At 42.6% G+C, this 72,089-nt stretch overlaps 4 protein-coding genes across 4 annotated transcripts; 2 read left to right on the forward strand and 2 right to left on the reverse strand.

Moving 5' to 3' along the window:
* Positions 1 to 10,902: 10,902 nt before the first annotated feature.
* On the forward strand, positions 10,903 to 23,494 carry LOC131239345 (uncharacterized). The gene is made up of 2 exons (XM_058237013.1): positions 10,903 to 11,583; positions 22,292 to 23,494. Exons 1-2 carry the CDS (start codon positions 11,080 to 11,082, stop codon positions 22,973 to 22,975), a joined length of 1,188 nt encoding a protein of 395 aa, XP_058092996.1. The 5' UTR covers positions 10,903 to 11,079; the 3' UTR covers positions 22,976 to 23,494.
* A 1,088-nt stretch (positions 23,495 to 24,582) lies between these two features.
* Positions 24,583 to 27,364, forward strand: LOC131239346 (pentatricopeptide repeat-containing protein At3g26782, mitochondrial). Its single transcript, XM_058237014.1, has 2 exons — positions 24,583 to 25,683; positions 26,142 to 27,364. Exons 1-2 carry the CDS (start codon positions 24,748 to 24,750, stop codon positions 27,183 to 27,185), a joined length of 1,980 nt encoding a protein of 659 aa, XP_058092997.1. The 5' UTR covers positions 24,583 to 24,747; the 3' UTR covers positions 27,186 to 27,364.
* A 613-nt stretch (positions 27,365 to 27,977) lies between these two features.
* LOC131239347 (protein NETWORKED 3C-like) lies at positions 27,978 to 30,870 on the reverse strand. Its single transcript, XM_058237015.1, has one exon. It carries the CDS (start codon positions 29,034 to 29,036, stop codon positions 28,224 to 28,226), a length of 813 nt encoding a protein of 270 aa, XP_058092998.1. The 5' UTR covers positions 29,037 to 30,870; the 3' UTR covers positions 27,978 to 28,223.
* A 6,895-nt stretch (positions 30,871 to 37,765) lies between these two features.
* Positions 37,766 to 45,803, reverse strand: LOC131239348 (RNA polymerase II C-terminal domain phosphatase-like 3). Its single transcript, XM_058237016.1, has 12 exons — positions 44,650 to 45,803; positions 44,345 to 44,477; positions 44,192 to 44,247; positions 44,026 to 44,086; positions 42,365 to 43,936; positions 41,003 to 41,605; positions 40,762 to 40,908; positions 40,396 to 40,664; positions 39,825 to 39,936; positions 39,101 to 39,358; positions 38,673 to 38,719; positions 37,766 to 38,590 (listed from the first exon to the last, which is right to left on the reverse strand). The coding sequence occupies exons 1-12, from the start codon at positions 45,309 to 45,311 to the stop codon at positions 38,527 to 38,529; spliced, it is 3,984 nt and encodes a 1,327-aa protein (XP_058092999.1). The 5' UTR covers positions 45,312 to 45,803; the 3' UTR covers positions 37,766 to 38,526.
* Positions 45,804 to 72,089: the final 26,286 nt, after the last annotated feature.

Below are 72,089 nucleotides of genomic sequence, written 5' to 3' on the forward strand. Positions count from 1 at the left end.
CTAAAGTTTTTAGATGTGTAGCCTTTGTGCACCTTCACAAACCCTTGAGAAACAAGTTGGAACCCTGTGCCCTTTGGTGTGTATTTGTTGGCTATGCCTTGCATAAAAAAGGCTATCGGTGTTATCAACCCCCTTCTCGAAAGCTTTATGTTACACTTGATTTAGTCTTTCACGAAGAAAATATGTATTATTCTTCCTCTGAGCCTCCACTTCAGGGGGAGAATAGATATGAAGTACAGACTTTGCATCATCTTTTGGACAACTTGGATCTTATAAGTGGTGACAATTTGGAAGCTAGTGGTGAATGTCCAAGTGATGGTGACACCGTGGATAACAGGAATTTGGAAACTAGTGGTGAATGTCCAAGTGATGGTCACACTGTAGATAACAGGGGTGAGAATCAGGATCAAATGGAAGTGCCGTCATTGTCTCAGCCATCTTCCTCCTCTCATAATGTATCCGCTAACCAATTGTCTTCTTCAATCGATTCCATGCCTGAGTCTGAGGTAAATTCTGAATCTAAACATCACCTAAAAACGTTACCTGATCGAGCCACAAGAGGGAAACCCAAAGTTAGCTATGAACCTGTTCTCAACTCCAAATCTAAGTATCCCTTAAGCAACTATGTATCCTACCATAAATTGTCAGAGGAAAATAAGGCATTTTTGAATCAATTATCTACTGTAGCTATTCCTAATAGTGTGCAGGAAGTTTTAAAAGATTCTAGATGGAGGGAGGCAATGAATGAATAAATGAAGTCCCTTCAAAAGAACTCAACGTGGGAAGTTGTTGACTTGCCTGAAGGGAAGATACCTGTTGGATGTAGGTGGGTCTTCACCATTAAATACAAGGCTGATGGAACTATCGAACGGTTCAAAGCAAGACTTGTCGCCAAGGGATATACTCAAACATACGGAATTGATTATATGGAGACATTCGCACCAGTGGCCAAAATTAATACTGTTCGTATTCTACTATCTCTAGCGGTGAATCTTGATTGGCCTTTGCACCTTGATGTAAAGAATGCATTTTTGCATGGAGATCTCCAAGAAGAAGTATATATGGAATTGCCTCCTGGAAGATACCTGTTGGATGTAGGTGGGTCTTCACCATTAAATACAAGGCTGATGGATCTATCGAACGATTCAAAGCAAGACTTGTCGCCAAGGGATATACTCAAACATACGGAATTGATTATATGGAGACATTCGCACCAGTGGCCAAAATTAATACTGTTCGTATTCTACTATCTCTAGCGGTGAATCTTGACTAGCCTTTGCACCGGTTTAATGTAAAGAATGCAATTTTGCATGTAGATCTCCAAGAAGAAGTATATATGGAATTGCCTCCTGGATGTAATATGTAGACTAAAGGTAATAAACAGGTTTGTTGGTTGAGAAAATCTCTATATGGTTTGAATCAGTCTCCTAAAGCGTGGTTTGGAAGGTTCACAAGCTTTATGAGGTCTATTGGTTACAAGCAAAGTAACTCGGATCACACTCTCTTCTTGAAGTATAATGAAGAAAGAATCACGGCCCTTGTTGTGTACGTTCATGATATGATGATAACTAGAAATGATCTTGAATAAAGAAAAGCACTGCAGGAGTATCTTGCCCGTGAGTTTGAAATGAAGGATCTTGGTGAATTGAAGTATTTTTTTAGAATTGAAGTTTCAAGATCAAATAAAGGTATTTTTCTGTCACAACGGAAATATGCCCTAGACTTATTGAAAGAAACTGGTATGACAGCATGTAGTCCAGCTAGCACTCCTATGGAAGAAAATCTAAAACTAAGTGTGCATCCGAATCAAGTTCCTGCTAACAATGAACACTATCAGAGACTGGTTGGAAGATTAATGTATCTTGCACATACTCGGCTTGATCTAGCTTATGCGCTAAGTGTTGTTAGTCAATTTACGTACTTCCCAAGCGAAGAACATATGAATGCTATCAACCGTATCTCATTCTACCTAAAGGCATCTCCAGGAAAGGGAATTTTATTTACGAAAGGAGATAGTTTGGATGTTAAAGGCTATACAGATGCTGATTGGGCTAGGTCTATTGAGGATAGACGTTCTACATCTGGTTATTTCACATTTATAGGAGGAAAATCTGGTTATTTGGCGAAGTAAAAACCAAGAGTAGTTGCTAGATCCAGTGCTGAGGCCAAATACAGAGGAATGGCTAAGGCAATATGTGAATTGTTGTGGATCAAAAATCTGATGCAAGAGTTACACATTAAGCAAGTCAGCCCTATGAAGTTATACTGTGACAACAAGGCAGCATGAGACATTGCTCATAACTCAGTTCAACACGATAGAAATAAGCATGTTGAGGTTGATAGGCATTTTATCAAGGAAAAATTGGAAGCAAAGTTGATTGAAGTTCCTCATATTCAATCTCAAGACTAGCTTGCTGATGTGCTGACCAAAGCAGTGTCGAACCAGGCGTTTAATGGTTGTCTTGACAAATTAGGCATGAGCAACATATATGCACCAACTTAAGGAGGAGTGTTGACAATTAAGAGTAATTATCTACAAGTTAGTTCTCCATGATTCACGCTTCTGATTTGTCTCTACTGCTAGCTGTACAGATAAACTAGAATTTTTATAAATATTTGATCATATCTCAGTAGTTACAGCTTTCCTTATATTTATCAATTATGGTCCTAAACTATAGGATCTAAAAAAGTACATGAGATCTAAAACTGTACAGAGGCTATTTATGCATAAGAAAAATGTATTGAAGTTTTTGACTAAAAGCACCCCAGTTTACTCTCATGTGGACCCCGCCCTAGAAAATGCGTCCAGCTATTGATAAATGAGACAATATAAGTATGGTACACTTGATGATTGGATGGACGCTGATTGCGTACTTACACTGTCATAACAAGATTGCTACTGGATGGGTATCTGTGGGCCCTACGATGATGTATGTGTTTTATCCACACCGTCTATCCATTTTCGATTACTATTTTACAGCATGATCCCAAAACTGATGCAGATCCAGATCTTAGGTGGACCATGATATAGGAAAATGGTGCTAATTAATCGCTCACCATTGAAAACTTCCTGGGGCCCACTGTTAGGTTTGTTTTCCATCCAACCCGTTGATTAGGTCACAAGGACCTGGATGAGGGGAAAACAAAAATATCAGCTTGATCCAAAATTTTGTGCCCTTAGAGAAGTTTTTAACGGTGGGTATTTCCTATGGTGTGGTCCATCTGAGATTTTAATCAACCTCAATTTTAGTCTCATGCCATAAAAAAACTGAAAAAATTGTATGGACGGTGCGGATAAAACAGATAGATCATGGTGGTTCCACTGAGCACGGTCCAGTAGCTAGTTGCTACTGACAGTGTCAGTTGGCAAACCGCGTCCTGATTAGATATTCTGATTTGGCAGAAGTGACCCTCACGACTGATTGGATGCGGAAAAAGTTCGAAGTCGTATACCAGGTGGACCATACCTTATAGCCCAAACGGTTGAACTTGAGAGTGATGAGTCTGAGGTGGTGGATCCGCCCACGATGAAGTATGGATCTTATATCTATGCGGTCCATTCTTTTTAAAGCTCGTTTTAGGGCATGATTGAGAAATTGAAGCAGATCCAAATCTTAGGTAGACCACACCAGAGGAAACAGTGGTTATTGAATATTCATCACTAATAACATCTCGAGAGCCAACAGAATGTTTATTTGCCGTCCAACCTGTTGATAAGGTCACAAATACCTGGATGAATGGACCGCACAAATATCATATTGATCCAAAACTTGTATGGCCCACAAGAAGTTTTAATGTTCAATCACCATTGTTTTCTGTGGTGTAGTCCACCTGAGATTTGTATCTGCTTGATTTTTGGGATAATAACCCACAATGAGCTTTCAAAACTGATGGACGGCAGGGATGTAAGGTTATATATCACGGTGGGCCTAGCAGTCAGGGATCCACCTAATCCGTACCGGTTTGGCAGTTGCATAAGGTGTGGCCTACTTAAAGTAGCCTCCATCCAGCGACCTACTTAAATGTGATGGGACCCACTAAATGGTTGGATTAGGCCTGATTATTTAGGCGACACATCATTATTATTGTTGGGCTTTCAATGTTTCCTGGTTGCAACCATCAGATGGCCACAGAGATCAAATGTACAGAAGGTATCAAGTCCAACCCGCTGGACCATACCCAAAGGATAACTTCCAACCTTTCATGTGTGTTGTACATCCAATCCATCCAATAGGTAGGTCCATCACGAAGATCGCCTTTTGCAGAAAATCAGATACATCCACCGATCAAGTGGACAAATTTACATTTTGCTATTTATCAATGGTTGTAATTTTTTCTATGGTGTGGCCCACCTGATTACTAGATCTAATTGATTTTTGCATTAATTTACCCTTATTTCGTGGACAATCCATTGGAAAGGTTGGATTTCACATGCACTTACCACTTACCACTTACCAGTGAAAAGTTATTAATGGTTGGACAGTAACTTTCGGTCCAACCGATTGGACTTTCAGACCTTCTTCTCAAAAAACGGCGACTGTTGTTATGCAAGAATGGTCAAACTAGCCGGACCTTATACAAAATGAGGGCCTGACGATATCACATGGCACACGTGGATGAGATCTGAACCGTTAATTTTCTGGGCCCACTGTCCCAAAATTAGAATGTTTGGACGGTTCTAGCCCTTTATGTTGGAACACAAACATTAAAAGGCACAAATTAGTAACGGTTCCCATTAGGTGAGGAAAGATCCATCTATCAGATGGATAAGATGGTCCAATCAATATAAAATATAATCAGAAGCCAATCAACGGCTGAGCCCACATGATGCCCGGTTCGGATCATCATAAACACGTGTCATACGTGTGACATGCTTACGGTGGCAGGTGGTCGGCTTCAAGCTTGTCATTCCCTGGTCAAAGCGAGATTCTCGGAAGGGAAGGATTTAATAGTTTGCAGACTATACTAAATTGTAGTCACACCTTAATAGTCTTCCACCGTAAATCGACCACTTTCGACAATCAAAACCGTAAATCCACCATGGTGGGCCACGCCCAATCATCCAACCACTCGGATGGTCACGACTCCCAAGGGTTTATCCATACACTGCAGCAGTCCTTTGAACAGTAATTTCATGGAGGATGCGTTGCATCTGGGATTCACGTGACACGTGTCCTTAAAGCGGGCCCCACTGTTCACGTGCTCTAGCCAACAAGTCAGGCCGTTGAACGTGGACAATGGACATGTCTTTGAAAGAATTCGCACGATCCTCCACCAAAGGAGTAGTACACTTGCTACTGTACTCGAGTGTTCAGTTAGCACGAGCGCAGGATAGGGGTAAGTAATCCAGACCGTTGGTCTATTAGGTCCACTGTGATGGACCATGTATCAGGTTTTCGTGGTTTGTACGTTGACTGTTTTGAAGAGAAATGCAGCAGCATTCGATATTCATGGAGATAGAAACTATATTGGTAGCTAGAGTATTTCAACCGAGTAGTCTTTGGTGAACCGTCTTCCAGCTGGACCTCTTATACCAACGGTCTGGATCTTCGAATCATCAACCCCATCTCTACAATTTGAAACCCGATTAATGTTAGTTTTCTTCGTACACGTGCATCTCATCTGATCCTGGATCGCTTGATTCCCGAGCGGAGCTCACTTTGGGGTACTCCTGCGAGTCACGTTCCCAACTGCGCTTTTACTCCAAAAGACCCCTTTCACACGAGGTATCGCACACTACTCGAGCGGAGTGTCTAGTACAATACTGTTCGGGCCCAAGGTGGTTTCACTCCAACCGTTGATATTATGGGCTCAAGTATGTGTTTCATCCACCCCGTAGATCTATTTTTCTATATCATTTTATGATAACAGCCTAAAAATGAGGTAGATTCGAATCTCAAGTGAGCCACGTTACAAGAAATAGTGTTGATTGAACGACCACCATTAAAAACTTATGGGGGCCACAAAAGCTTCGCAGGAAGCTGATTTTGTTTCTTTACTTTATCTATGAATCAATAGGTTGGATGTCAAATAAACATTACAGTGGGCTCCAGGAGGTTTTTAATGACGGACATACAATCACTACTATTTTCGTATAGTGTGGTCCACCTGAAATTTATATCTGCCTCTTTTTTGGAATCAAGCCCTAAAATAAGCCGGAAAAAATGAATGGATGGCACGGATAAAACACATACATCTGAAATTTATATTTGCCTGTTTTTTTGGAATCAAGCCCTAAGATAAGCTAGAAAAAATGAATGGATGGCATGAATAAAACACATACATCTTTGTGGGGCCCACAGTACACGAATCAACTAGCCTCCTGGCTAGTGGCACTCACTAGCCAAACTGCGTCCCACTTAAAGTGGTCTGCTTTGATGTGCATGAGTGCCGATTATAAGTACGGGGAGGATGTATCACCAGTGGGGCCAGCATATCAAGGATTCGGGTTGGAAGTTTGGCCCCATGGATTTAGGAGGATTTGAGGGGATTCAAGGTACCCCCGTTTGTTTGGTACCATAAAGTAATTGGGGTTTGAAATCCTATCAAACGCAGGTTTGAAATCTTTCCATACTTGCATGTGTAACATGTGTGTCGCTAGACTATTATTGTCGTTGGCCGGTGACTCACTAATGATATTTCAAAATAATCACATTATCAATTGCATCACTATAATTATTTTAAAATGATGATCAACAATGTCCAAACATTGTCCATGTAAATCAATGGTTAAGAATCATTGGTTAGTCACTCAGGCATGATCTTGTGTTTGTGGCCCATCCAGGACTTGGATTTTCATCATTTTCAGGTAAAACATATATTTCAGGCCTATTACAGCCATTGTGTTAAACATGCCATCTGACACTAACTAGAAATGTTAAAGTTGATTTGATAATTAAACGCAAACTTCTGTAAATATACCATGGATGGCTACTTTTGGATTAAAGTTGATTCCCAGTCCAAAGTGCTGCACAGCGGGAAGATTTCAGATCCTGGGCGTTCAATCAGGGATTCTGAATCCGGGAGTACCAAATCCAAGCTCCCAAACAGCCCTATCTAAACACTGAGATTTTCCGCAATGGGTTACCCCACCAGCACGTAGCTAGAGGCGGACGGTCTTGAGTCCTTTGGGGCTTACCTTGATGTATATGTTTTATCCATGCCGCCCATCCATTTTGACAGATCATTTTAGTGATGAACCCAAGAAAGAAGGTCCGTTCTAAGGCTTAAATGGACCACACCATAGGAAACAGTGGAGATGGAATGCCTGCCGTTGAAAACATCTTAAGGGCACGTGAGTTTTGGATCAAACTGATATTTATGTTTTCCCTTCATCCATAGGACTATATCCATGTGATTTTATGAACAGGTTGGATGGAAAATAAACATCACGGTGGCCCTGAGAAGGCCTCAACATTGGTTGTCATTATCCCAGCTGTTCCACGTAGTGTGTTTCACTTGAGTTTTGGATCTTCTTTATTTTTTCTCTCATGCCTTAAAATGATCGATTAAAATAGATGAAGGGTGCAGATAAAACACATACGTCATGATGAGCCCACAAAGCCCCTGCTAGGACGGTCCGTCCCTCCGCCGGGTAGCACCCAATCCGCAGCCGATCGGACGATGGGGAATTATCTGATACTCTGGTGGAGTAAGACACATGATATGTATGTACTAATGAATTGAGAAGTAGGCATGCGTTAATTCAAAATGGACACACTAGCTTGTGGAATCGCCAAAGTCACATCCCAAAGTTTGATTGGGATTAGGTATTGTCTGCTGCCTGCGTAGACCTGGACAAAGGTGAAAAATACTGTAATTTGATTAGACAGCGTGTTGCTGTAATAGATTAGGACATGCAATGCATGTTTGAAAGTTCTTACTAATTTATCAGCCCAGCTCTGTAGTTCATTTGTCTCATATCTCATTTTGGCGGCCACCCTGGAGCTAGTAATGTTGGTGAGACTTTCACCACAGGGCCCACATGCGATTCATAGCATTTCCATGTTGGCCATCTATTTTTTAAAATTATTATAGGATATGATCCCAAAAAGTGAAGCAAATATAACTTTTAAGAAGACCACACTTATAGGAAACTGTGTTCATTGAATGCTCACCATTAAAAACATCTTAGTATTCATTTTAATGTTCATCTACTATCTAGCATGTTGATAAAGCCAATAAAGACTTCATGAAAAGGAAAATACAAATATGATCCATAACTTTTACGGCCCACCAAAAAAAATAAAAAATCTTTAATGGTTAGTAACCACTGTTTCTTATTATGTGGTCCACCTAAAATTTGTATCTACTTCAATTTTGGGACCATGACTTAAAATAAGGTAAAAAAGCATGTGAACAACATGGATATATAATCCATACATTAAGGTAGGCCACTACGGCAAGAGTCTCACCTGTATTGTTAGTTCTAAAGACAATGTCAAGTCAAATCCCACCACATCTTAACATAGGTAGAGGTAGTACCTAATTCATGTACTTTAGATTCATTAAATACTCCCAAACTCTCATCCATGGAAATTTTTGTTGAAATAAGACAATTGAATATTTTTCTTTTTAATTTTTAATAGAAGTATCCGTCTTTTTAATTACATACGTAAATAGAGGTAAATGATTAATAATTATTTTTGAAGAGTATTTGGTTAGGAGGAAAATACCTTAATGATTATGCTTGAAAAACAATGTCATAAAGCATGAAATCCAACAAGGCTATGGTATAGTCAAAATTCGTTGGTCCCATCGTAATACATGTATGTGATCTACACCATTCACCCATTTTATCCTATCATTATAGGACATGAGCTCAAAAATTAGATAATTCTTCCATTTTACTATCTCATTATACCACATGAGTTAAAAAATAAGATAAGTTAGAAGTTGAAGTGAACATGCCATATGAAACAATGGGGTTAATGACGTCCATCATTTAAAATTGAAACCTTTGTAGGACTCATATGAATGTGTATCTATCATCCAACCTGTCCATAAGATCACATTAACATGTATGAAGGGTATACATGCATATCAACTTAGTCCAAAGCTTCCATTGGCCCTAGGAAGTTTTCAACTTGCGATCAATTCCCAACATTTCCTGTAGTGTGGTCCACTCGAATTTCTTATCTACCTCATTTTTTGAATCATGTCTTAAAATGAGTTTGCAGACAGATGGACAACATGCATAAGATACAATCAACATAGTAGGCTCCATCATTTTTATATGTGAAAATTATATAACTGATTTGACTAAAGTCGAGAACTCTACAAACAACAATCTGCAAACATTAAACTGGGTTTAATGCTGCAATTATATGGATAAATAATCATTACTTGTTATCATGACTTACCCTGCTAAATAAAAAAAACGAACACCCCCAAATGTCTTTTAGTTCATGAACTAGGGTACATAATTCTGACAGTTGAATTTTGATTACTGTTAGGATATGTATGCAGTTTACGAATTCAAGTGCATGTGTATCATCCATTACACCTTGCTAGAGTATCAAAGTTTCCCTCTTGGATTAAAATATCCGACCTGGGATTGCACCGGATTCCTGCTGGCCTGGGCTCTGTGGGCCCACCATGATATTTGTGTTATATACTCCCCGTCCATCCGTTTCACTAGCTCATTATATAATACAAGCCCAAACATCTGACCACATCCATTCATTAAGTCAATAAAACCAACTAAAGTGAGGAATCAACGGTCTCTAAGTCACAGTCCTGAAATCAGATTGGCTGCACAATACTAACCCCTGACTCGTGGACACTTGCTGGCTGAAACAAGACCACCAGATACTATTCATTTTCAACCGTCCAATAATTGTCCGCCAGAGTATATGATGATACGATTCTAAACTGGACCCATAGTTTTAACAGTTTAATATGACTTGGTTTTATATCACGTATGCAATTTACAAGTGCGTTCGTATCATCCTCACACTCCGCCACAGTATTAAAAGTTGTCTATCTATAATACTGGTTCCCCATGAGTCGCTCTTGCCTCCGTCGCGACTCAGGATGCTGATTCTGTCGCAGCCGACTGGGGCCCGCATGCTGAATTTTTTAAGATCAGAACCGTCCATGTCATAGACTCTATAAACTTCTACTGAATTTATGCTTGTGATCATCAATATCTTAGATAAATTTTGAACGGTAAAAAGAAAATCTTAAATGGATCTAATTTAATTATAAAATTCAGAACTTAGGATTATCGATAATGGGAAATTATAAGTTAGTAGAGAATATATAGTGTTAAATAGAACATGAACGGTTCAGATCATAGGACATCTCAGGTCATGTGCCTCAGTCAGTGGCGACTCACTGGATTCTGAGTCGTGGTAGACGCATGGGGAACTCTTTCACACTCCGCCCATACACGGACCGGAATCCTCTGCGTAAAACACGCCAGCTTTTTGGGGCCACCATATTGTGCATGGCAAATCCACTCCGTCAATCAGGTTTCTCCTCGATTCTAGGATGTTGAAAAAATCAGCCAAATCCACACATCAAGTGGGCCACACCACAGGGAACGGTGAGGATGGGACGCCAACTATAGGTTGGTGTGTGCAGTCATCTAGCTGTTTATCTCTCATCAAACCCGTTAATCGTGTATGAATCGGCAGATAAAAGGAAAATAAAAAAAATTATCCTGATCCAAAACTCAGGTGGGCCACAACGTTTGAATTTAGTGGTTTTGGCCGCAATTTTACAGTGTTTCATTTCGTGTGACCCACATGAGTTTTTTTATGAGGATGATTTTCCTGTGTGTACTGTTAAACATTAGGGTGAACACCTGATGGACGGATTGGATTTCACATATACAACATGGTGGGCCCAAAGAGCGCGTAAAAGTGGTGATGTAGACGATTCTGGTCCTTCCAACACTGCGACCATTCACACTCGACGGGAGAGAGTTAGATCTCATTTCCAGAAAACGAAATGAAATTTCCAATCCAAGACATCTCAGATTCCTCGTCTCCCCTCCCAATCGATGAAGGTTAATCCGTAAATTCGCTCAACTCTCCAGGGCTTTTTCGTAATTTCACAACACCCCAGCGGGAAATGGGCTCTGCTCAATCCTCCCAAGAGCTCGAAGAAGACGAAGAAGAAGAAGAAGAAGAAGAAGGGACTTCTAACAGAGATTCAAACGCATCTTCCAAGAAAGTTCTAGAACAAGCCCCAGAGATCCTCCCGTGCCACGCGTCAGCATCTCCTCTCTCCCCTCAGCTCTCCTCCCTCGGCACTCCTCGCCTCGGTCCGTCCATCAAGGTCTGGGACCCATACAACCTCCTTTCCCCTCAGCAGCAGCACCTTTCCGATTCCGTCGACTGCGACCGGGCGGCCACAACAACGGTAGAGGTCTTCTTGATCAGTCACGGGGAGTGCGGGATCGCCCTGCGGCCTGATTTGGTTCCCGGGCGCTGGCCCACTGCGGGGCTCACAGCAGACGGGAAGCGGCAGGCGCGGGCGCTCGCAGTTTTCCTCAACTCGCAGGGGGTGAGGTTCAGCGTCGTGTATTCGTCACCATTGGATCGGGCGCGGGCCACCGCTTCTTTCGTCTGTCAGGTGATTTCGATTCTTCCAGGATGTTGAAGCGTCTGCATTTTTATCTTGTTCCATTTATCTCAGTGGATTTGATTGTTGGCAGTGGTTTCAATTGATTTTGTTTGAGATCTTAACAGGGAATTGGGATTGTTTTGGATTAGGCTTTCATCAAAGAATTTAGAGTTATTGGAAAAAAAAAATGTAATTGGCGTATGTAATGTAACTTAGGTTGAATTTTCAAATCCCATTCTGAACAGTGTCGGGATTCCCGCATCATGGAGATGGGTGTGCACCAACACTCAGTGCACACCTTGTCCACATTCCCAAATCTTACATGCACAAAGAATTTTCAGAAGCAATGTAGATGCAGTGGAATACTTATTTCTGCTTCGCCCTGAATAATCTAAGGGAAACTATTTAGTACTAATATTTAAGTTAGGTATTAAGCTCTCAATCTTGGTGCACATCGGAATGTGCTTGAGACAGGGACCATTCATCTATTAGGTGCTACTGTGGATGGCCCATAGACAAAATGCCAGATCTGATGATTGTAGACACCGATAGGAAGACATTTTGCCCTTTGAATGGTGACTAGTTGGTTGGAATTTTTATTTTTTAAAAAAGATTTTACAGCCCAATTATAACCCTAAAAAATCATCGAAGCAATGGCTTACCTGACCCCTGCAAGTTTCGGGGTATGTCCTGTCCGTGTAGAGCTCAATGTATGAAAGTCAAGATCTCACATTGTGTACTGGGATTTCATTCTTGATAACAACTAGATATTAGCATTTAGCACCAGATATGTTGAATGAAATTTCTTTTCTTCTTTATTTATTTATTTTTTATGTGGGTGCCACTCTGACCAAACTGGATAGGAATACTCAAATTTGGTTTACTTGCTTTTCCTGTGATTTATTTTTGTTCAGTCAAGCTAGCTGTAGTAGTTTTGTTAAACTATCAAGTCCTCAAGTTAGGGGTAATTAGCTGCATTAAACTCTACGTGTAAGACGCTAAGGCCTTGTTTGGTGGACACCTAAAAACGAGTTCATCTCATTTTAGTGAACAGTAATTTTTATTAGAGATCAATATCTCTAGTACATAATTACTGTTAACTAAAATGAGATGAACTCATTTTTAGGTGTATACCAAACAAGGCCTAAGACTATTTATTGAGATGTTTTATTTGATGTCCCTGTCTGATTTATTGTGATGCTCTCCACCAAACTAATAGGAAAGATCCCATCTAAATTCTCTGGACTAAAACTGCATGACTGGTATCCATTAATGTATAGGGAAAGGTTTTCAAACATGCATTGTGTTTTCAGACATGGTATGGCAGTACTTATGATCCAGTCATTGAGTTCTATTGTTGATGTTTTTTCTTAATTTTAAGGTTGATTTTTTTTTTTTCTAGGCCTCATTATGTTTCTTTGAATTTGAGAAGTGGAAGTACATCAGTTTCAGTGTGGACTTTGCTATTATGTTACTTCTGCTATCTCAGGCCATTTATGTTGGGACCATCTGACTTCATTATCGAAGATAATCGTAGATTGTCTGTTGCTTGAGGATCTTGTTGTGGATGTATATTTATTATAGTTTGGTTAGAAATCTCATGTACAACCCTCACCACTAGCACCACCAAAAGGGGAGAGAAAAAAGTGGGCCACCACCGCAGATGTTGTGTTCTGTGACTTCAGTAACTTATATGGCTACCTCATTAACCATAAATAGACATTCCACATAGTTGCTTAAGATTCATTAAAGCTCATATGGTTGTGATTTTATGCAGTTCCTGGTGTGTTCAATCCAGGTTGCCAGGTAAAAGGGTGTGGATTTTGAAGGCTCCCCTCTAATAAGAGATGAGGGAGGGAGGGATTCTACTCTTGGTTGTATGTCACATTCCTTGACTGATCCAATCCTTAGTTGTTCGAAAACAAAGAGTTGACAGCCAATATTGGAAAGATATGAAAATAATACCAGTATCCTAGAAGAGTAAATGATCCACGATTGGTTGTGTTACTCTTGTTAAATCAATTCTATGAATGCTTACTTACATGATTGGTGGACGAAGACAAGTTAGGGGGACTTTCTTTGGAACGGGGGAGAGCATACTCTAAAAGCAAAGGAGGGGTGAGTAGGGTTGTACACGAACCGGGCTAGCCCGGTTAACTTGCTCGACGGCCCGACCCGAAACTGAGTTCGGGTCGGGACGGGCCATTTTCTTCAGCCCAAAACTGAGTTCGGGCCGAGTTCGGATAGGTCCCAGTTCGGCCCAACTCAGCTCGACCCGACCCGACTTGGTCGAGTGGTGTGTGTGTGTGTGTGTGTGTATCCAAAACCCTACCCGTCCCTTTCCCCTTTACCCTTCTGGGATAGTTCACTGCCCATCTTTGAAGTGACAGTGATTCATCCACCTCACAAACGTATAACTTGAACGACATAGATTCATCCAAATACAAAAAAAGAATTATAATGTCCTGACTAGTTAGATTTTTTGTGGAGTCTATAATTCAACTATCTAAACCGTTGATCGAGGGCCTTGTAATGGGACGCGGATTACCTGCCAAAGCCATTCTCATGAACTTGCTGTAAGGTCCGAAACTGGCCCGAACTCGCCCGATTGCTGACCGGGCCAAGTTCGGCCAAACATGTTGGCCCAGTGACCGGGCCAGGCCGGGTTGAGCCCAATTCGACTCGGATCGACCCGTGTACACCCCTAGGGGTGAGGATCAAAAGGCTTGGGAGAAGCTAACTTGGGCTTATTGGGGAAGTGGCTTCAGAGATTTGGTGGGGAGCAAGGTGGTTTTTGGAGGGTTGTGGATGGAATGAAACTCAAGAGGGAAGGTGGGAGGTTAGTCAAGTTAGTTGGGGCGGTTCAGGGGTTTGGCGAGCTTTAAGTTGGCTATGTTCTGGTTTTTGAGAGAGGGCTTGGGTTTAGGATTAAATTATAGAAAGATATTTGGCTCAAGGTTGCCCAGATCGCAGGCAATTCTGCTATGTGGTACGAGAGCCCGAATACTTCCTCCAATACATGTATGCTAGGGATAGGATCATATGGTTGCTCGAGTACACACACAAAGTATATGCAACATCGTTCTTTTTGTGCATTGATACTATAATTTATATATGAAATAATGATCACCATTATATACCCCACAATATCATATTATATGCATTCGATTGCATAAATCAAAGTATCTACATTCCAAATATAAATGTACATTACAATTTAATCAATGCTAAGAGTGTAGTGATCCAGATCACAAGTGACCCATAATTTGGATCACGTAATTGGAAACGGATAACATAGGCGATTGACAATTTAACTACTTTGGGACACTTGGAGGTTGACCTTGCTAGCTATTCTTTAGTCTATTTGGAGGGGAAGGAAGGTGTTTCTAGGATGAAGCTGCCAAAGAGGGGGATGTTGTTTTCAAAGTCAAGAATCTTGTTGTGAAATGGGCTTCTCGTATAAATTCATTATAAGACTGTAAGTTTTCCTTTTTGCTTAGGATGTAATTCTTTGTGCCTTTTTGGCACCCTTTTAATAAAGTGATTAGTTAATCTTCGAAAAAAAAAATTTTGGTTTGGTGGATCGGTCTTAGAATATTCAAAGTATGGCTTCTATACCTTGATCGCGGCCAAAGAGGGGGAAGTTGTTTTCAAAGTCAAGATTCTTGTTGTGGAATGCGCTTCTGGTATAAATTCATTATAAGACTATAATTTTTCCTTCAGGATGTAATCCTTTGCGCCTTTTTGGCGCCCTTTTAATAAAGCGATTAGTCAATCTCCAAAAATAAAATAAAATTTGGCTCAGTTGATCAATCTTAGAATTTTTAGAGGATGGCTTCTATACCTTCTTAGTGGATTGATGGTTGTATACTTTGAGAGAGTGATGTTGGGGATCGCGAGGTGGTGTGGTACCCTTCTTTTGGGTGGATTCTAGTTTATTGTTGACTTAATAACAAGGTTAGAGAAAATCTTTTATTTTGTGGATGGCAGGCACTGTGGGGTTTAGACGTGGGAAGGCATGGAACGACCCCATCCTGGTTGAATTTCAAACTTTCACATAGGTGGCCATAACAAACAAGATTCTTATTCTTGATAACCTAACTTTCACATAGGTGGCCATAACAAACAAGATTTTTATTCTTGATAACCTAAGAAAGTGGATGAGGCTTTCCCAAACATGTGCTTGTTTTTTTTTTCACACGCACACGCACCCCACACACTCACGCTAGTGGAATTTCACCACCTATGGATACTCGAACCCTTGACCGGGTGTTGAAACTCCAAAGAGTCTACCACCCGAGCAAGAGTAAGGATCCCAAACATGTGCTTGTTGTCTCATAGATGAAACTATGGACCACTTGTTTCTCCATTGTTTGGTGGCAAGATTGATTTGGAACCATTTCTCTTTCTAACTTTTTGGGATGACCTGGACGATTAATGGGACCCTCACGGAGTTGATCCAAGGACAGTCAGCTGGTCGGTTTCAATCAAGTGCAAAGTGCTTTGGAGTATGTTGCCATATGTTATCTTGTGGGGCCTCTAGAAAGAAAGAAATGGTAGAATCTTTGAATAAGTTTGCCCAGGTAGATCTGATTAAAAGGAAGATTACCTCCTTGTCTATCTGCTGGACTATTATTAGGCTGAGTTTCAGGGACCTCATTTTTTAATTTTCTTCGAGATTGGAAAGCGGGATCAAAGGGGAGAGCAGGAGAAAGCCAAAGCCTAATGGGAATCACCTCCTCGACACTTCCTTGAGTTCAATTCCAATGGATGCTTCATGGGGTTCCTAGGGATAAGTTGTGGTTGACATTGTATTGGGGAATGATTTTGGGGAGGTCGTGATGGCTTTATGCAGGCCTTGTGGCGAGTTAGGGCGAAGAAGGCTACATTGATTTCTCTGAGAGAAGGGCTGCGAATTGTATCATTGTCTGGCTCCAAAAAGCTGATCGTTGAAGGGGTTGCTCAGACTGTCTTTTGTGGGTCTCCTCTATTATTTCTAGCTGTCGGGCTCACTTCTTGTGTTTTGGAGATTAAATCCATTTTGGCCCCTATAGGAGTTTCATGCTCTTGTATTTCGAAGGATGTCGTGATCCAAAGGGCTTCTTTGGGGGGGGGGGGGGGGCGCAGATGAGAGGGTTGCTCAAGATAGGTCGATCCTGTGTGTCCACTGGCAACAAATAAATGGCATCTGGTCATTGCCCTTTTATTCTCAGTTAAATCGCTGTATAACCTGCTCCATAGTAATCCAGCTGCCAAGGATGTTCAAGTGACTAGTAACTTACGGAAATATTCGGTTCCTCCTAAGATGGTATGTTTTGGTTGGTTGGTTGGAAAGAAGAAGATCCTTACGGTTGATCATTTGAGAAAAAAGGGGGATGCCGTTAGTCAATATCTGTTTATGTTGTATGAAGAATGAAGAATCGGTCGATCACCTTCTCGTTCATTGCCCTTTTATTGCTAGAATTTGGTCAGACTTTTGCTCGTGCTTCAGAATCAGTTGGTGCCTCACTGGTTCGGCGGATAAACTTCTATCAGCTTGGCATGGGGTCAGTATAGGAAAGAAAAGGACGCGACTTTGGAGGATGGCTATTCTTGCAGTCTGGTGGTCTGTTTGGGAAGAAAGAAATGGGAGATGCTTTAGGGATACTTCAAATTCTGTAGAGGTCGTTGTTTCCAAGGCTAAGTGTCTTCTGATAGAATGGGCTGTTAATGTAGTCTTGTGGAGTTTAGTAGAGTCTGCTTTCTCAGCAGACTCTCTCTCCTTCTATGTATTTTGTTTTTGTTCTCTGAATTCAAAAATCGTTATCTTTCAAAAAACAAAAAACAAATAAATGGTATCAACCCTAAAGCTTGTATTGGCAAATGTGTCACAATCAATCTGGACTGACCAACTAATAAGCCATATCAAGGATGTCAGCCAATGTTCAGCTAGTGGATGTTTCTGATGTACCATTCATGGACCCTTTTAAGCACATTTACAAACTCCTCTTGACTAGCCAAAAATGGTTGATGGATTGGAGAACTGGGAGTTCTTATTAGTTGGGGCCTTACTCCTAGTGTCAGTTTGGGGGATAGCTGAAAGAATTCCAACTTGTCTTTTTCGTAAAATTATAAAGGTGATTTTGATGGAATGATTTTTGGACAACATTGTTTTTATTTCCTGAAAAACAGACCAATGGTCTAGATTCAATGTACAGTTGTGCCTACCTGAAGAGTGGAGTGGCCTGATTCTTGGGTTGAGGGATCGCTCATGGTAGGAGCCACCTGACAAATCATTCATATTGTTTCTAGGTGTACCACATTGGCATATGTGCAGTGGTGCCTGTTTGGCAGCCAACAATGTTTTTATTTTTATTTTTTAAATGAAAAGGAAGTTTTGGGTCAGTCCAGGAAATAATTCTTGGGTCAATCATCCACTTCTCCCAGAAATAATTTTGCTAGCGAGTTATTCAAATACAGAAACTGAAAACTAAATTTTGCTGTACTTTATGGAAATAATAATTTTTTGGCTGTCCTCTCTACGTGGGCCCTAAAGAGTTCAAAGGTCTCTCAGTAACTGATTTTGAGAGGAACTAGATCCCATTTATACTGATAAGAAAAGTACATTTACATTCCACTGGAAATCAGACGCCTTGGAACCTCTATTCCATAGGTATAAAATTAGCCATATGGGTTACTAACATGGGATTTCCATCATAGGTGGTGTTGTGAGATACCATAAAGGAATGATTGGACTCATCTTCTTTGGCACAACAGGTGTTGGTGACTCATTTGATCCACATTGGGACCTTAGTTGCCGGATCCTTCTAACCAGGTGTTACTCCCGCTTAGAATCACACTCCGGGCTCATGTTGTAGCTCTGGCTTCATAGCTATTTATGCTTGATAACATTTTGAATCAGACGCTTCCTCACATATGCACCCAAATATGTTGCTGCTTCATGCTTCGTGCAAGAATTTCTTCAAGGGGCCTTTAATTGTTGACTGTTGAGGGTGACTATTGAAACATGACTGGATTGGCTGTTGACAAGTGCAAAACCCTGTGGAGATTGTATTCTATTTTCAACTATGTCAAAGGCTAAGCCTATTGTGCTTAGCAGGCTCATCCAGTTTTGGATACTCTAGACCGTAACTGTTTGCAAATTCCCTCCACGGGTAGCACGGTAGCTGGTATAAGGTGCAGGGTGGGGTGTGACTGTGTTGGCATGTGAGTGGGGTTTATTAAAGGCATATCAGTTGGCTTCCTACTATTTTGAGCAGTTGACTACTCAAGTGTGACCATCCATGTTCGCTGTGTTTCATACTAAGTGGGATGCCTCACAATGCCCCTCCATGGGCCTCTTTTCCTGGCTTGTCCTTTTAGGGGTTTGTGTAATAGTTGGCTTGGAGTCAATACTGGTGGGCAGTGTTGTTAATGTGAGTCTTTGCCATGGCTGGTTCCAGAGGCCAGTTGGGAAAGATTGTTGTTTCTTGAGCATCCAATTGTAAAACTGTTTGGCCATTTTACTAGTTAAAAGCTGACCTCAAATCACTGGGAGAAGCCTAAGATCATGATAATGATCAAAGACAAATCCTCTGCCCTTCATATTCGTTTCTATTGGATATATTAGCATAGAAAGGTGTGCATGGATCATTATGTGTGGGAAACATTTATCCATTGTCTTAATGGATATTTTCTACTTCTCTTTCCTCCTTATAAATTGATGATTTGTTGCTGATAAAAGAAGTTATGAACTTCCAAATTCCAATTGGCAGCTGTGGCAAATCCAAGAGGAAGTCCGCTGATTGGACACTCCAGATCCATCTTGAAAGTGAACCAATCAAGTGTTTGTAGGGTTAATACCAGCTACTAAAGGGTAATTGTCACAAAAATGTCTCAAACCTTCACTGTTTCAAGCAAGCATTCCAAGAAAAGGATTGCAGCTGAGTCTAGAAGTACAGGCTCTGCTACGCTGAGACAATTAAATGAACACACTTTTAGAGGCGTGACCATCCAGGCTCCAAGGTCTCTTACAGTCAGAGTGTTATTTACATTTTCTCTAGCCCAGTTCTCTGTGAAAGAACCAAACATGTGGTGGTTGACTCCCACAATGCCTTTGCATGATAGAAATAACGACACAAGGAATTATGATGATGATGATTATAAAAGCAATTTCGATGATCCTAACTCTTTAGTTTGTAGCAGATGATGATGACAATGAAATCGAATTTGATTCCTAACCCTTTGGTTGGTAGCGGATGTAGTTCCAAAAGCAAATGGGCCTCCAAAAATGACATTGTTTCGATGTCTTAATCCTTTAATTGCTAGTGGACAAATATACACTAAAAGACAAAACAGTAGGTGCTCACAGTCACTGAGAACAGCTAACCCTTCAGTTGGTAGGAGATGATGAAAGTGAATTCAAATTGTAACCCTTAAGTTGGTAGTGGATGTAGTTGCAAAAGCAAATGGGCCACCAAAAATCACACCGTTTTGATATCCTAACCCTTTACTTGGTAGTGGATAAATATACTCTAAAAGACAAAAATTAGTAGCTGCTTGCGTTCATTGAGAAGAGCTTCATAATTAGATGGATAGATAGTCCAATTAAATCATTTTTTTATTAGAATCAATAAATTGTGGAAGCCATGGTATGCCTGGTTCAAATCAATATATATATGTGCCACATGTAGTACACTTCCAGAGGCATTGGATGAGCTCCCTTATCAACCGCCTTCTAGTGAATCAAACATCAAAAATCTGGTGGCTGATGGATTCAGCCAACACCAAAGCACAGAGAACTATTCCAGACTGGATTTTTCCTTATTGCTAATAGTTACTACTGAATGTTCAAGTTATTTAAGTGGTGGTGGCTTTTGGGTGCACTAAAAGAGGCTTCCTGGTGGAGGGTAGCAGTACAGAAATATGGGGCAGCTAAACCCAGACATTTATCATTGGGGCGGGGGCGATGATTTCTGTTAGATGGCTTCAAGCTCTAAGTCAAAAATGGCAAATCCATTCTCTTCTTGGAGGATGAGTGGCTTGGCAGCTGTCTTATGGCTGTTGAGTTTCCAAGATTATATAGATTGATGTGCAAAAGGCATACCTCTGTGGAAAGCTTCAATCCCCTCCAAGGGTGTCAGCATTTATGTGGCTTGCAATAGGTAGAAAATCTTAACAGTGGACAAGCTTCTGCGCTGTGGAATGGCCCTCCCAAATAGGTGCTTTATGTGCAAAGAAAGCAGAAAGAACAGTCCCCAGTTGCTCCTGCATCGTCCGATAGCATCTGAAATTTGGAATTTCTTCCTTACTGACTTTAAAATCTCTTAGCCTAGCAGTTTTATGATGGAGGGACATTTCATCAGTTGGGGCAGCAGCCCATTCAGAGGGAAGAGGAAGATCATATGGAACATTGTGTGTTTCGGCATTATCTGGGATGTCTGGAAAGACGGGAATAACATAATCTTCAAGGACATCTACATTCCCATCAAAGCACTTATAGACTAAATTAAAGAATCAATCACTGAATGGGCCTCATGATCACCAAGTTAGGCAGGATGACAACTTCAGACATCGGCAATGAATAGTCCAGTCTAATCACTTCCCAAATAAATAAATAAAAATAGTCCAGTCTTTTTGCGTATTTTGTGGGAACATTATCCAGTTTTAAACAATGTTTAAACTGACAATCCCTGAATTGGCCATGTTGTACTTTTTGCTTACCTGATGATATTATGGATTCTTTTTGCCCACTTTGTTGGTAGCAGGTTGACAAGGCAGGAATTCATACGCGGCATATGAGAAATGCTATTATGTAGCTCATGCTGTGTAAGTTACTAAGTTCTATGCAGCTCCAGCTTCAAGCTACAATATGGAAACATATATGGTTATCGAGGCTGTTGATCCAGTGGGCTGCTGTGTAGATAGGCTATAGACCAAATGCCATAGCGCGACTATGAACATCCACTTTCGTGAGTAGTTGCTGGTTGAATGTGGACTGTTGCTCTGTTTTGAGCTAACCATTCCTTTTATGGCAACTGTTTGGATGGCGACCAGTCGACCACAGTCCATGTGGTGACTCACTTTGGCACATCTGTGATGGGGGAGCTGCATAAAACTTCTGTAACAGGAGTTATGTAATAGCATTTCTCACAGAATATAGAGCTTTGTGACTTTGCACACACCTCTACACACAATCACATGTGGCAACCTGGCTCTGGCAGGTGTTTGTGTTTGACATCGGAGCCATGCATTAGGTCACTCCCACCATGTAAATGATCTGGCCCATGGATCAGGTCTGCCCATTCATCATGTGTGTGATAAATGTACTTTGGATGTGGGCAGTGGACTATTCTTTTTAAACTCACATTGATTTTTTACACGTGTAATCCAAAAATGAGATGCTTGGCAAGATATATGGGCCATATCATCAGTGGGCCCCACCCAATGAATGCTCCAGTTCCCACCACAAATGCTTGGTTTGCATGTGTGGCCACGTACCAGTGCATGTCGTCTTATGAGAACTCGTGAAATATAATATACTGGGTAGATTCTTTAAGCGTTTCTGTATCAGTACATCAGAAATTTCTTTTCTATCCAACTGATAAATAATGTTTAGTTCTGAAACTCAGAGACACATGACAACTAATGCTCTGAATCTTCTCTATTGAAGTTCACGATCCTTTTTTATTTACTGGATTTGAGTTGAACCAACCGATATACACGTCAAATTTTACAGGAACTGAATTTTTCCGAGGATCAAATACAATCCTCAGACACACTTCTGGAGATGAGCCAGGGTCAGTGGGAGGGTTGCCTCAGATCAGAAATATACACCCCTGAAATGGTCAGCTTCATCGATCGAACCCAGCCTGATTTCTCTGCACCATCAGGAGAATCACTCAGGCAGGTGGAGTTCCGAATGATGGAATTCCTCAACAACACAGTCTTGAGGCTGCCCGAAAAGCTGCATCAGAACGAAGCCAAGGGACTTTCACGCCACAACTCCCAGAATCTAGCCAACTCAGTTCAAGACCGAGACGGCCCCACTCACCTGCAATGGGATTTACTTCACAGGCAAAGGCAGGGGCTTCAAAGGAAGAAGTCCGGTAAGAGCAGGCTGCAGTTTGTGACGAGAGGGGATAACGAGATGGAAGACGAATTCTCCCCTCGAGAAGAAACCAACCATAGGCACCTTCATGAAGTAAACGCCCGGGCCTCGTCATCCTCTACCATCTCTATAGGGATTTTCACTCATGCGACGCCGATCAAGTGTCTCCTCACGGGTGTGCTCGGGTGCAGTCCGTTGATGTCGCACCGGATCTGTATAGACGATTCTTCTACAACAGTTTTGCAGCATTCATTGAGAACAGGGTGGCAGATAAAGAGGTTGAATGATACTGCCCATCTCAGGCTTCTCTAGGCAAAGACGGGAGAACTAGAGAAGCCTGAAGAGGATGCTATTTTTGGATACCATGGCTCGATTTACAATTCATCTGAATTATTGGGATCATTGATTGGTTTCACCTGGCAGATCTCCATAGTCCGCATCGTCCTTCCAGCCAATATTCCAGTGCTTAAAGAGGCCAGCAACTGATCCATAGAGGCCATATCGGCCGGTAAAATGTGTCATTTAACCAGAAATGGGCTGATTCCTGACTTGGGTCACCCTTTTTCTTTCAGAAAGAGACGATTTTATTGGAGCGCTCGTGATGCAAGTTTCAAACAGTCATCAATAAGGTCTTTCAGGATCAAAGGGATAGAGAAAGCTATGGAATTCGAGACAGGTCTTGTTTGGTGTATGTATTTTCAAGCTCCAACTCCTGAAAAAAAGAAAAAAAAGAAAAAAAAAAAGATGCAGGAATTGGGAGCTGTTGTTTTCATGTGATTCTTTCTTTTGTTGTGGCATTTCTATAGAACTGATCAACTGAAGATGTTTTTTTATTTCTTCTTTCTTCTTTTTCTTTTTTAACTTATTTTTGCACCTTTGGTAAATAACTTCAAATGCCATTTCTCCCTGTTGGAGGAATGTGGGTGGTTTGAATTGATATTTGAGAACAGTTGCAGGTTGCTTTAGAGGTAATAAGAAGAATTAAGGAGGGAAATCCTGTCGTTTTTTCCTTTTTAAATCTAATTATTTCCTGTTTTTGGGCCTTTAGTGATACAACAGATTCAAGCGGGAGAAGTGGATTTGGACCAACGGACCACATGTGCCGATGCGGCATTCATGTCCATGATCCATGCTGTTCATCAGACGGTGGTGCCTGACAGTGACATGCATGCTTCTAAAACATGCCGAGTCAACTCAAAAAGCTCAGCTGAATCAACTTGAATGGGTGAGATTTTGAGAAACTCGGTCCTGGGTCTGACTCAGTCCCGTCTTGGGAAGAGTTGTCCCAGCATGTGGATGTGTGTCCATGATCTGAGCTGTTCATCAGACAGGGCCGAACGAGATGCAGGGTACCTATTTTCACTGAAGGTGGGACTGTTGTTACATTTGTGGCCCACCGGATGAGGAGACCACCATCTCCAATGAATGATGAGCGGCTCAGATCTCACAGGCGTGCCTCTCAATAGCACTTGTGAACCGTCGGTCCTGTAGGTGGGGCTCCTTGCATGAGGTACATGACATGAGCATGCCATGTAAGGTCATGGGCCTCATGACATTGGAATGGCATGTCACGGTGGTTGTGCTGCACTCTCACGCACGTGAGCCATCAGCCGCGTGTTTGCACTCTGCACCGTTCAATTTGCTGATGCATATGATTTAGTACCCGTGAAGGCGATTTAATGGGCCACACCATGGATAGGGATTACCTAGGAAAGTGCCTAGGTGGAAAGATCTCAACCCTTCAACAGAGTGGCCCACGCAATCAACCATCAAGTAGGGCTGTGAATCGGCCAGGCTTGTTATTGGGCTTTAGGGCTGGCCCACTGGGCTTATGAGGACGTATTGGGTTGGGCCTTGAGGATCAGGCCCATTGAAAGCCCCTCCCTCGGTAAACATTGGGATATTCCCAATGTGATGGATTTTCTAACCATTCCCTAATCCGTAGCAGGTCCTATCAGATCAACGGTCCAGATCAGTCGGCCACGTCCCCCACACGTGCGGATCCCTCTTTACTGATGAGAGAGAAGGTGGGATATAATTCAGATAAAAAAACAGAAAAAACGGCAAAATCACAAATCAAATGAATGAAGATCTTTCTTCCCTCCAATTTCTATTCTCCTTCTCCAAACTTCTTCTTCAAAACAGTATTCTCTACAAAATCAAATCCAAACCTTTCTGCCTTTTTCTCCAAATGCGTCGACAAAACCAGCATTTCCTCCTGGAATTCCGCCATTGCGGACCTCGCCCGCAGTGGTTCCCCTGTCGAATCCCTCCTCGCCTTCTCCTCCCTCCGCTCCCTCCCTCTCTCTCCGAACCACTCCACCTTTCCTCCTGCCATCAAATCCGCCACTGCTCTCTCCGACCTCCGCTCCGGTGGCCAGCTCCACCACCTCGCGCTTGTCTCCGGGGTCCAATCGGATGTCTTTGTGTCATCAGCGCTCGTGGATATGTATGCCAAATGCGGTGAATTGGGGGATGCACGGAAGGTGTTCGATGAGATGCCGCACAGGAATGTCGTGTCCTGGACGTCGATGATTGTCGGTTATGTTCAGAATGGTGCTGCCCGTGAGGCGGTTTTGCTGTTTAAGGATTTTTTGGTGGATGAGGGGGAGAGAGATAGGGCAGTTGAGATGGATGGGGTTGCAGTGGTGGCGGTTCTCTCGGCTTGTTCGAGGGTTTTGGAGAGGCAGGCGACAAGAGGGGTTCATGGATTTTTGGTGAAGAGGGGGTTTGAGGGGGAGTTGGGGGTGGGGAATACGTTGATGGATGCTTATGCAAAGTGTGGGGAGTTGGGCATTGCAAGGAAGGTGTTTGATGGGATGGGTGAGAAGGATGTGGTGTCTTGGAATTCATTGATTGCACTGTATGCGCAGAATGGGCTGTCAGCGGAGGCGATAGATCTGTTTGCGCAAATGTTAAAGGATGGAGATGTCAGCTACAATGCAGTGACGCTGTCAGCTGTGTTGTTGGCATGTGCGCATTCAGGGGCATTGCAGCTTGGGAAGTGCATACACAATCAGGTGAGATTTCTAGAAGTTTGGAAGGATATTTGGTTGTCAAGGGTGTTTTTATCTTTTTACCATTTCTAATCTTTTATTTTTAATTTATCAAATAAAGCTTATGTTAATGATCACAAAAAGAAAAATCTGAATTGAGATGTTAGTTTTGGTGTTTCATATAGAAATGCTATTTACAAACACTGTTTCTGATGCACCCCTGTTCTCAAATTTATTTATTTATTTTGTCAAGAATTGATTGGTTCTTCTGCAATATCTAGGCCACCAAACATGCCTCAAAACCAGAAACATGATAACAGGGATCCTGTTAGTGATTTAAATGAAATGAGTGTTGCATCCAAACCTGTGTAACTAATCTAGATTTTAAAAAAATTAAAGTCTTTCCACAGTTATCTTTCCTGAAAAATATTTTAATTTTGTTTTATTGTTCTAATCATAACAACAATACAAAATTTCTGAAGGTAATCAGGATGGGTCTGGAGGAGAATGTTTTTGTGGCTACATCAATTATCGACATGTACTGCAAGTGCGGTAGAGTAAAGATGGCAAAGGGAGCATTCAATCGCATGAAGGAGAAGAACGTGAAGACATGGACTGCCATGGTTGCCGGATATGGTATGCATGGTCGAGGCAAAGAAGCTCTGCAAGTGTTCTGTGAGATGCAAAGGGCAGGTATACCACCTAACTACATAACCTTTGTATCCGTCCTTGCTGCTTGTAGCCATGCAGGACTGGTCAAAGAAGGCTGGTATTGGTTAAATGCCATGAGCAAAGATTTTGGGATTGATCCAGGGGTTGAGCATTATGGTTGCATGGTTGATCTCCTTGGGCGGGCTGGTTGTCTCAATGAGGCCTACAATCTGATCAAGGGAATGAAAGTAACACCTGATTTTGTGGTTTGGGGAGCTCTTCTTGGTGCTTGTAGAATTCATAAAAATGTGGAGCTTGGGGAGATTTCTGCGAAGAAATTGTTCGAGTTGGATCCAAAAAATTGTGGGTACTATGTTTTGCTTTCAAATATCTATGCGGATGCTGGAAGGTGGAATGATGTGGAGAGAATGAGAGTTTTAATGAAAAACAGAGGTCTGGTTAAGCCTCCTGGATACAGTTTGGTAGAGCTGAAGGGTAAGATTCATGTGTTTCTAGTTGGAGATAGGGTGCATCCTCAGCATGAAAAGATTTACGATTATTTGGAAATTTTAGCTGTTAAGATGCAGGAAGCTGGCTACGTGCCCGATACAACATCGGTTCTTCATGATATTGACCAAGAAGAGAAGGAAACGATTCTCCGTGTTCACAGTGAGAAGCTTGCAGTCGCCTTTGGGATCATAAACACGGTCACAGGGACGACAATCCAGGTCATCAAGAATCTTAGAGTTTGCGGCGATTGTCATAATGCGATCAAGTTGATTGCCAAGATTGTTGATCGAGAGATTGTAGTCAGGGATTCAAACCGGTTTCATCATTTCAAAGATGGGTCCTGTTCATGTGGGGATTACTGGTGAGATGATGTGAAGAATCGCCCGGATTGATTCTAACTGTTATTTATTGGAAACCATTAGTTTGGGCTGGTGAAGGAATACAACCATATAATGCCAGCTCTACAGATGGCATCAGAGTGCTAATGCCGAGAGCACTTAGATTTCAATTTTTTCATTTCCAAGATGGGTTATCTGTGATGATTTTTTATTTTTTATTTTTAAGTAACATCTGAATCAATTTTAACTTCAATTTGCACAAGCCCATCAGTTTCCAATGTTGTACTCATTGGGGTAGAAGATCCAAGTGTAAAATGGTAACCCAAAAGATATGAATAGAGAACAGTGCAGAGGTGCTTGATTGAAGTTTCTTCATTTCTTATACAACAGATAGCATCAGTGCACAACACATTTGTTGATTGTTCTTCATTTCCTATGTCAGTGAAGATACAAATAGTTGGTTCTATGAATCTATAGAGCCTTGTCTTATTTTTGTCTTGATAGTGGCCTTTGGTGCCAATCCAAGCTGATTATAGAAGCTCAGCACTGAAGGTTCTAAGAGTCTATGCTTATTTGGTGCTGACAGTGACTCACTCATTGCGATTCAGACCACTGCAACAAATTCAAATATATCACTTGATAAAGCGTAGAAGAGATTGGAGAAGTGAGATAATTCTCCATGAAAGAGATACGTGCTTCTGATCAGACCACACATCAAGACATGGGTGCTTCTCCATCAATCAGATATTTGCTGATCAGACGACCCACATCAAGACATGAACTTTCTCCATTAATTGGGTGTTTGTACTCGAGACAGCATACATAAAGACATACAGGTACTTTAGTTTATGTTGGAATAAGCTACATTGGTGCAATTCTTTATAATACATTTTGCAATATTTCACCCATCTCAAGATCAAAATGCATAACATGTCGATACTGAAGAAGAAAAAGAGAAAGAAGACCATGAAATCAGTGATGTTTATTTGCTCTTGCAAGGCAACATTCAGTGTGCTGAATATATATGCATATGCCCATAAAAAAGTTGAAGCTTGTTGTATATAATCACGGCCCACCTCTACGAAACTTCCCCAAAATAAGCCCCTTCAATCTCAACATCTGAGATGGGCTTTGCTTGGCAGGAACCTTGGAGTAATTCAGATTCTTCTGCAGAGCCTTATTCTCATCCATCAGCTTGTCGATCTGCAAACGGAGATCTTTAACGACTTCTCTCTTCTCTTCATTCCCCCGAACCAGCTCTTGGAAGAGCATCGATATGTTAAAACTCATCTCAGACAACCTGCTCCCTTCCTCTAACAAGCCATGCAATTCAAATTCTGTTTCAATGTTCAATGGTCTTGAATTTTGAACTTTCAGTTTATCAGTATTAGAGTCTGGTCCATCTTTATTATTTAAGATCAAGCCAATGGATGATTTATTCAAGAAGTCCAAATTCAGGATGCATGCATCGCCTCCAGGACTAGGATCTTCGACTATGGATTCAGGATTTGAGTGGGGAAGCTCTAGGCTATAATCATTGTCATTCCTGTTCAGTTTTTCACCAGTGCTTTGGAGATCTTGGGCTTGTTTTAGGGAGTCTGATGAAGTTGACGAACTCGATTGAGCTGCTTGCATGAATTCTGATTTCAGCCGGTGGTAGCGCTCTGCCAAAGATCTGTATGATCTGTAGAAATCTTCAACCAGTTTTACAAGCTCTGGTCTTTTCTTGTAATACGTTTCAGCTCGTTGAGCAAAAGAATCGCCATCATCTTGTATCAGTGTTAGCATGGCCTTTGTTTTCTGATCTATATCTGCAGATAACAACAGATTACATGAAGTGGCATGCTTCAACATCAACAGGAAAAAAAACATATTCATGTATATTTCTTTTTATGATGATATTGATGACAACCTTTATCTATAGCTGCTCATTATCATCTGAATTTGGGCCCCACTGGCACATGGAGAGAGTTTAGGACATGTTTGGATACGAGGGATCAAGAAAAAACAGAAATTATATGCCATTGATGAGACAGCAGTGGCTGTTTGGATATATGAAAAAACATAAATTCCACAAAATAATCATTAGCCTTATCTACAGTATCAGTTGGGATAAAATAAAATAAAATCCAGAGATGGTTAGGATCTTAAATAATCATTAAAATGTTACATATTAGAAAATCCTAACCACCAATCTTGGGCATTTCTAGCATTCAATCGGACCGTCTTTTAACCATACATCTGGAAACTACAAGTTGGAAGGCTAGGAATGAACCCTATGGTGGTGGAAAATTTTGGACCATGTGGTGAAGGTGTGGAGCCTAACAGACCAATGATCAGGATTACTTAACTACAGGACCCACCCTTCATTCATGGACACCATGCATATAATACCTCATCAAAGGAATATAACCGGATTTCTACCTCAAGAATTCCTCTGGAATTCTGATTTTACCAAGCCATGTCCATTTTAGGGTGAATTCTGACATCCAAACAGTATTGTAACCCACCATGATGATATAGATGAACTAAAAATCAAGGCGATACAATCATCAGGTGGGCCACACCATAAAAAAAAAATATAGGCCAGCTAAAAATATCAAAACTTCATGCGAAGCCCATCTGATGATTGGATACGCCTGATTTTTGGCCCACATGCATTCCACAATTCTCAAATTCACCACTTTTTAAGGGGAAAAAAAAGGGTTATTTTGGTCATTCTCACGTAAAATCAGAATTTCTGATGGTAGTTCACCACCGCTCTAGAAATGATGAATGGTGGGTGGTGACACTCCAACCATGAACATTGTATAGTTGTGGGGCAATCCATACCGTCCAAATCACTGACCCAATTGTGGATGAAGCGTAACAAAACAGCTGCACTGCCAAGATGTTAATAACCATCTGATTTTGCACTTGGAATTTGTACCACTCACTATTTTGCTTTTAACCAACCATTTGATCACACCATCAATTGGATGCATGGTTGTCAGAATTCTGGAGATATGAATTATCCACAATGTGGCCCACAAGTTGGACGGTTTGGATTAAGCACCTGATTTAAGGAGAAAGAAAGAAACCTGATAAAGTAGACTCGAGCCATTGAGAGTGGGTGGGACTATTATGGCTATCCCACCACCATGAATAAGAAGCAACCTTGCTATTCTCCATCTCTCCCATTTCAGAAGAGAAACGCCTTCAAAAACAAATCATACAAACCCCTCTACACAGAATCTTACTTCTTCATGGATTCCTCCTCCCTCTCTTCTTCTTTAAATAGCCCTTTTTTGAATTCAAATGTCATTCTAGCTCTGTAACTGATTATTCCCGTTGATTGGAGCTTGATTTTCTCTGTCTTTATGGTCTGCTACAATACGTCCCTATGTAGTGGATAGGATACATCAGACTATGGCCGTTTTATCTGGGCCATCTCTTAACAATCCAAACCGTTTATGGGGTGGACCTCATCGTGGATGGATTATCCAGGAAAAAAGAATCTTTAATGGAAATATCTAAACCCTTTGATCGTTTCATTCTTTCAATTTGAATATTGACCGTAGCTGTAAATGTTGTTTTGTGAGCCAAGTTTTTGAATCTTATAAATCAATGTTTTTGAGTCGACCAACATAAGCTGTAAATATCGTCAGATTAACGGTTTGGATCATTCAAAATGACCCCAGATCCACGGCTATAATCCCGATGTATCTTTTGATAGTACTTAGAGACATGGTCACAATTCACAAGCCTCTCTATCTCTTTTCTCTCACCGGGTTTGCTACGTACACAAACGCTACTTATGCATCGCACGTGGCAACCTGGCTAGCATGTGGGACATCTGATCTGTGGAAAGGTGACCCCAACCTTGAAGATGAATATGCAGTAACATCAGGGTGACTTATTCATCAGGTGGGCCACACGCGTACACTGAAACATAGTGGATAGTTTGCCAGTTCTATTTGAACCGTCCATTTTTTTTCTTATAGGGATGGCCCATATGATAGGTGGGTCATCCTATTTTTGCATATATTCATCTTCTCCGTGAGGGAACCCTATGTAACGGTCAGATTTCCCATAGCCAGTTTGGCACGTGCTGAGTACAAAGATGCGTGTGGGGCCAGCAAACATCTACTTTGTCAAGATCCTTCTACAAGGCACCGTTACTCCCATCTTTTTGGAGATCATCCATTTGCCATAAAGAGATATGGTGGCTTTATCTTCTAAATCTGGGTTCCTATTTCAATGATCCAGACCGTTAACATGATGGGCCATGACTTCCATGGCGATTGATGAAAACAACAACTCCTACATTGAAATATTTAACTCTAAACTTATAGCGGAACACCATAAATGGTCAAACAAATTTGGTGATCATGCCTGCCCATCTAGACCGTTCAGAAGGTGGGACACTTCTTGGATTGCCTATGGCCCGAAAATGGTAATGCGTTTGATGATCCTAACCACTCGATCTTCTGTTGCCTAATCTTCTATGGCTATAAATAATCCCTACTGTGTTTCTGTAAATTTGGAAATTAGAATATTTTATTGATGACAGTTTTGGAAGGTGGCCCATCTGAGACGTGGGAAATCAATTGAGTGGTCCAGATCAATGATCACATGCATAGATTGTGCGATGGATGGGACTGATGCTCTCGAATCTACACTATCCAACTGTTATAGGCCACTACTCGGATGTAACTATCAATCAGTAGCCTAAATGTGTCCCTCTCAAGAAGGATCTTCAAGAGGGCCGTTGATTGGAGGTTTGAGGCTATTTGATTGATATGAATTTGATGCTGGCCATGTCTTGGACGGTCCGGATGGATGAAAATGTCATGGTGGTGAACTTGAACAAAGTTCAACATCGTGGTGAACGTTATAAAAACCTTGCGTATAGGGGTGTCAATGGGCCGGGCTCGGGCCTCAAAAGTCTGAATGTTGAATAGGGCCGGCCCGAAATAGTTCAAAATCCGGGCCGATACCTACCCCAGGCCTGGCCCTTTGATAGCCCTACCTGCGTAATTTGCTCATTTTGAAATTCAATTTGCAACTATTAGGGCGGGGCCATGTGTTGCATTCACAACATCCAACCCATCCATCGTGATTTTTATCCTGACCCTTCATATGGGCTGGATAAAGGGTCTGAACGGTTTGGATTCTACATATCCAACACGGTATTTCCCCACTCTTGATAAACGGTTGTGCTCCCTCTCAACACGTTCCATTTTTATGGCCTACATGAGTTTTGAATCCGACTGATTTATTAGGGCTGGAGGTTTGCTGAGGTAACGCATGAGCCTTACATGCTGACCACTACCGAAGGTGATTGGCCCTTGAATGGTTTTTAAAAAATAGATAGTTTTAGACGTTATATCTGAAATTTATTATTATTATTATTAGTATTATTATTATTATAAAGCGTAAGAGGAACTGGTAATGAAAATACCCCATGATGATCATTTTCAGTATCTTACGCATGTAATTTACGAAAGTAGAGAGATTGAGAAAGATGGTGCTCATATAATTAAAGCTGAGCCTGGAGTTTTTCGTCTTGGATCCATGCCAATCAAACTAAATGAGAGATTTTTTAGGATAGATCTGACAACAGTCATGCTTTTGAATAAGATGTCTGTAGGATGAATATAGAAATGAGAATGCTGAGATGGACGATTAGAATTAGAGCTGAATGCATGCAAGGGAATTTAGGAGTAAGACTATTAGATCCTAAGATTAGGAGAAATACACTTAAATGGTTTGGACATGTGTAGCGAAGACCAAGAACTGTGCTGATTAGGTGTTCATTAGTTTAAGTTGTCCAAACAAGCATAGAGAAGAAGCAAAAGGAAGTGAGTGGAGAAAAGATCTTGTAACATATGGTTTATGTTAATATATGGTCTTGATAGAGGGGATGAATAGCAGAATATGTTTCATTTAGCTAAAACCCCAATTAGTTGAAATAATCCTGAAGATTAGTAGTGCTGGCAGGCACATAGAGAGAGGAAATGGCATGCAGATGGTGGGAGAGAGGAAAGGTGAAGGCAGTTGTTCAAACTAGATATTCTTTTGACGAGCCATCCTGTGCTAGTTCATTGTCACTTTTAAAGATGGTCATAACACTACAAACTCACAAATGGCATATTTTACAGCAATCCATTTTCATCATCATCTAAGACTATTGGTTGGGGTACACTGCATGAATCTTATTCCACCATTTCACTCTATCAATGTCAGATTTTCAGCTAAACCATAGGTATAAAGTCTTTCTTAGCACCTCCATCTGTCTTTTTTGTCTTTTCTATCCAAACCATCAAAATTGAGGGCCCCAAGTTTGGAGAATAACCTAACAATTGCCACAAAAAGAAAAAAAAAACATTCAACGTCCACTTGTTTCCTTGGGACATGGACCACTCACTATTTTACTTTTAACCATCCATTTAATAGCCATCAATTGGAGTACCATTAAAAATGGCTCAATTACTATTATTTAAGAGCGATGCTTCATCCACATGTGACTCAAGATTTGGATGGTGTTGATAGCTGTACATTGCCCCATCATAAGGATTTGCATTCTAGATATTTAGAGATTCCAACGTATTCAAGTCTGGTAAGAGGGCTACCCCGACCCATTGTCCACTCAAACGGCAGCTACTTGACCCGTTGCACTTGTACAGTATTCAAATCAAATCGGATTTAATCAAAATAGTCTTGTGGTATTGTTAAATGCCTCAAAAATCAAAAGGTTTAAATAAATGCCTTAACTAACCTCCTAACACCTTTTTTATGAAAAAATTGGGATGAAATTATCCAAACTTGGATGTTAGTGCGTGTATGGACCTTCTTTTTCTTCCTTTGTTGTTTCCGAGGACCTTTTCTTCTTTCTTTTCAAGCATGTCTTTTAGGGATCCATCATCACCCTCTCTAATTATATTTTCTGGCGTACAGTCACCACCATTAATTTCTTCAATGAATAGGCACCACCAACAACTTATACGGCTTAAAAATTAGTATTGTTTTTGCTCCGACAACCATATTTCTTAGAGATAATAAGTTTTTGATAGGTGGAAGGCATCTTAAATGAATTTTTAATTTTTAAATTTTTTTTTTTTTGCATTGTAGTACTTTTTTAGAGACAAAAGCCATTTTTTATTGTAAATAGATAGAGAATGATGGCCATGGTTGTTGTCATGAGGAGAATTGATCGTCAAAGGGAATTTGAGGTAGAGATAGATGGTTGTGGTTGTCATGTGGAAGATAATGAAGGTGATGGAACTTGATTTTTATAATGTACTAACTTGGAAGACAATGAACATATATTATTTGTTAAGAGTCGAGGTTGTGTTTTAAAAGTCTGAGTCATGATTGTCATGTATTAAGGGTCGACGTTGTCATGTATTAAACGTCGATGTTGTGATGTGTTAAGGGTCTGTGTCATGGTTATCATGTGCTAAAGATCGAGGTTGTCAAGTTATACGTCGTGATTATCATGTGTTAAGAGTTGAGGTTGTTGTGTGCTACGTATCAAGGTTGTCATGTATTAAGGGTCTGGGTTGTGGTTGTCATGTATTAAGAGTTTAGGTTTTCATGTGTTATGGGTTAAGGGGCTAACTAGGGTAGGATATGTGTTAAATTCATTCCGTCTATTGGATTCATAATTTAATTTAACATCATGGACCAAAGAATGAGTTTTTTTTTTTTTTTTTTAAGTCCCAAAGAAGTTTTCGATAATAGGTTTTCAATCTCACTACTTTCTATGGTGTGGTCCACTTGAGCCTTTGATATGGTTCATTTTTGGGCTCTTGACCTAAATTGATCTTTCAAAATGGATGGATAGCATGGGTAAAATGCATACATCATAGTGGGCCCCATAAGACCATCCATACCTAGCTAGGTCCTGCTAGCTAACAGCGTCACATCACATCACATTGAGGTACCGAGCAAAAGCCTTTTATAGGAAGTTCTTACCACATAAGCTATATTTGGACCACCGTGATGTTTGTGGGAAATTCATCACATCCATCCATTTTCAAAGATCATGTTAAGACATGAGACAAAAAATTTAACAGACTACTCAAGCTGGCTACACGACTAAAAACGGTAGAAAGGAATTTCCTACTATTCAAACCTTTATATGCACCATTGAGATGTTTATATGTAATCCAAATCATTCGTAAAGTGGCCCAAATGCTTAAAAAGTCCTTACCACGAGGGTGAATGAAATAATAATAATAATAATAATAATTTTAAAAAAAATAACTTGATCCAAAGCTTCTATGGCCCCATGAATGTTTCAACCATGGCCCACGACCGGTTCATAAGGCTGCATAGACATGGATGAAGGGAAAACAAAAATATGAGCTTCAGTTAATTTTTTTTTAAAATTATTTTAGTTTTTCTACTTTTTATAAGTTGTTTGTGGAATCTTAATAAGTAGAAACTAATGTAAATTACACGTGGAATAAGCAGCTTAAGATCCAAATTTCCCCCGAGAAATAAATGCAATTTAAAATATCAAAACGTCGTGTCAGACATGACCAAACCTTGCGTAGGATTCATGCAAACTAAATTTGTAGGGCCCACCGTTTTACGGAGCCCAAAACAACCTGACCTCAGCAGCACAGCTCCAGCCAGAGTTGGTAAAGGAACTGAACCGGAAGAAAGAATCCCTCGGTCAGAAGTAGTAATCCGGAAGACCCTAGGCAGAGACTTTCGGCTGGTGGAAGAGGTCATATGGACTTGAATTGAATATTGATATGAAAAGACCAAAATAACCATTCCCAGTAGCCGCTTTCGTTGCGGAAGGCGTGATCTAAACTGGACTTTTTGAATGTGTACCCAGTCTTGCCAACGACACTGACGGCAACCCACCAACGGCTCTACTTTTGGCCGCTAGAGAGGGGAACGGAATGGCTACTCCCCCTGCCACCAGCCCTGTGGCTAGTGGTCGGTGCTCTGTGGGGCCCACCATGATGTATTTGCTTCATCCATTCCGTTCATATATTTTTACAGATCATTTTTGGGCTTGATCCCAAAAATTATAGGAATATAAATCTCAGGTGGACCACACCACAGGAAAACAATAGTGATGGGATATCCACCATTAAAATCCTCCTAAGGCCCACTGTACTGTCTATTTGACATCCAACATGTTGATTAGGTCATACAAACCCAGATGAAGAGAAAAAACAAAGACCAGCTTGATCCAAAACTTTTATGGCCCCAAAAAGTTTTTAATGGTCGAAGTCCATTCACCACTGTTTCCTGTAATATGGTACACTTGATATTGGTATATCCCTCAGTTTTGGTCTCATACCATAAAATGATCCATAAAATTAGATGGACGGCATCGACGAAACATATACATCATGGTGGGGCCCACAGATCACCGACCACCAGCCGTTGGCTGGTGGCAGGGGTTGTAGCCAATCCGTTTCCGCGAGAGAGCAGAACATTCGGATCGGCCCTACATTTGGCCACGAGAGACCGGATCATCCGGACGTGGATTTGATACTACCCCTGCCTGTCCCAAGCTCGACACAGACAGGAGCTCTGAGGGGCCACCGTGATGTATGGGTTTCATTCACACCGTCCATCCATTTTCCCAGGTAATTTTAGGATATTAGCTCAAAATGAGGCAGATCCAAGCCTCAAGTGGACCAGACAGTGATGACAATGACACCCACCGTTGAAACCTTCTTGTGTCCACTTGATCTGCCTCATTTTTGAGCTTATATCCTAAAATTACCTGGTAAAATGGATGGACGGTGTGGATGAAACCCATCCATCATAGTGATCCCACTGATCCCCTGCCTCTCGGGTCAGGTAGTGGTAGTAACCAATCCGCGTCCAGGACATCCAATTTCTGGTTTTCAGTGAAAGCATGGATTCAATGCATAAGCAAGATCCAGACCATACAACAGGGAGACCTGCCGTGACCATGCACTAATGGAAAATTTTAGTCTATTTGGTTCCTCTTGCACGCCATAGATGCGAAGGAAGAACCGGTTCCACAAGCATATTGTCAACGTTCCACGCGTAACGGACAGTTTAGCAGTTGACATGTACAAAACTATCTTTTTGTGCCTCGAGTCGTAGATACGCACCGTACGGCCCAGAAAGATCCATACCATTGATCTGACGGGCCTCAACGTCGACATTAAATCCACACCCCTAAACAAAACCAATCCTAACCTATCGATTGGCGGAGCCCACATCAAGCCGTGGATTGCAATCTTACAATCAGAAACATCCTTTAAGAATCAGACAAGGGACCCATCAGACCATGGCATGAACAACAAAATACATAGGCCGACTTTCCCAGCAGTAGAGCGAGCGGTGCATATCACATACTTGAGTGGACGAACCAGTTACTTGGGCCACGGCATCTACACGTGTCCTGTTGCCAAGCTTTAATAATTGCCCAATCCCGTATGATTAAATTAATTAATGCAACCTCAAAATACAATTTCATTTAATACCCCGTTCGAGATTTATGCTTTTGGATTGGAGAATTCCATCCCATCTCTCATCTGCCCTTTTACTCTTCCTTGCAAGCCCATTTCAGCTTTTACACTATTTTAGGGGTGTTTGATATTTTACCCATTCTATGCAAATGCTGTATAAACACTTTCGTTTTAACTTTTAATATTTTTTAAGGCCTTCTTTCGTAGTAGAGAGAGACTTCAACACAAGATTCCCCCCCTCCGCTCAGGACCATCTCCTTCCCAAATTACAACTCCCTCAAAACCCTCTGGCTTGCAAATTTGGTTGAGATGCACAAAGAGGATATGGACCAGAGATCCAAGAGGTAGTCCATTGCAAATGCCAGCTTAGCATTTGTGTGGGAGATCCGGGCCATTTATCAGGTCACGCCTGCTGGGAAAACTTCGGCCGTAGGCCACACCTGTAGAAGAAAACCCAACAAAGCAGCGGAGGGCGAGAGTCCATGCCTCACATATACCTGCACGTTCCCTGGTCCAAGGCGGGGACATGGTGCGACTGGCCCCAAATCTCACACACATGGGACAGATTGTCACAAGCTTGATAACCACCTCTTAAATCCCTCTTCCTCCAAAATCACCCTTCAGCATTTCTCAATTTCGTTTTAGATTCACTCCGAGTAGTTTTGGGGGTAAGTGTCAAACCGAGGCAGGATTTCAACTCGTCGAAATTCAGAAAATTGCTGGGATAGGTTGGGAATGACTGGCAATGGAAAAACAGCAGTCAAACCAATGGAGCAGGGTATGATCAAAACTACATCGGGCAGACACGGTTGCTCACTCTTCTGACCCGACACCCACCCAGGCTGTTTTGGATGATTGGGGCTAGTTACCGTGGGACCAAGTGGTTTCCTGGTGGCCCCTGAGGTTCGGATTTATATTTTAACAGCAAAGTCCCGCTCGTTGGCCCGCCGATACAAAAGAGCCGATGCTTCCACCCTAATAAAAAAGAGAGACTGATTCATATGCATGAATAGCAAACTATGCAAAGCCAAACATGGAAGAAGAAAACATTTCTCACCAGCCAGGATGAACAACGAATCTTCCTGTGGACAAAGCCCAATTCACCTGTACAAGATACAAAACAAGGGTTAGAATCAAAGCATGGGTAGTCTGCCCGGAAGAGACGGAGGGAGTCCTTTGCATATGAATGGACGAGCCTTGTGCCATTCATCATGCAGGGACCACATCATGAACGTGGCCCAAACAGCAGGCTGGCCTGCTCGTCGAGTGGGCCATGTATTCAACGTACAAATGTGGGCACCCAGTCATGTTCAGTCTGGCCTACCTGATGAATGGCCCACAAGCACTAGTTTGTCGCATTGGCAGGTATTGTGCCATAGAACTGCCATATCATGTATGGGTGACCTATTTGCTTGGTGGCTCCGAAGACAGACATCTTTAGATTACATAATGGATTTCTCTCCTGCAAAGGGGAGGTGCAAATACCTTATCGGTTCCGAGAGAATTAGCAACTACATGAGTGACCTGATCGTCGATCTGGGTAGTGCAGACAGCACCGAATTGCTCGGCCGTCTGCCACAGTGGGTGTAGATGAGGGTTAGCTTCTCCCACTGGGAAAACCCGACTGAAGACTATTCTGCAACCGGCTAGAATCTTCCGCTGTTCGGAAGCAAGGATATTTCTGACATCCACCTCATTTAAGGACCGGTGGGAGAAGAAGTTTGAGTGGATTCTCTCAATGACCTGTGTATCAAGGGAAAAGAAACCAATATCACAAGCACGAGGAGCATACGATATTTAGCACCATTCAGGAATTCATCAGGCAGGAGCTGCAGTGAATATCTCATGGCCAGGAAAAAAAAATCAGACCAGTATGCCCAATTTGGTGGACCACTCGTGCACATTTAATGCAGAAAGGTTGTTTGATGTATTTTGATTGTACATGTTTATCATGTGACACACCTGACAACTGGCCAGCCTCATTTTTGCACCAGGACAAGTGCATGGTGGGGACCTCCTGATGAGTGGCTGGGATTTTGGACATGTTTCCCACACTTCATATGTGCAGTAAAAAGGATTCTCAATCCACTTCAAGCAAATGTTCTTCAAGCATTGCTTGCTTGCATGTGCGTGCATGCACATGTGTGTGTCTGTTTGTGTGTTGAACGATAAATCTTAGAGCATCCTACATCAAGCAAGAGAAACACACCGCCAAGGAGGACGCAAGTGTCCCATCTTCCGGCCTCTCATCGTGATCAATTTCGAGCAGCGAAGGGCCCAGAAGTCCGAATTGGCGTCTACTACAGGGAAAGTAAGTATATCTGTAATAGATTTTTCAAGGAAAAAGATATTAGATAGAAAAGAGATGTCTAACAGGGAAGAAGACACTGCCAAGGAAATATAAGATGATTGATTGAGCCTTCGTCCAGCCAAGCAAACTGTACATGCAGGCACCATCTTCTGGAAATATGATTCAAATGATAAAATGGCGGGCCACACGGTGGATGGAAGATACCCCAAAAACTTCCCTCATCAAGAAGACCCTGTCCAATGTTACCCCATCTAATTGTGGAGTCATGGCTGCAGCTGGCCATTTCAATTGGATGGCTGGGATCAGCTGACAGCAGACATAAGACATGGCCACCCCATGCGGGCCCACACAATAAATGGCAAAGGTTGCCGGAAGGTGGGTCCCACCTGTACCATTGCTGGGTCAAGAAAAAAGTATCATCTCTCTATCATGCATCACATTAATCCTCAAAGATGTTAGATTAAGGTACCTCTCCACGACGATCAAGTTTAGTTTGTTATGCGGCCAGACTCTTACAGAATCATCTATGATCACCACAGCTGATTCCATACCCAAAACCCCATCTAAATCCTTGCTCTTGGGCACCCTCTCATCCCCATCAAATGGATCACCATCATCTCCCCTTGAGAGAACCCGTCCTGCAAACAGAGCCCCTGTGGGGTCCAGCACCTTCGCCATCTCCGTGGCATAGAACTTGTTCCCCATTGTGTAAAGATGCAGCTCATAAAGCTTACTAGCCTAGAACAGCCATGGAAAGCACCAAGGCCTTCAAAAATACTGAGAGAATACCAGCACTTAATATAACCAACAACACAAGCACTGCCTGAAAACATACCTTCTCAAGAAAGTTCCAAATTCCTGGCCTCAATTTGGTCCACATTCCCATATGGGGAAATCGGAACAGATGCCTCTGTTGCTTTTCACGATCTTGCTCTTCCTTCTTTCTCAGTATCTCTTCATGCACCGCATCAACTTCAACAAACTAAAGAGGTAGTAGAAAGACAAATTAAAGACATGACTGTAGTATTTTGTAGGCATGCCCTCTTTCATACAACAGATCTCAAAAGACGATATACCTTGGCGGAATTAAGGAGTGTGTGGTCCAGATCCAAGACAAGGCAGAGCTTCCCCGCAGCAAACATTGTGTTCTGTTCGGCTATCCTTCTCGCCCTCTCTTTTTGGAGAGCAGCTCTCTGATGGTCGTCATACCCTTCGAATAGATGTTCAACATCACCCCATGGGTTCGATGGTTGGGACGAGGCCATCGAGCTCTCTTCGATCAAACCAGTGGCACTTTGCTGATGATTCGGATCCATGGGAACCCTGACATCCACCTTGTCTATCTTGCTCGGCATTGGTTGGGCATCGACCCGAGAAACTATTGGGGATGGACTACTATTCGTCATTTGGGAGTTAGACAAAATAGCAGCAATATTCTTGAGCTTATTGGTGAACTGCGGCGCAATGTCAGGCAGGGAAGCAGATGAAAGTGAGCTCATGACTGCATGCTCGCCTTGCTCCCGTACTGTTAAATTGTCCTCTCTACCCTGAATGTTTGATGGAAGAGGTCCATTTGTTTTGGACTGATCAGATCCCAAGCTCTCATTCTTATGAACCATGTTGTTGTGGAGAATACGGCGAGGATCACGAGGTTTCATGCGGACTTTTCCCCCTTCACTCTGAGAATTATATGGGTAAGTTAAATGATCATGAGCCTAACTACAAAATGAGAACAAAAGGAAATTGCAAAGTCCAATAAGCTTTGAATATTTGAGAATTGAAAATTACAAGCATCGAATCTCTAGTGCCCTAACTACCACGTCCTTTACAAATAAAGTTAATAATGGTTAAGGAAAAAAAGAAATAACCCAGTAAGTGGGACTCCAAAGAAAATTTCCTTAACGTCATGCCACAAAGAATATCCTCCTTGAGACAGCAAAAATTCTGGACCTGATACTATATGCATGAATTGATAGAAAGAACATGTTTATTGAGGATATTTAAAAATAATATGCAGGATCATTTCACCAGCCAAATCACAAAACGAACCTTTTTTCTAATAAAAAAAAATGAACATAAATCTCTCGCACTCAAAATCGATAAAAAGATACCCAAGCACATCAACCATTCCACGGATGTGCATATGGGGTAGTGTTTTTTTTTTTTTTTTTTAATGCGCAAAACATTAGATGCATGCAGATAAAATAAGCGAAACCTAAGTTGCACCCAGGAGAAGATAAATGCATCAGAGATTCTAAAATTCCATTTTCTAGATTTAGCAGCAACACCACAGCAGAGAATCCTAAGTTACACCCAGGAGAAAATAAACAAAATAAAACGCGAGAAAACAGAATCAACTTCATGCAATTATTGTTAAACTCAGAAAAGACCCAACACTCCAGAGCAAACACTTCAATAAACCATGTAGTAAAGCTTACCATTGAAGCTGTTTGGGACGGATTGTGAGGTTTCCCTGCATGTCTTTGATCAGCTTCTGAGGGCTTCAAACAAGTAGCATTTCCTGATGAAACCGACCCAGGTAATAGGTTTGAGCTTGAAGTTTGCATGGCAGGCTGACCCAAATCAGTGGACTTTTGCCGAGCCTCCGCTGCTAATCTCTCTTTTTCCATCTTAATCAGATGCATAAGCATCGCAGGGTTCACATTAATGTCCTTCAACAAAGGAGGCAAAGAAACAGCAGGACCAGTACTTGTCACTGACAGCTGCTGGCTTCCAACATTTGTTCCATTGAAATTAGCATTAGTATGTTGTTGTTTGTTAGAAACTTCTCCATTTTCTGATTTTCTTACATCAAGTTCCATATTGTCTGTCAATCGTTCCTTATTGCTAGGCTGAGTACCAAGGATACTGCTCTCCTCCAACCTGCCTCCCCTTCCAGATGCCATCCCCACATCTCTAGGAACTCCAGATTCTGTTAAACCATTTCTTTGCCTTTTTAAGGTTTGACCATCAGGCGCAGACTCTTCAACAACCTTATGCTTCCTTGAACTTATCACCCCTCCAAGAAGTTCATTTCTAGGTGCATTATTCTCAATAAAGAGTGGCCGTCTGTTAAGATCAAAAGCACTCGCATCTGAGTTCGCATACCTAAGCCTAGGATCTCGACTCTTTATTGGAGCTTTTAAAATGGGTTCCGATACAGGACCCAACTGAGCAACTGTTCTACCAGGAACTGGTCCTTGTCCACTCGAGCCATTGATATGGGCACCAGTAGATACAAGGGGTTGGACTGGAATAGATGGATTGACAGTTCTAGCATTTCCAGCTGCAGAAGAACTACCCAGCTGAGTAACTGTTTTGACAGGAACCAGTCCTTGTCCACTCAAGCCACTCATAAGGGCACTAGTAGATACCGGGACCTGAAATGGTATGGATGAACTTGCAGTTCTAGAATTACCAACAGCAGATGAACTAGAGACTTCGCCATGAGAATCACCATCATCATTGTCACATTCTTCTGAAGGAGTTGGGCTAGGGAGCCGGTTACTCAGAAAAGATGTCCGGCCAAATTTCTGTTGATAGCTGGAAACAGCTTTCAGGGCATCTGTCACATAGGGATGCAATGCACCATCTTCAGTTTCCTCTTGCCTGGCAGTTGTTGAACGGGTCATTACATCTACAACACCTTGCGGTTTCTGTTTAGGCAATGGCGGTGGGTTTTCACGGGTGGGTGAAGGAAGGCTACCTTCATCATAGTCTACATGAGGATTGATCAAGAGACCAAAATCTACTCTACCTCTAGAGCTGAAGGGCAGTTCAGGTTTCATAGCATCTGGACCATTTTTTGCATTACTGCCACTGATTGAAATAACTGATATCGGCTCCAAAGGAAGTTTTTTTGATGAAGTCAAACCATCATCACCAGAATTTTCTGATAAAATACCTGGACCATTCAAATTACCATCATTCAAGGTATGAATCTCTTTCTCTTTATCAACAGTACCCGAAGGCCCAGAATCCAAAACCAGGGACTGCATCATGGACTCTATCTGTCAGGATGGAAAACAACTAATTCAGTCTATCACATCAACAACACACCCTCTCAACATAACAGTATCAAATAAAACAAAAATCAGACCTCTCTTATCTGCTCAGGCAGAAAAAGAGCAGGATCTTGTTTCTTTATCAGCACAAACAACCTATAATAAAAACACCAAAAAAAAAAAAAAAGAGGAAGAAAGATAAGTATTCAAAACACATGGCAGCAGAAATTCAATAACAATACAACAAGCTCGGGGAAAAACCTTGATAAATCTTCCTTATACTGTTCCTGTTGCTTCAAGCTTGCTGAGTGAAACACCTTAAACAAAACCCACATAAGATTTCTGAAATCGAAGAAAGACAAATCAAATTTTCAAAGATACCCTTTTGGGAGTGAAGTAGAAATTTCATCTTACTGAATGAACAGCTTGAATTCTAGTAAATGTCTGTCCAACAACAGCATCTAACGCTGGAATATGGTTCTCGGAAATGATTAACTGCAAGCTTTCCAAGATGGTCCGAATTTGGGAACATGCACCATGAAAAGAGCTACAACAAAATCAACCAACAAAATCAATCCTATTAATCACATCAAACCAATTTAGTGAATTTTTCATCGTCATTGAAGGAAATAGTACTCTGTTCGAATCAAACTGCCATTGATTTGCTTTTAGTACGGTTTTAAAATCCAAGATCCAAAAATCATCGACCGGAAACTTACTTCTCTGCTTCTTTCGTAGTTACAGTCTTTAAATCTTCCGAAATTGAGTTAATACGCTTCAAGAATTCCATCTCTATCAATTCCTTCTCAGAATTATTACTTATATTAGAATTATGAGGTGGATTTCCTTCTTCCAATTTCTTAACCTCAACATCCGATTCCAAATCAATCTCTCCCTCCTCCAATTCCCCTTCCTCCTTCTCTCCCATGTCCTCATCATCGCCAGTGACATCAATCACCACGCTAAGGGGCTCCTTCTCTGAATTTGGTACCAGATTTGACGGTGCCGATCTCATCGATCTCACCTCACCGGGTCCAAAGCCCCTCGTCAGGATCTCATTCAAAGGCTTGTTCTGCACAGCGCTCATCCAGGCAAGATTGTAAAGGCCTGATTGAGGATAATTACTTGGATAATTATACCAAGCCCTAGAATCTGCCCTCGGTTTCGAAACCCTAGATTCCTGTTTAAAATCCTCTTCGGAGATTTCTTGGACAATCGTAGATTCCTGCTTAAAATCCTCAGCGGAGATCTCCTCGACCGAGCCTTCGGAGATCTCTCCCTCTTCAATGTCGAGGGGGGCAGGTCCGTCTTTTGCCATTCGAGCTAGGGTTTTCTCCTCAGTAGGGTTCAAGAAGCAGCGATTCGATCCAGCGATGCGCATAAGTTCGACGGCCGCGATTTATGGGTAGAAATGCTACAGAATCAAGCGATCTATGGCAGGGATCTTCAGAATATCAGATCTCAGCCGTTAAAGTGGTTTTCCTCTCAGATCTGAGCAATTGTATAGGGGATCTGACAGTTAAAAAAAGCTGGCTTCAGCAAGATCTGATGAACGCTGTTAAAGTAGGGTTTTCTTAGTCGATCTGAGAGATCTTAGAGGCGATCTGGTGGTAAGAGATCGCGGATTTAAACAAGATCGGGATCGTTCTGGAGGATTTGATGTCGAGGATCGGATAATAGGTGTTTCAAGACGTGGAATCCCGTTTCGTTAGATGAAAGCGTAGCTAGGAATGGCAGCCGATCGAGCTCGAAAGGAGGATGATAACACCGGAAGAAAAACAAAGAGACAGACGAGGAAGGAAGGGATAGTCAAATTTATATCTGAGAAGGAGAGTAGAGATCGGTGATTTTGAATCTCAGCCGTACACGTCAGCAGTCCGCGGGGGCGTCGGAAATTTCGTAAAGCAGAGATCCACCGGGACTCTTTATTAGTGGTGGGCTTTCTTTAGAGTGTTCTCTTTGCATCTGTCGCGACTCAGAACCCATCAAAAGTCGTCGCCCACTGGGGCCAACATGCTGATATTTTATGATGATCGGAACCGTTTATGTTCTATCTACAGCTATTAAAAATATATTTTATGATAATTACTTTTATTTATTAATTAATACTTTTGAATTTTAGATTTGAATCTGATCCATCAAAATTTTCTTCCTTTTGTTCTTTATTCATCTGCAGATATCCGTGGTAAAGATCATCCATTCAGTGCAATTTCCTTTATGTATCCTTTATAGAATATATTCTAGAACGTGGACGGTTGAGATCATTATACCAATCATCATTAGGACCCCTGTGGGAAGCGACACACGTTAGATCCTCACTCGCGACAGGCTAAACGATTTTCACGCTGAAAAATGCTCCAATGCTCTCGGCGCACTATAAATTCTAGTGCTCCTAGTTGCACTGGACAATTACAACGTCCAAACCATTGATCTGGACTGTTCATTATGTCTACCAGATAGATCATGGTCTATGATACTGACATTAAAACTACCTGAAAATAATATCATTTGATCGATGGCCTTTAATTTGAACGGTCAAGATCGTTTATATAAAAATAGGTCAAATCAACAATTTGGTCCATCTATTTGTTATTGAACATCATAGATTACTTATGATTATAAAGTGCATATTTTTAAGGGAATCCTAACCGTCCCATCCATTGGTTGGAAAAAGAATGTTGCATAAACTAATTCGTTAGACAGGATCTATTTGACCATCAGATCAGTGCAATTTTTTTCATTGTGGAACATGAAATATTTTCTGGAATTAATGGACAGTTCAGATCAATTGATTGTGCTGTCCAAATGAAATAATACAACTGGAAGCACTATTACCTATAGTGCTCTGCGCACCTGGAGCATATCTCTTTTATCCGGCGGATAGTAATATTTATCGACAAATTATAAGACATTCGTGCGAGGGGATGCTTAAGGCGATTCTCGGTACACGAGCCGATTGGAATGGGTCCTGGCCATCCATCATATGTGATCCTCTCTGAATATTTAAGGGCTTGAAAACTGAAGAATTTCCACCAATGCTTTGTTATTTCATGTATCATCCCCTTTGTGACATACATGTGTGGCCCACACGATGTGTATACCGTATTGAATTTACTGAAATTCTATAAAGGTTTATTGACGATGGACCAAGCTGATGAACGGTCTGGATGTAGCATAAATATACTACATTAAAACAATTTCCGCAAAGCAACACTTCAGTTTCTACTTTTGCGAATTTCTTGTCAATTTCCGTGTTCCTGCGCAGGTATCCAGCTAGCCGGATCTCACATTCTCACTCACCGGATTGTTAGTTATTGCCACTTACCACGCACGCCGTACACGTGGCATTATGGATAGAGTGTACACAAACAATCTCGCTGATTCGATGATCATAACCGTCCAAATAAGGACACAAAAATCTACAGTAAAAAACGCTTGTCACTGCTTAATTGGACGGTTAAGATCCCAGATTCATCCTGCTTTTGGGCTATATGCTTCGTCTAGAGCGGGCCCATCTTCCGGATACGATTGCATTCGTGCCACGTGTACAATGGATTGAATCCGGATTTGGGATCGGGTCTGGTCCACTAATTGGGTTCTTGAATCGGTATGTATGGCATCCAATCGGTCTAATAGGGTTGCCCATAATGTTAGGTTGCCCCAAAAGGCTATCTAGTGAGAGGGGAGGTTATTGGGTGGTGATCCATGGCTATCTACCGTGTGGTCCACATGATGATATTTTTCACAGTGAGTTTTGGGCCATTCTGTTTTCATAGCAGGAATACCTTAATGGATGGATTGGATGATATACATACCTCATATATTCATGTACAGCTAATTGCACGTGACAGCTCCACATTTATGCAGTTTTTAGAGATGAAGCCTGCCCAATGTTTCAATAATAAGTATATTGGACAATATATCACACGATGTATGGTAAATTCCATAGTGCGATACGAAATACATAAGCAGTGTAATATATTTTATATATTCAATCCCATGAGCATTTTTAAATTTTAAACATTTTTTTATTAAAATTACATGTTACAAATTCATTAGTTATTTATATTTTGTATGAAAAAAGCATAGCCTAAGTTTTAATTTCAATATTAATTCGTTCTTTATGTTTTTCATGTTTTTTTGAAATTTGCTTTCAAGTAGATATCAATTGAGATTAATTTTAAAATATTTAAAAGTATTTAATGAAATAACAATCACATACACTATATTTTTAATTTTAAAGTGTAAGTGGTTTGATTTTTATTTTTTGTAATTTCTCTCCATAACTTAAAATGTTGCATTCCCGGCACGAAATTAAACAAGTACGAGGGGTGATATATTGATTTGCTAAGTTCTTGTCAATTTTTTAAAAATAAAAATAATTTTTAATTAAATTTTAATAAAAATAATAATTCAAATATTAATATTTTTTGAAATCTCCCTTTAATTAACTATCAATTAAAACTAGTTTTAAAGCATTTAAAAATATTCGATGAAATGATTATTATATACACTTTAAATGTTATATATTTAATTTCAATATGTTTATATTAGTTCAATCATATTATATATAGCTTAAGGCGTTATGCAATGTATAGATGTCTTCTTTTTAACTGTCTTTAAAATTTCATTAAAAATTCAACTATTTTCTCATTATTTAATGTTTTGAATATTCGTTCTGCCCTGACTAATGCCAACACGTTAGGCACGCATGTAATCCAACTCATCTGAAACGTTGTCCTTCAAAGGGCTTAGTAAGCACTCGCCTGCAATAAAGTCATGTTCATGCAACTCATATGACAGCATGGCATGATAAATTGGAGATCCAATCCATTAATCAGAACTGTAATTTTTTAATTGATGCCCTAATCCAAGAACCCGATTAATCCACAAGTCAGATAGGCCACCATATATTTCCAATATTGGAGCCCAGATGTTGAGTGGACCAGATTTTTTTTTGGGAAAAACGTGTACAAGATCAGACCAACATGTTGGATGGATTGGATTTCGAACCTATGTACCATTCTGGCACTTATATGGCATGAACATGAGCTTTATTGCACACGCGTGAGTCGCTTAGCAGAGTTCTCCATGCAGATCAATTAGCGAAAAATCAGCACATCGACTTGTACGCGGATTCGGTGAGGCCGACAAAAGCACCCTCCATGATGCCATGACCGTGTGGGGCCCACCTTCATGTATGTGTTGTATATCCACACCGTCCATCCGTTTTTCCACTCTATTTTAGTGAATAATCCCGAAATTGAAGCATATTCAAAACTCAAGCGGACCACACCACAGGAAACAGGCAAATAATGGCATCCACCATTGAAACCTTCCTAAGGCCCACCGTGATGTTTATTGCAATCTCACCTGTTGATAAGATTATACATACCTGGATAAAGGCAAAACACAAATATCAGCTTCACCCAAAACTTTTGAGGCCCACAATAAGTTCTTAATGATAGGAATCAATCACCACCTTCCTGCGGTGTGGTCCACCTGAGATTTAAATGTGTTTCATTTTTGGGTCCTGCGCTAAAATGAAAGGGCAAAACTGATGGACGGAATCTATATACAACATACACATCAATCGAAATCCATAACTACATTCATTCATCAGGTGCCCACTTGATAAGATGTTGAAAAGGGGCATGTATTGAAGTGGAATCGTTAGATTGAATTGGCTCACGTAGGGGTGTACATCAAGTTGAATCGAGTCAAGATGGCCTTGGCCACTAGTTGACCTAAGCTCGAACTCGGCTCAGCTTGATTCGATCGACAACTGTTGTCGGGCTTGTTCGAGCCAAGATCCCCTATGGAGCATTTTCAAAAACACCTAAACTGTACTTTCAAAGTCTCATTCTATGTAAAATAGTTGCAATGGTTTTATAGGTTTTTATCCAACTCCTTTTAAGCAACATAAAAATCAAGAAAAAAAAAAAAGTATTTGTTTCATATACATACCTTCCTTGCCACCAACCACATTCCGTTGAGTCATTTCATCAGCACTTGGTGAGCAACACAAATATCAAAGTAACCGAGTTATCAAACTTCGATTCAAGCTGGGTTCAATCCAAGTTGAGTCAAGCTGGGGCAGCTCGAACTTGGCTCAAACTCATTTTCAAGCTCAAAAAATCAACCCGACTCGGCTTGAACTCAACTTCAAACCAAGTTGAATTGAGCTTCTTCAAGTTGAATCGAGCTAGCTAACTGAGCTAGCTTGGTTAGTGTACACCCCTAGGCTCAGACAAGTCACATGAGCCTGACTCCAAAAATGGAAGTCGTGATCTTAGAATTTGGGTAATTTTCAAGGAATTTCTTATCCAAAGTGGGGCCCATCAAATCAACAGCTTGGATCAGTCCATCAGGTTCTTGCAGATTTCCCGTCGCATGTGTGACAATTTTAGAACATTTGATAATAATAAATACTTTCTTACACGTCACCATGCGTGTAGGAAGTTGCCAAAACTCATGTTACTAAGAGCTTTTTAGTTTTCGCACATGTATAGCTCAACACATGGGCGGATAGAAAAAGAGATAAAAGAATCTGGAGTAAAATTAAAAACCATATACAAGACGTGGTGGCGTGATATTCGTGCATAGGAAACAGCAAGGAGAAGATGGTAAAATCCTAGCCATTTGTTATTACAAAGAAATACAAGCTATTGATTTATACGCTTTTGAATTTTTAATAATCTTTTAAATATCTTTATCTTTTTTAAAATTTTCATTTAAGGATAAAAATTCGAAGGCCATTATCTCCTTCTCCCATGGGCAAAAAGATTAATTGGCTCTTAGTGTGTGTGTATTAATTAGATGCGTAAACACGACCAGTACAAGTTACAATTTTTTAAGTGCTGGAGTATAAATTATAGTACTCCATCATACACTAAATGGTGTTTCCTCGTAAAGAATCAGGAGACTGGAGGGGCGGGGCTTTCACTGCAGGAAGTGGATTGACTGTAACCCAGACCACGTAGATGTCCCTGTGCCTGGGGATGTATGGTCCACTTAAGCATTGGATCTACCTCACTTATTTTGTAAATACCTTAAAATGATCTGCGAGAAGGGACGGACAGCGTAGATAAACAAATAAATCAAAGTGGGCCCGTTCGTGGCTAGAGACGGGCCGGCATAGGACGCAATGTCACAAACCGAGTTGAATCGAGCTTTTTTGAGTTGAGTCGAGCGAGCTAACCAAGCTAGCTCGGTTAGTGTACACCCCTAGGCTCAGACAAGTCACATGAGCCTAACTCCAAAAATGGAAGTCGTGATCTTAGAATTTGGGTAATTTTCAAGGAATTTCTTATCCAAAAGTGGGGCCCATCAAATCAATAGCTTGGATCAATCCATCAGGTTCTTGGATATTTCCCACCGCATGTGTGACAATTTCAAAACATTTAATGATAATAAATACTTTCTAACATGTCACCATGCGTGTGAGAAGTTGCCAAAACTCATGTTACTAAGAGCTTTTTAGTTTTCACACATGAATAGTCCGCTGAGAGAAAAAGGGATAAAAGTATCTGGAGTAAAATTAAAAACCATATACAAGACGTGGCGGCATGATATTCGTGCATAGGAAAGAGTAAGGAGAAGCTAGTAAAATCCTAGCCATTTGTTATTACAAAGAAATACAAGCTATTGATTTATATGCTTTTGAATTTTTAATAATCTTTTAAATATCTTTATCTATTTTAAAATTTTCATTTAAGGATAAAAATTCAAAGGCCATTCTCTCCTTCACCCATGGGCAAAAAGATTAATTGGCTCTCTCTCTCTCTATAAATATATATATGCGCGTAAACACGACCAATACAAGTTACAATTTTCTTAGTACTGGTGCATAAATCACAGTACTCCATCATACACCAAATGGTGTTTCCTCGTAAAGATTCAGGAGACTGGAGAGGCGTGGCTTTCACGGCGGGAAGTGGATTGACTGTGACCTAGACCACACAGATGTCCCTGTGCTCCACGTGAGCGTTGGATCTGCCTCTTTTTCGTGTAAATACATTAAAATGACCTGCGAGAAGAGACAGACGGCGTAGGTAAACAGATAAATCAAAGTGGGCCCGCCCACAGAACTGTCCGTTCGTGGCTAGAGACGGGCCGGGGTAGGACGCAACGTCACAATCCGCGTCCAGGCGTCCCTAACTTTGGGACGTCCCTTCATTTTCATAAACCCATCATAATATAATATAATATAATATAATATAATATATATATATATATATATATATATATATATATATATATATATATATGGAAAAGGTACTATGCGGTCGTGCTCATGGGAACTTCCCATGAGGTCGAGCTGTGTGGGCCCCACCGTGATGCTTGTCAACCATCAATACCGTGCATTTGATGGGTCCCCTTTAAATTATAGGATATCCAAAAATCATCCGTATACGGAACTCAGGTGGGCCATACCATCTAAAAGCATGTGAAGACATGCCTAAAACATATAAAAGTACTTGGTAGGGCCAACCTGAAATTTGGATGCGTCTGAAACTTGGTCTTAACCCTCATCCAAGTGGGACACACATAATGGATGGGATGGATTTGCAGAACACATCTCAGTGGGCCCAAAAAATGATTATAAATTTTTAATGGAGGGTAGCCCCTCTCAACTTCTGTATGTGGTGTGGCCCACACAAGTCATGGATTGACTTGATTTTTGAAACCTAGGCCCACCATGGAATGGTGCATCTGACTGATGGGGTAGATTTTCCACAAGCATCACGGTGAGGCCCACACAGCTCGACCTCATGGGAAGTTCCCATGAGCTCGACCGCATAGTACCTTTTCCCATGCATATATATATATATATATATACACACACACACACACACAAAACTACAGTGGCCCACACAACTACAGCTGTTATCCATGGTTCATTGAGCATGAATGCTGACCAACCCGTTTCGACTGGCCAATGAAAATAACTGACCGGCCCTAGATCTTCATCGATGGTACGACAGCTTAGATGAAAAGTCTATGATCACCATCTCCTAGAGTAAATGGTCCACCAAGCAAATAACTTTTAATATATCATGCATGTGCAACATCCAACCCGTCCAATAGGTTGGCCCCACCATAAGGATCACCTTTTGCAAAAACCAGCCCCATCTACTCATCACGAGGGCCACAATTGCATTATTTTCTCCTCAACAAGATTATCTTAATTCTTAACCATTCGATTTGTGGCCTAGAGGTAGATATTTAAGAATTAAAATACAACAGCTATGGAATCTAACCTTTATTTTTTTCAGGCATCTAACTGAAAATCTCGTGGTAGCCAGGATCATCCAATTTGGAAGATTTTGGGCTATTTTCTATCCACCGTAGGATTCGAAAGACCACCGACAGGAGCACCGAAGCATGTTACCATCTTTAAAGAACTATGTGATTCTCAAGGAGAATGATACTTAAGCATCATTTTTTTTAAATGGTGGTGACTCATTATCCTTACATGTGGCACTCATGTATATTGCTATCCAGACCATCCAAACAGTAGGGCACACCATGGATGGAGCATGTTTCCAAAATTGCACCGATCTAACAATTCTAACCATCCAACTGATGTCTATCAAATGGATGGTTAGAAGTAGAATAGTGAGTGATCAAATTTTCATTGGCCAAATCCTATGGTCAAATTTTCAATCATTTTCTTTAAGTAATTAAAAGATACAGCTCCATCCACATTTGGATGGTATAGATTGCTGTACAAATATCCAATGTCAAGTGTTAAAGAGTCACCAGACTCACCACCATTTGTAAAGTGATTGTGAATTATCACTGGAATATCTATGGACGTGATATAGATTATTCTACCTAACTCATGATGACCAAGAGTCCTGATAGACTACTAGACAGAATGAGGACGCGGATTGCGTCCTACGCCGGACGGATTACCGTCCGGGCAGGGCTCTGTGGGGCCACTGCGATGTAAGTATTTTATCCACGCCGTTCATCGCTTCTATCAGACCGTTTAAAGTTATAATCTTAAAAATGAGGTAGATCCACGCCTCCAGTGGACCACACCAAAGGAAGCTACAGTGATAATGACACCCACCGTTGAAGCCTTTCTAAGGGACACTGTAACGTTTTTTTACCATCCGGCGTATTAATAATTTCATGTAGACGTAGATGAAGTGAAAACACAAATATAAGCTTAATCGGAACTTCTCCCGCTCCCAAGAACTTTTTAATGGTGGAAGTTCAATCCCTATTTTGTGGTCCATTGGAGATGTGTACCTACTTCATTTTTGATATTATACCTTAAAATGTTCTTAGAAAAGAGATGAACAACGTGGATAAAACATTTACATCACAGTGGCCCCACAGAGCCATGCCTGGATGGATTACCGTCCAGGCGGGGTAGCACACAGTCCGCATCCCCGCCTCTCAATAGCCCCGAACGGACAATTCTGTAGGAGGGCCCACCATTATATATCTATTTATCCATGTTACCCATCCCTTTTATCATATCATTTTACAGTATAAATAAAAAAATGAATAAGATCTACTGCTTAAATAGGCCACACCACATATAACTCTTGCATTTAATGCAACCAAACTTATTATTTAGTGTGGTCCACTTTAGCATTTAGCATTGGATCTGTCTCATTTGAATGTTTATCGTTTATGCCTTAAGATGATATGAGAAAATAGATGAACAGTATAATAAACAGATAAATCATGGTGGACCCACCTACAGAACTGCCCAATCAGGGGTGGGGTAGGAAGCAATCCATGTCAATGTCAATAGATAGATTACTATATATTATAGTTAACATATTGGACTACGTTGCCAACAACCCCATGTCTTGGTAGTATACTCATAAGAGTTTCAATACAAGGTCACCAGTTCAACTGCATGAGTGTGTAGGCATATGTAAAGTGTGAGTGTGTGCACGCACGTGTGTATATATATACATAGGCTAATTAAGTAGATGAGGTATTCCATAAGCTATTTTTAAGAAACTTGACATTCCACACAATGATCACTAGTTAAAAAAAAGTTATCATTTATATACATCATAATACTTTATTTTATCATGACCAATTTTATCATGACCAGTAGGCAAGTTTTGGTTAGATGTAATTTGTTGTCATCTATGATAATAGATGTGATTTGCTCATGCATTAGTGGTAGACTCACAAGAGTTTCGATACAAGGTCATAGGTTTGAGTACGGTTACGGTAATTTAAGGAAAAAAAAAACAATTAAAGTGTGAGTCTGCCATGGATATAAAATCTTAATTAGAGTTTGTCCATTCTTGTAGAAACCAACAAGAGATCCACCGGTTTATTAGGAACTTATTTATGATGTCGATCTAAAATATTAGAGGCTCATCCTCCACACACGTCCATGTGGGGTTAAATTACTCATCATTGTTTTTTGGATTTTAGAAGTTATTAGTGTCTTTAGGCTAATTAACAAATAAGGATTTTTAAAACCAACCAATTTTGTCGCATTTGATACAAAATCCAATATCTATCCCGGAAGTATTTTTCAATAAAGAATTAATTAGCTCATCATAACAGTTGATATTTTTGAAATCTCACCATATATCATTAAGTTTGAATCAAATGATATTATCATGATATTTTAGAACCCCATTAATTTATAGTTTTCTATCAACTTATCATGAAATGGTCGCATTTTAGTAAACTTTACTCAATAATGAAATAAATTATTTTACGGGCTTTTATTTCAAAATTTCCTCTAAAAGTCATATCACACCAAACAATGAGTGGACAAAACGAAATTTCAAGGAGATGCATTCCGAGGGTTGAAACAACCAAAATAACCTTTTTTGGATAAATAAATATAATTGAGAATTGTAGGGCTCTACACGGTATGTGATATAAACATTCAACCCTTCTCACATATGAAACACGACGTTCTCACATTTATCGGTGCATTAGCAATGTACCCAAAGCTTTAAATTACATGTTGGATGCCAATTTATGGAATGAACCATTCATTCATTCATAGAACTCGGAGGAAGCCATTGGGAAAAATCAGCCAAATTGGATTATCCTAGACGTCCAATCAAGATCATCAAAAATAGAAAATTCAATTACCATCTAGAAACATATAATTGCCCAATACCACTTTGTACTGCTTATGATTTCAAAGTAGCATTTTGGTCATGTGATTAGAAGCTGTGATTTATGGCTCATGAACTGTGGACAATTGTAATAAATTTGTCATATTTGAAGGGTTAGGATCATCCGATTAACTTATCAGTGATTAGGCATCCCACCCCACATGTCATTTAAATGGTTTTGGAAGTTTGCCACCATCCTATATCATGATGGGGCCCATTGGGTACTGTCCAATTACCACCTCAGCTACAGGCAGCATTATTAGGCAATCCACATCCTACTACACAATAGTTGCAAGATGTGTTGCCATCATCACTTTCAAGCAACACACATCATTAGTGTGTCACATGTATGGTTATACTTTTTAAATTTGTGGATTTTTTGAAAAATCAAATATTAGAAACATTTTGAAATTTTCATTTTGCAATCAAAATTCTTTTGAAAATTTTAAATTGAGAAGAGCAATGTGATTTTGTCCAACATAAAAAAATGAAATGAAGAAAATCATATTTTACATATGAAGATATGTGTAGTATTCTTATTTAGTTGGCGCGCTTTGCACATATACATCATTTTGCAAAATTTGCCTGTAACCCATTAGCGAATCATGCTTTAAAAACAATGTATATTTTAGGTGAATCATGCTTTAAAAACAACATATATTTCAGGTAATTCAGCGTAATAAAGCAAAATAATTAAACTTTTTTATATTTTTATTTTTCAGTATGTCTAACACACTTTTCCAACATATGCTAACAAACTATGTGTCTCCATCTTCAAGTAATATGCTTACTCCACGTGTGTTACATATACCCATGTGGAGCATGTGTATAGTGAAACACTGGACCATATCCAAATATTTCCCCTGTGCTACCATCTATTTTCAAACACCCCATCAATACTATATCTGACAATTGCAACATGTGCCACTATATATCTTCAAGCCATTCAAGTGTCCCAATATAGAATTTATAATAATGTGGCATGTGCCAAGGTGTCGATGTGCTATCGTGAAAATCAGGTCGTCCATGTGCACGGCCATGGGCCATAGCATGGACGGTTAATGTTTCAAAAATCATCCCCATTTGACAATCCTGTCCGTATGATCTGTTGCCATCAAAGTGGGATAAAGTCAATAAAAAGTAAGGTCGAAGATTATCCCATGCGTTTTATTTTTAAAATGTAAGCCTGGTGGGACCTATCCATACATCACCACTGCCACATGTTGTCCTTGGGAGAGATCGCTTGACGCAGGGGAGGACGTGAGGTCGAGCACCGTCTTCCTCAAGAGGATAACTATTCCGAATCCACGGAACTTCTCTGGACTCCTCACAGAGACTTCTCGAATCCACGAGGAAAGAAAGCAGAAAATAGAAATAAATTCTAATAAATTCGAAATTGATTGATGAATGATTAAAATCGAGTTTACAACCCTTTAAATAAGGGTATCAAGCAATGGGAAAGAAATCATAATCAAACTACAACTCAAACTCCTAGAATCCGCGACTTACTATAAATAGTAAACTTACTATTTATAGACGGTCGTGATGTCTACTAGTGCGCAAGGTTTTCGGCCAAAAATAGTAAGTGTCCTATTTGGCTTCACCAAACCGTTCCCCTAATTATTCTAAGCTCTTTTCACGTTGGGCGCAACTCCTAAAGCCCAACGGATGAAGAGTTACAATCAAACTAAAACTTACTATTTATAGTAAAAACGAAATTAAAACAGGGAAACGACCGACAATCAAGGGGTTTTTCGCAATTCCGGGCGGCGCAACCCGGCGTAGCCGGGTTGGTTGGCTAAAGTAGCTCGTTCTACCCCAAAATCATATATTTTACGTCAGCTAACTCCTTCCGGATTGCGAGATACGCCCGATCTAAGGTCCGATGGTCCGGATCACTTCTGTCGTCGGCCGGGCCTTTTTTGATCCATCTTGGCCATGAAACTGTCCGCGACCCGCTCTACATCAGTCCCCTCCACTTCAAAAGAACTCGTCCTCGAGTTCTCATCATGCGCTGGTTCATGATACTCGAACAAGTCCGCGACGTTAAAAGTCCGTGAGATCGCCATGTCATCTGGAAGATCAACAACATAAGCATTGTCATTGATCTTTCGGATGATTGGTACCGGTCCAATCTTTTTATTCTTCAACTTGTTGTACGTTCCGGTCGGAAATCGTTCTTTGCGCAGATGGACCATTACTTGGTCACCCACTTCGAACACTTTTTGTCGCCGATGCTTGTCGGCTTGCTCCTTGTATTTTTCGTTCGAGGCATGTAACTTGGTTTGTACATCCGCATGAATGCCCATGATCTTGTCAGCCATATGTTCCGCTGCAATGCTCATGCCTGGGAGCTTGGGCAGAGGGACCAAGTCTAGTGTGTGGCGAGGGACTCGTCCATAAATAACTTGGAACGGGGATTTTCCTGTCGAGCGGTTCACCATGTTGTTGAATGCAAACTCCGCTTGAGACAAAGCCAAATCCTACTGCTTCGGTTTTTCTCCTGAAATACATCGAAGGAGGTTTCCCAACGTGCGATTCACAACCTCGGTTTGCCCATCAGTCTGTGGGTGGTAGACGTTGTTGAACTAAAGTCGTGTATCGAATCGAGTCCACAAAATCTCCCAAAAGTGGCTTATGAACTTTGTGTCACAGTCAGAAGTGATAGTCTTAGGAACCCCGTGTAGCTGCATAACTTTTCTGAAGAATAGATTCACCACGTGTGTTCCATCGAATCTTCTTAAATGGAATAAAGTGCGTCATCTTGGAGAAATGATCAACTACCACGAACACCGAATCCATGCCTTATTGCGTTCGTGGGAGACCAAGCACGAAGTCCATAAATAAATCCTCTCAAGGGCCGTGAGGCATGGGTAACAGGGTGTAGAGGCCTGATTATGAGATAGCCCCTTAGAGGTTTGACAAATATAATAACGTTGGACTACCTTTACCACATCACGTACCAATTACAGCTAGTAATACTGTTTTTTCACAAGAGCTCGCGTCTTGTCTTACCTAACGTGTCCACTGAGGCCACCTCCATGTAGCTCTTGGATTATCTGTTCCCTTAGCGAACTGTTTGGGATGCACAATCGATTTCCCTTGAAAAGGAACCCGTCTTGCATATGTAAGTCATCGGGGTGACCTTCTTGGCATCTAACCCATGCGTCCTTGAAGTCGTCGTCATCGGCATATATGTCTTTGAGGCGCTCGAACCCGACAACCTCATTGCTCATGGTGACTAACAAAGTTGCGCGGCGACTCAGTGCATCAGCTACCTTGTTCTGTTGCCCTGACTTATGTTTTAGTACGAACGTGAATTCCTGCAAAAACGAGATCCACCTAGCATGCACACGGTTAATGTTAGCTTGACTATTAATGAATTTGAGAGCTTGATGGTCCGTGTAAAGTATGAATTCCCTTTGAATCAAATAATGTCGCCAGTGCAGCAGTGCCTGGACCACCGCGTATAACTCGATCTCATATGTAGACCACTTCTTACGTGCATCGCTAAGTTTCTCGCTGTAGAAGGCTACCGGTCTACCTTCTTGAGACAAAACTCCCCCAATTCCGACATATGAAGCATCACATTCGACTTCAAACAGTTTGTCGAAGTTGGGAAGTACAAGAACTGGGGTCGTGGATAGTCTGCACTTGATTTCGGCAAAGCTCCTGTCGGCTTCGTCAGTCCACTGAAACTGCCCTTTCTTCATGCAATCTGTGATTGGTGACACAATGGTACTGAAATTTTTCACGAACCGACGATAGAATGTCGCCAGTCCATGAAAACTTCGCACTTCGTGAATATTTGTAGGAACCGGCCATTCTCTGATTGCCTTCACCTTTTCCTCATCCACCCGAATGCCCGTGGATGTGACAACAAAACCCAGGAACAATAGGCTATTAGTCATGAAGTTACACTTTTTAAAATTGAGGTACAACTTATTTTTAGTGAGCACTTGAAGGACCTTCTTGAGGTGTTCCATATGGGTGGTTTCGTCTTGACTGTATATCAAAATATCATCGAAGTAAACCACAACGAACCGCCCAATGAAAGGTTTCAGAACTTGGTTCATCAATCTCATAAATGTGCTAGGCGCATTCGAAAGCCCGAAGGGCATGACCATCCATTCGTATAATCCTTCCTTGGTTTTAAAGGCTGTTTTCCACTCATCACCCGACCGTATTCGAATCTGATGGTAGCCGCTCCTTAGGTCCAATTTAGAGAATATTTTTGCACCCTCTAGCATGTCCAGCATATCGTCCAACCGTGGTATAGGAAACCTGTATTTTATGGTGATTTTGTTGATGGCTCGGCTGTCAACACACATGCGCCAACTCCCATCTTTCTTTGGAGTTAATAGAGCTGGTACAGCACATGGACTCATGCTCTTCGAATAAGACCCTTACGGATCAACTCCTCTACTTGTCCCTGCAGAATCTCGCACTCATTCGGACTCATTCGATAATGGGGACGATTCGGTAAACTGGACCCAGGGACAAAGTCGATATGGTGTTGGATATCCCGCATGGGGGGTAACCCATCGGGAAGGTCATCGGGCCAGATTTCTTTGAATTCATGTAGCAGGGGCCTTAGTCTTTCAGGGATGTTGGTAGGCTCGAGTTCTTCCCCTTTTACAATTAATGCATAAGTCTGTCCTGTTTCCTTTGATTCTTCCACGAAGTCCCGTATGGTTAAGAGAAAACGGCCCTCCACTTTAGAAGTTTCAGGTGGTCCCTCTGGATCCATAGGGGCCAATATGGTCTTTCGGCCGTCCTTGACGAAGATATATATATTATCTCGCCCTTTATGAGTGGCATCACGGTCGGATTGCCGGCCGACAGAGTAGTATGTGACATGCTTCCATGTCGACCACATCGCATACTACTTCATCCTTATAATGTTTGCCAATTGAAAAGGATATGGTGCACCGTTCAGTTACCTTTGTTTCGTTGACCTTCTTGATCTAACCGATTGTATATGGAGAGGGATGACGTTCCGTTTTCAATTGCAATTTTTCCACCATGACCTTAGAGACAATGTTCTCACTACTCCCACTATCGATGATCACGTCACAAACCTTTCGATTCACCATACACCTAGTGCGGAAGATGTTATGCCGCTGTGGATGCACTTCTTTTTTTGGCACATATAATAGTCGCCTCACGACGAGCGACTCACCATGATCTTGCTGAATCCAACCTGAATCATCTGCCTCATCTTCGGTGGTATGCTCCTGTTCTTCAAATCTGGATCTTCATAAGCGTTATCAGCACTACCATCATTGATAGCGAGGTTTGCCACTTTTCGCTGGGGACAAGTATTTGATAGGTGGCCCAGTTGGTTACAACGATAGCAGTTATTGGGCCTTGGCCGAGCATAGGGGTTTGGGATTCTACTTGGACCAGCAGCAGTCGATAAGCCCCTTTGGGGTCTAGCTTGCCGCTTCCCTGATCTCGGTTCTCAAATGTAGGAGGTTGAGTACGTGCTCTTACGGGCTCCTTTCCTTTAGGCTGTGTAGTTCCCTGGGGCAGACCTACCACAGGGATCCTTGCAATAAGATAGGTCCGTGTGTTAGGATGTTCAAGTTGCGCTTTTGCCGGAGTAGCCAACTTGATCGCATCATTCATCATCCAGACGGACTGCATCTGGACCCGATCCTGGATAGCTATATGTAATCCACCCTTAAATCGGGCGACTTGCTGCGATTCAGTCTCGACCAAATCGTTACGCGCCGCCAGGCGGTAAAATTCTTCTGCGTATTCTCTCACCGACCGACTACCCTGTTGACAATTTTGGTATTGTTGAAATAATACCTGATCGTAATCGCTAGGGAGGAATCGGGCACGTAGTAGCTGCTTCATCCGCTGCCAGGTGCGGATTGGTGCTTTCGTCTGCCTGGTTGCTCGAGTTGAAGTTGTTCCCACCAAGCTGAAGCTCCTCCTTTCAACTTGTAGGCCACAAGCTTGACCTTCTTTACTTCAGGGATGTCCATATAGTCAAAAAATCGCTCAACTTCAGAAAGCCAATCGAGGAAATCCTCAATGTGTAATTGGCCATTGAAGCTAGGAATATCAACCCTCATCTTGAATTCTCGATCCGTTCGATCTACTCGATCGCCGCCATGTCTGGGGTGTTGGAAGAGTATATCGTCGATTTCCTCCTCACTGGAGCCCCCTTCCTCAGGAATGACCCTTGAATGGCATTGTCGGTACTATCCTGCGATCGGGCGATTAATTTGGGGTGGAGGATTGACACCAGAACACGGAGTTGCCTTAGGTTTTCCGACAAGAGATCCGCTATGCGGTCGATGGAAGCTTGCAGCCTTATGGCTTTTTGATTCTCTCGTTGCGCTACTTCAAAGCCGCCGTTAAAGGTAAATTCCCGGAGCACCGCCCATGGGATTGTTGCCCGACCCGTCGTTAGAAGCCATCAATCCGAGGAGAAACCTCGCTTTGATACCAAACTGACGCAGGGGAGGACGTGAGGTCGAGCACCGTCTTCCTCAAGAGGATAACTATTCCGAATCCACGGAACTTCTCTGGACTCCTCACAGAGACTTCTCGAATCCACGAGGAAAGAAAGCAGATGATCACGTCGCAAACCTTTCGATTCACCGTACACCTAGTGCGGAAGATGTTATGCCGCTGTGGATGCACTTCTTTTCTTGGCGCATATAATAGTCGCCTCACGACAAGCGACTCGCCGTGATCTTGCTGAACCCAACCTGAATCATCTGCCTCGTCCTCGGTGGTATGCTCCTGTTCTTCAATATCTGGATCTTCATAAGCGTTATCAGCACTACCATCATTGATGGCGAGGTTTGCCACTTTTCGCTGGGGACAAGTATTTGATAGGTGGCCCGGTTGGCCACAACGATAGCAGTTATCGGGCCTTGGCCGAGCATAGGGGTTCGGGATTCTACTTGGACCAGCAGCAGTCGATACGCCCCTTTGGGGTCTAGCTTGCCCACTTCCCTGATCTCGGTTCTCAAACGTAGGAGGTTGAGTGCGTGCTCCTACGGGCTCCTTCCCCTTAGGCTGTGCAGTTCCCTGGGGCAGACCTGCCACAGGAATCCTTGCAGTAGGATAGGTCCGTGTGTTAAGTTGCACTTCTGCACGAGTAGCCAACTTGATCGCATCATTCATCGTCCAGACGGACTGCATCTGGACCCGATCCTGGATAGCCATACGCAATCCACCGTTGAATCGGGCGACTTGCTGCGATTCAGTCTCGACCAAATCGTTACGCGCCGCCAGGCGGTAAAATTCTTCTGCGTATTCTCTCACCGACCGACTACCCTGTCGACAATTTTGGTATTGTTGGAATAATACCTGAAGCTAGGGAGGAATCGGGCACGTAGTGCTGCTTCATCCGTTGCCAGGTGCGGATTGGTGCTTTCGTCTGCCTGGTTCGCGCGAGTTGCAGTTGTTCCCACCAAGCCGAAGCTCCTCCTTTCAACTTGTAGGCCACAAGCTTGACCTTCTTTACTTCAGGGATGTCCATGTAGTCAAAAAATCGCTCAACTTCAGAAAGCCAATCGAGGAAATCCTCAATGTGTAGTTGGCCATTGAAGCTAGGAATATCAACCCTCATCTTGAATTCTCGATCCGTTCGATCTACTCGATCGCCGCCATGTCTGGGGTGTTGGAAGATTATGTCGTCGATTTCCTCCTCACTGGAGCCCCCTTCCTCAGGAATGACCCTTGGATGCACTGTCGGTACTATCCTGCGATCAGGGCGATTAATTGGGGGTGGAGGATTGCCACCAGGAACATAGAGTTGCCTTAGGTTTTCTGCCAAGAGATCCGCTATGCGATCGATGGAAGCCTGTAACCCTTGCATGGCTTGCTCATTCTCTCGTTACGCTACTTCGAAAGCTGCCACCATTAAAGGTAAATTCCCTAGAGCACCGCCATAGATAGGGCCCACCAAGATGTTTGTGATAAATCCCTGTGTCCATCTGTTTTGCGACGCAGGGGAGGACGTGAGGTCGAGCACCGTCTTCCTCAAGAGGATAACTATTCCGAATCCACGGAACTTCTCTGGACTCCTCACAGAGACTTCTCGAATCCACGAGGAAAGAAAGCAGATGATCACGTCGCAAACCTTTCGATTCACCGTACACCTAGTGCGGAAGATGTTATGCCGCTGTGGATGCACTTCTTTTCTTGGCGCATATAATAGTCGCCTCACGACAAGCGACTCGCCGTGATCTTGCTGAATCCAACCTGAATCATCTGCCTCGTCCTTAGTGGTATGCTCCTGTTCTTCAATATCTGAATCTTCATAAGCGTTATTAGCACTACCATCATTGATGGCGAGGTTTGCCACTTTTTGGTGGGGACAAGTATTTGATAGGTGGCCCGGTTGGCCACAACGATAGCAGTTATCGGGCCTTGGCCGAGCATAGGGGTTCGGGATTCTACTTGGACCATACGCCCCTTTGGGGTCTAGCTTGCCCACTTCCCCGATCTCGGTTCTCAAACGTAGGAGGTTGAGTGCGTGCTCCTACGGGCTCCTTCCCTTAGGCTGTGCAGTTCATGGACCTGCCGAATCCTTGCGGTAGGGTAAGTCCGTGTGTTAGGACGTTTAAATTGCGCTTCTGCCTGGGTAGCGAACTTGATTGCATCATTCATCATCCAGGCGGACTGCATCTGGACCCTATCCTGGATCGCCATATGCAATCCACCGTTGAATTGGGTGACTTGCTGCGATTCAGTCTCGACCAAATCGTTACGCGCCACTAGGCGGTAAAATTCTTCTGTCTATTCTCTCACCGACTGACTACCCTGTCGACAATTTTGGTATTGTTGGAATAATACCTGATCGTAATCACTAGGGAGGAATCGGGCATGTAGTAGTTACTTCATCCGTTGCCAGTGCGGATTGGTGCTTTCGTGCCTGGTTCGCGCGAGTTGCGATTGTTCCCACCAAGCCGAAGCTCCTCCTTTCAACTTGTCAGGCCACAAGCTTGACCTTCTTTACTTGGGATGTCCATGTAGTCAAAAAATCGCTACCTTAGAAAGCCAATCGAGGAAATCCTCAATGTGTAATTGGCCATTGAAGTAGGAATATCAACCCTCATCTTGAATTCTCGATCCGCTCGATCTACTCGATCGCCGCCAGTCTGGGGTGTTGGAAGAGTATATCGTCGATTTCCTCCTCACTGGAGCCCTTCCTCGGGAATGACCCTTGGATGCACTTCGGTACTATCCTGCGATCGGGCGATTAATTTGGGGTGGAGGATTGACACCATGAACACGGAGTTGCCTTAGGTTTTCCGACAAGAGATCCGCTATGCGGTCGATGGAAGCTTGCAGCCCTTGGCTGGTTGATTCTCTCGTTGCGCTACTTCAAAGCCGCCGTTAAAGGTAAATTCCCTGGAGCACCGCCCATGGGATTGTTGCCCGACCGTCGTTAGAAGCCATCAATCCGAGGAGAAACCTCGCTTTGATACCAAACTGACGCAGGGGAGGACGTGAGGTCGAGCACCGTCTTCCTCAAGAGGATAACTATTCCGAATCCACGGAACTTCTCTGGACTCCTCACAGAGACTTCTCGAATCCACGAGGAAAGAAAGCAGATGATCACGTCGCAAACCTTTCGATTCACCGTACACCTAGTGCGGAAGATGTTATGCCGCTGTGGATGCACTTCTTTTCTTGGCGCATATAATAGTCGCCTCACGACAAGCGACTCGCCGTGATCTTGCTGACTTCAACCATCTGCCTCGTCCTCGGTGGTATGCTCCTGTTCTTCAATATCCGGATCTTCATAAGCGTTATCAGGCACTACCATCATTGATGGCGAGGTTTGCCACTTTTCGCTGGGGACAAGTATTTGATAGGTGGCCCGGTTGGCCACAACGATAGCAGTTATCGGGCCTTGGCCGAGCATAGGGGTTCGGGATTCTACTTGGACCAGCAGCAGTCGATACGCCCCTTTGGGGTCTAGCTTGCCCACTTCCCTGATCTCGGTTCTCAAACGTAGGAGGTTGAGTGCGTGCTCCTACGGGCTCCTTCCCCTTAGGCTGTGCAGTTCCCTGGGGCAGACCTGCCACAGGAATCCTTGCAGTAGGATAGGTCCGTGTGTTAGGACGTTCAAGTTGCACTTCTGCACGAGTAGCCAACTTGATCGCATCATTCATCGTCAACGGCATCTGGACCCGATCCTGGATAGCCATACGCAATCCACCGTTGAATCGGGCGACTTTCTGGATTCTGTCTCGACCAAATCGTTACGCGCCGCAGTAAAATTCTTCTGCGTATTCTCTCACCGACCGACTACCCTGCCGACAATTTTGGTATTGTTGGAATAATACCGATCGTAATCGCTAGGGAGGAATCGCACGTAGTAGCTGCTTCATCCGCCGCCAGTGCGGATTGGTGCTTTCTGCACTGGTTCGCGCGAGTTGCTTGTTCCCACCAAGTGAAGCTCCTCCTTTCAACTTGTAGGCCACAAGCTTGACCTTCTTTACTTCAGGATGTCCATGTAGTCAAAAAATCGCCAACTTTCGAAAGCCAATCGAGGACATCCTCAATGTGTAATTGGCCATTGAAGCTAGGAATATCAACCCTCATCTTGAATTCTCGATCCGCTCGATCTACTCGATCGCCGCCATGTCCGGGGTGTTGGAAGAGTATATCGTCGATTTCCTCCTCACTGGAGCCCTTCCTCAGGAATGACCCTTGGATGCACCGCCGGTACTATCCTGCGATCGGGCGATTAATTTGGGGTGGAGGATTGACACCAGAACACGGAGTTGCCTTAGGTTTTCCGCCAAGAGATCCGCATGCGGTCGATGGAAGCTGCACCCTTGCATGGCTTGATTCTCTCGTTCGCTACTTGAAAGCCGCCGTTAAAGGTAAATTCCCGAGCACCGCCATGGGATTGTTGCTCGCGTTATAAGCCATCAATCCGAGGAGAAACCTCGCTTTGATACCAAATCGACGCAGGGAGGACGTGAGGTCGAGCACCGTCTTCCTCAAGAGGATAACTATTCGAATCCACGGAACTTCTCGGACTCCTCACGAGACTTCTCGAATCCACGAGGAAAGAAAGCGGAAAATAACGTCGCAAACCTTTCGATTCACCGTACACCTAGTGCGGAAGATGTTATGCCGCCGTGGATGCACTACTTTTCTTGGAGCATAAAATAGTCGACTCACGACAAGCGACTCGCCGTGATCTTCCTTGAACCCAACCTGAATCATCCGCCTCGTCCTCGGTGGTATGCTCCTGTTCTTCAATATCCGGATCTTCATAAGCGTTATCGCACTACCATCATTGATGGCGAGGTTTGCCACTTTTCGCTGGGGACAAGTATTTGATAGGTGGCCCGGTTGGCCACAACGATAGCAGTTATCGGGCCTTGGCCGAGCATAGGGGTTCGGGATTCTACTTGGACCAGCAGCAGTCGATACGCCCCTTTGGGGTCTAGCTTGCCCACTTCCCTGATCTCGGTTCTCAAACGTAGGAGGTTGAGTGCGTGCTCCTACGGGCTCCTTCCCCTTAGGCTGTGCAGTTCCCTGGGGCAGCCCTGCCACAGGAATCCTTGCAGTAGGATAGGTCCGTGTGTTAGGACGTTCAAGTTGCACTTCTGCACGAGTAGCCAACTTGATCGCATCATTCATCGTCCAGACGGACTGCATCTGGACCCGATCCTGGATAGCCATACGCAATCCACCGTTGAATCGGGCGACTTGCTGCGATTCAGTCTCGACCAAATCGTTACGCGCGGAGCAGTAAAATTCTTCTGCGTATTCTCTCACCGACCGACTACCCTGTCGACAATTTTGGTATTGTTGGAATAATACCTGATCGTAATCGCTAGGGAGGAATCGGGCACGTAGTAGCTGCTTCATCCGCTGCCAGGTGCGGATTGGTGCTTTCGTCTGCCTGGTTCGCGCGAGTTGCAGTTGTTCCCACCAAGCCGAAGCTCCTCCTTTCAACTTGTAGGCCACAAGCTTGACCTTCTTTACTTCAGGGATGTCCATGTAGTCAAAAAATCGCTCAACTTCAGAAAGCCAATCGAGGAAATCCTCAATGTGTAATTGGCCATTGAAGCTAGGAATATCAACCCTCATCTTGAATTCTCGATCCGTTCGATCTACTCGATCGCCGCCATGTCTGGGGTGTTGGAAGAGTATATCGTCGATTTCCTCCTCACTGGAGCCCCCTTCCTCAGGAATGACCCTTGGATGCACTGTCGGTACTATCCTGCGATCAGGGCGATTAATTTGGGGTGGAGGATTGACACCAGGAACACGGAGTTGCCTTAGGTTTTCCGCCAAGAGATCCGCTATGCGGTCGATGGAAGCCTGCAGCCCTTGCATGGCTTGCTGATTCTCTCGTTGCGCTACTTCGAAAGCTGCCGCCGTTAAAGGTAAATTCCCTGGAGCACCGCCCATGGTGATTGATCATTAATGGGTCGCAAAAGTTTTGGGTCAAGCTGATAATTGTCTTTTTGATGCAGGGAGGACGTGAGGTCGAGCACCGTCTTCCTCAAGAGGATAACTATTCCGAATCCACGGAACTTCTCTGGACTCCTCACAGAGACTTCTCGAATCCACGAGGAAAGAAAGCAGATGATCACGTCGCAAACCTTTCGATTCACCGTACACCTAGTGCGGAAGATGTTATGCCGCTGTGGATGCACTTCTTTTCTTGGCGCATATAATAGTCGCCTCACGACAAGCGACTCGCCGTGATCTTGCTGAACCCAACCTGAATCATCTGCCTCGTCCTCGGTGGTATGCTCCTGTTCTTCAATATCTGGATCTTCATAAGCGTTATCAGCACTACCATCATTGATGGCGAGGTTTGCCACTTTTCGCTGGGGACAAGTATTTGATAGGTGGCCCGGTTGGCCACAACGATAGCAGTTATCGGGCCTTGGCCGAGCATAGGGGTTCGGGATTCTACTTGGACCAGCAGTCGATACGCCCCTTTGGGGTCTAGCTTGCCCACTTCCCTGATCTCGGTTCTCAAACGTAGGAGGTTGAGTGCGTGCTCCTACGGGCTCCTTCCCCTTAGGCTGTGCAGTTCCCTGGGGCAGCCCTGCCACAGGAATCCTTGCAGTAGGATAGGTCCGTGTGTTAGGACGTTCAAGTTGCACTTCTGCACGAGTAGCCAACTTGATCGCATCATTCATCGTCCAGACGGACTGCATCTGGACCCGATCCTGGATAGCCATACGCAATCCACCGTTGAATCGGGCGACTTGCTGCGATTCGTCTCGACCAAATCGTTACGCGGTAGTAAAATTCTTCTGCGTATTCTCTCACCGACCGACTACCGTCGACAATTTTGGTATTGTTGGAATAATACGATCGTAATCGCTAGGGAGGAATCGGGCACGTAGTAGCCGCTTATCCGTTGCCAGGTGCGGATTGGTGCTTTCGTCTGCCTGGTTCGCGCGAGTTGCAGTTGTTCCCACCAAGCCGAAGCTCCTCCTTTCAACTTGTAGGCCACAAGCTTGACCTTCTTTACTTCAGGGATGTCCATGTAGTCAAAAAATCGCTCAACTTCAGAAAGCCAATCGAGGAAATCCTCAATGTGTAATTGGCCATTGAAGCTAGGAATATCAACCCTCATCTTGAATTCTCGATCCGTTCGATCTACTCGATCGCCGCCATGTCTGGGGTGTTGGAAGAGTATATCGTCGATTTCCTCCTCACTGAGCCCCCTTCCTCGGGAATGACCCTTGAATGGCCGGTACTATCCTGCGATCGGGCGATTAATTTGGGGTGGAGGATTGACACCAGAACACGGAGTTGCCTTAGGTTTTCCGCAAGAGATCCGCTATGCGGTCGATGGAAGCTTGCAGCCTATGGCTTGTCGATTCTCTCGTTGCGCTACTTCGAAAGCCGCGCCGTTAAAGGTAAATTCCTGGAGCACCGCCCATGGGATTGTTGCCCGACCGTCGTTAGAAGCCATCAATCCGAGGAGAAACCTCGCTTTGATACCAAAACGCAGGGGAGGACGTGAGGTCGAGCACCGTCTTCCTCAAGAGGATAACTATTCCGAATCCACGGAACTTCTCTGGACTCCTCACGAAGACTTCTCAAATCTAGGAGGAAAGAAAGCAGAAAATAGAAACAAACCTTTCGATTCACCGTACACCTAGTGCGGAAGATGTTATGCCGTTGTGGATGCACTTCTTTTCTTGACACATATAATAGCCACCTCACGACGAGCAACTCGCCGCGATCTTGCTGAACCCAACCTAACTCATCTGCCTTGTCGTTGATGGTGTGCTCCTGTTCTTCAACATATGGATCTTCATATGCGTTATCAGTACTACCATCATTGATGGCAAGGTTTGCCACTTTTCGCTGGAGACAAGTATTTGATAGGTGGCCCAGTTGACCACAACGATAGCAGTTGTCGGGCCTTGGCCTAGCATAAGGGTTCAGGATTCTACTTGGACCAGTAGTAGTCGATGCGTCCTTTTGGGGTTTAGCTTGCTCACTTCTCTGATCTCGGCTCTCAGACGTAAGAGGTTGAGTGCGTGCTCCTACGGGCTCCTTCCCCTTAGGCTGTGCAGTTCCCTGGGGCAGACCTGCCACAGGAATCCTTGCAGTAGGATAGGTCCGTGTGTTAGGACGTTCAAGTTGCACTTCTGCACGAGTAGCCAACTTGATCGCATCATTCATCGTCCAGACGGACTGCATCTGGACCCGATCCTGGATAGCCATACGCAATCCACCGTTGAATCGGGCGACTTGCTGTGATTCAGTCTCGACCAAATCGTTACGCGCGCAGTAAAATTCTTCTGCGTATTCTCTCACCGACCGACTACCTGTCGACAATTTTGGTATTGTTGGAATAATACACGATCGTAATCGCTAGGGAGGAATCGGGCACGTAGTCATCTGCTTCATCCGTTGCCAGTGCGGATTGGTGCTTTCATCTGCATCTCGTTCGCTCGAGTTGCAATTGTTCCCATCAAGCTAAAGCTCCTCCTTTCAACTTGTAGGCCACAAGCTTGACCTTCTTTGCTTCAGGGATGTCCATATAGTCAAAAAATCGCTCAACTTCAGAAAGCCAATCGAGGAAATCCTCAATGTGTAGTTGACCATTGAAGCTAGGAATATCAACCCTCATCTTGAATTCTCGATCCGTTCGATCTACTCGATCGCCGCCATGTCTGGGGTGTTGGAAGAGTATATCGTCGATTTCCTCCTCACTGGAGCCCCCTTCCTCAGGAATGACCCTTGGATGCACTGTCGGTACTATCCTGCGATCAGGGCGATTAATTTGGGGTGGAGGATTGACACCAGGAACACGGAGTTGCCTTAGGTTTTCCGCCAAGAGATCCGCTATGCGGTCGATGGAAGCCTGCAGCCCTTGCATGGCTTGCTGATTCTCTCGTTGCGCTACTTCGAAAGCTGCCGCCGTTAAAGGTAAATTCCCTGGAGCACCGCCCATGGGATTGTTGCCCGACCCGTCGTTAGAAGCCATCAATCCGAGGAGAAACCTCGCTTTGATACCAAACTGACGCAGGGGAGGACGTGAGGTCGAGCACCGTCTTCCTCAAGAGGATAACTATTCCGAATCCACGGAACTTCTCTGGACTCCTCACAGAGACTTCTCGAATCCACGAGGAAAGAAAGCAGATGATCACGTCGCAAACCTTTCGATTCACCGTACACCTAGTGCGGAAGATGTTATGCCGCTGTGGATGCACTTCTTTTCTTGGCGCATATAATAGTCGCCTCACGACAAGCGACTCGCCGTGATCTTGCTGAACCCAACCTGAATCATCTGCCTCGTCCTCGGTGGTATGCTCCTGTTCTTCAATATCTGGATCTTCATAAGCGTTATCAGCACTACCATCATTGATGGCGAGGTTTGCCACTTTTCGCTGGGGACAAGTATTTGATAGGTGGCCCGGTTGGCCACAACGATAGCAGTTATCGGGCCTTGGCCGAGCATAGGGGTTCGGGATTCTACTTGGACCAGCAGCAGTCGATACGCCCCTTTGGGGTCTAGCTTGCCCACTTCCCTGATCTCGGTTCTCAAACGT

Source organism: Magnolia sinica, chromosome 3 (assembly GCF_029962835.1).
Source record: "Magnolia sinica isolate HGM2019 chromosome 3, MsV1, whole genome shotgun sequence".
NCBI lineage: Eukaryota > Viridiplantae > Streptophyta > Magnoliopsida > Magnoliales > Magnoliaceae > Magnolia > Magnolia sinica.

Bases quoted from the DNA above. Each gene is read 5' to 3' on its own strand.
- LOC131239345 (XM_058237013.1), top strand. From the start codon at position 11,080: ATGGGCTCTGCTCAATCCTCCCAAGAGCTCGAAGAAGACGAAGAAGAA. The intron at 11,584-22,291 runs GTGATTTCGATT...CAAATTTTACAG, and splicing joins CCGCTTCTTTCGTCTGTCAG to GAACTGAATTTTTCCGAGGA.
- LOC131239346 (XM_058237014.1), top strand. From the start codon at position 24,748: ATGAAGATCTTTCTTCCCTCCAATTTCTATTCTCCTTCTCCAAACTTC. The intron at 25,684-26,141 runs GTGAGATTTCTA...AAATTTCTGAAG, and splicing joins GGAAGTGCATACACAATCAG to GTAATCAGGATGGGTCTGGA.
- LOC131239347 (XM_058237015.1), bottom strand. From the start codon at position 29,036: ATGAATATGTTTTTTTTCCTGTTGATGTTGAAGCATGCCACTTCATGT.
- LOC131239348 (XM_058237016.1), bottom strand. From the start codon at position 45,311: ATGCGCATCGCTGGATCGAATCGCTGCTTCTTGAACCCTACTGAGGAG. The intron at 41,606-42,364 runs GTAAGCTTTACT...TATAATTCTCAG, and splicing joins CGTCCCAAACAGCTTCAATG to AGTGAAGGGGGAAAAGTCCG. The intron at 40,909-41,002 runs GTATATCGTCTT...CTACCTCTTTAG, and splicing joins CACTCCTTAATTCCGCCAAG to TTTGTTGAAGTTGATGCGGT.